Source organism: Hoplias malabaricus, chromosome 4 (assembly GCF_029633855.1).
Source record: "Hoplias malabaricus isolate fHopMal1 chromosome 4, fHopMal1.hap1, whole genome shotgun sequence".
NCBI lineage: Eukaryota > Metazoa > Chordata > Actinopteri > Characiformes > Erythrinidae > Hoplias > Hoplias malabaricus.
The window spans coordinates 7,908,424-7,979,167 of NC_089803.1; the positions used below are offsets into that span (position 1 = coordinate 7,908,424).

The following is a 70,744-nucleotide window of genomic DNA, read 5'->3' on the forward strand; positions in this document are numbered from 1 at the left end:
GTTGTGAATCACAATACAATATCTTCACTCTAAAAAACACTGGGTTATTTTCCTACCCAGATGCTGGGTTGAGTGAGTTGGGTAGCTAGAGTTTTGGGTTTTTGGGTCTCTATACTACCCAGCGTTTGGGTTAAAAGTGACCCAGCAGCAGGTTTATTGTTACTACGTGTTTATCCAAGCGCTGGGTTGGTTTCCCCATCACAGTGGTTCCCACTCTTCAGTTTGAATGTGAGCCACAGAGAGCAATGCTATGTTACATGGGGAGTGCTTCCAATTTACTGTGATAGATTAATGTTTATAAAGATTAATTCATTAATAACCTGTACCTTATCCAATTCAGGGTCGTGGTGGGTCCAGAGCCTACCTGGAATCATTGGGCGCAATGTTTATAAAGATGTTACAATAAAAAAAATTTGGGTTGATTTTGGTGCTGTACACTAGTCAATCTGCCAAATTACTGTTTAAGTGCCAGTGAGAGTTATTTATCTTAGCCACTTAGCTAACTTGCTAACAATATCTAATTTATACCTGTAGGATGAAGGGGAGAAAATAAAAACATTACAAATTTAACAATACAATTCTCTTTGTCTATTGTCTTAGTTTAGTGTGTTTAAAAGCAGTTTGTTTGATTGTGTTGTCAAAGCTTTAGCCATTAGCGAAGGGCCAGCAGGTAACAGCTGTGTTCCACTTCCCTCCATGCTCCCTCGGTAGTGTGAGAGCAACAATGTTGGCAGTGCAGTGCACGTGTGGTGGTCATCAGTAAAATCTAAATTCTCTATTCATAAACAATTATAATAAATTCTGAATTAATTATTGTAAATAAGTGACAGCATTTGACAGTGTAAGATGGACAGCTTTAAATGTTATAAATGTATAAAAAGTCACAACTAAAGTATTATCAGTGCTACAAATTCAAAGGTGGTAATGTTTCAAAGTGATGAGACAGATTTGCTTCCACAGTACAACCATAGGCTCAACAGAACTCACAGGAGGCATTCAAATAAACATATTACTATTATAATTACTGCTAATTAGTTAGAAATATTACACACTTCAATAATGATTAAGAGTCTGCGTGTTCATTAATATTCATGAGAGTGCAGATTGTAAATGTAGACTGTGTCTCAGAATCCCACCCCTCTCCCACTGTTCTGCAGACTGTGTGTTACTCTGAGAGGGAGCAGACTCAAATCAGATGTGACTGAGACAGAGAGAAAGAAAAGTAAGCTCCACGTTGACAGCAATGATCTAAAACATAAACCTGGTTATGATCCAGATTCAGTAGAACTTCTGCTGAAATGTGAACAGTGCTAAAGAAAACAGAGTGGAGCTGATTACACTAGAGACAGCGTAAGATCAGAGCTGTGGATTTAGTCTCTTCACAGAGGAGAACACTGTAAAGGAGCAGTCAGTCATTTTCTCCAGGGATTCATTATTAAACACTCATTACACTGACCCCTAGTGGCCTGAGTGAATCAGACTCTGCAGTGAACCTACTGTAAACATGAGCGCCCCCATGTGGTGATCACTGTCTGTGAAGTGTAAACTTTTTCATAGAAAACACAAGAGCAGCACGACTCAGTGACGATATAAAAGTGTTTTTATTTACAGTGTAAAATACATGTAAATTATGACCAATGAACAGAAACAATATTCTCTGAGAGTGACTCTTTGGACCTCGACTCTAGACGACATCACATCAACATCAGGATCAATACACACCTCAGAGAAGAACATCTCCTTCAGCACTTTGTGATTAAACAGTAAAAGCTGAGCTCAAAACGAGAGCATTACATTCAACACTAGAACAGAAGTTTAATACAAAGCTGCAAAACAATTCTGCACTGATTCAGAAAACAAACCCTTTTTCCAGAAAAGTACAGGCCCACAGCATGTTCCCCGTGTGCCCTGGTGCTCTGCTCCAGACCAGGGACAGTCTATTGTTCCCCGTTACTTTATGGGGGATCACTCTTTGTCTGGCCCATCACCTAGGACCAGTTTGTCTTGAGAGACCCTACCAGGGGCTATTGCCCCCGACAACACAGCTCCTAGGATCACGCAGGCACACAAACCCCTCCACCACGATAAGGTGGTGATCCAAGGAGGGGTATATTAAGAAAGAAGAGTAACTCTAATCTTTCATACCTGTGTCAAATAAAAATACAGAATAACCGTACAAAAAAACTGTAATTTTCCCTTTTTTCATCTGTAAAAGTTTAGTATACCTGTAGTTTAATGTTTTGTGTGTAGTTATAATTTCTGCCACTAAGTGGAAAGTGTGCAAACAATAAAACAAACATAAAAATAAAAATAAAAAAGTGCTTACAAACTTGTATTATATACATACTTACACATAAAAACACATGTTCAAGTTAAATCCTGGAATATTATCTCCTTATTATCACCTGACTCTCTACTCCTTATTATCACCTGACCTGACGAATGACATCAACACAACTCTAAAATCTACATTAATTAATAATAATAAAAATAATAATAATATACTAGTGCTTTACAGAACATTAACCCTGTTCTCCAGAGTCTCTGATATTGATCAGAACACCTTGAATAATCTGAAGTGATCCAACACAGAGAGTCACTGAATATAAATCACTTTGGCACTTGTCTTATGTGCAGTGTGACTTTACTTTAAATTAGTTTGTGTTTGTAGATAAACTGAGACAGGAGACTGGTTCCTGTATCAGAATAAAACGTCTTTCCCAGTCCACAGCAGGACAAGAGATCGTTAAACCAGTGGTAAACTCCTCCTCTGTCCGGCAGAGGTCCTCCTCCCCTGAATTCAGAGCAGTGTATTTAATAACTCCAGTTTAACTACATTCCACCTTAAATGATTCAGAAGCTCAGCAGCAGCAGACTCCACTGTGGAGGTGTTGATTCAGTGGTGGCTGTTGAGAGAAATCTTGTTTTTGCTGCTGTTGTTTCTCTCTGAGACTGCAAGAGAACACACACACACAGTACTTACTCAGTGGATTTAAAAATGTCAGTATACACAGTGTTTAATCAAATTATCTTTAAGTAGCACTTAGTTAAACACATTAGAGATCAATATCCTGAGTGAAGATGGTCAATGACACAGTGAGGTTATGATAATGATGTGTGTAACTGCTTCTCTCAGTGAATAAATGTGAGTGTTTTATCAGTTACGGTGCTGTAAAACCCTCTGTAGAGAAGTGTCTGAAGTCAGGGACAGTTCTGTGTTTACAGATGAACTGAGTCTGGATACACACACTCATTCACACACACACACTCTCACAGTCTCCAATCTGAGGAGTCTAGACTTGGACTGTTCCACTGAGGGAATGGTTCAGTCCTGTTTCACCTCCTCCCTGACTCCTCCCTCTCACTGTCAGCCCTCCACTCCTGCCCCTTTCAGAACACACTTCATACTTCTGTGTGTTTCTAATGGACTCTGAAATGAACTGCAGGTGAATCCCTCTCTCCACTCGTCTGTTTTTAATCTCAGTTCAGGATCAGAGCCTCAGACACTACAGACGTTTACAGAACTATACACAAGTGGATTCAGGAGGAGTGTCACCACAGAGGGATGATGAGGCTTTATTAACTTTACAATACTCACTTCTGCTTCTGTTTGATCCAGTGTTTCCACATCCTGAAAAAAGAAAAACAAAATACAGTCATTTCACAACTGAGCCACAGTGGAATCACCACAATCACTAATTTACTCCAAACAGTGTCAATACCATAACATTTTACATATGGATTATTACCAGAGCTCAATAATGAACGCTCAAAAATGAAGCTGGAGCTGAAACAAGGACTTTACACTTTGTAGAGTTCACTCAGAGCTCAGAGGAGAAACAAACTATAACTCAACTCACCGTTTTCCACAGGCTTCAGAGGAACAGGACTCAGAGGAATCTCCTCACCTGAAAGAGCAGGATTTAGAGAGAGTTGAGTACAGATGTGCAGTAACATCTGCTGTGTCCTGATTGACTGGTTCCACATTCACTCATTAACCCTTCACTGACTCTAAACATGTTCAGCACAGTCTCAGTGTGAATGTGAAGGACTCTGATTGCTGAGGAAGCTCAGGCTGGAGTGGATCTCCAGCACTTTGAGGGAGATGAAGAAATAGATCACAAACAACAACTTGGAGAACTGGAGAAATCTCTGTGTTCAGATGAGGATCAGGAGAATGGACAGACAGTGACACTCACCAGTGGACGGAGGAGACGGGGGAGGAGTCCTTCTTCTTCTTCCTTTAATTACAGGTTTAAAAAGGAACATTGTTACCTTTTATATAACAATGAATAGAAACATACTGTAGATTTAAAATATTAATATATTATTCAAATTATGAGTGATTTATGAAGTATATTAGGAATATCATCATACTCACTTTTCTCCCTCACTTTATAGACAATGAACCCACACACTACAGCCACCACCACCACCACCACCACTGCTCCAATGATCAAACCATTAACACTGGGTTTCCTTTCTGTAAACAGAAAAGCGATTGTTTTACAATAAACCCTTGTAAGAACTGTAACTACTGTAAGAACAGTGGGATATTCTGAGTCTAATGGAGGACTCTCTACTCTTCAGTGTTTCTGGATTAAAATAAACCCCTGTAAGAACTGTAACTACTGTAAGAACAGTGGGATATTCTGAGTCTAATGGAGGACTCTCTACTCTTCAGTGTTTCTGGATTAAAATAAACCCCTGTAAGAACTGTAACTACTGTAAGAACAGTGGGATATTCTGAGTCTAATGGAGGACTCTCTACTCTTCAGTGTTTCTGGATTAAAATAAACCCCTGTAAGAGCTGTAACTACTGTAAGAACAGTGGGATATTCTGAGTCTAATGGAGGACTCTCTACTCTTCAGTGTTTCTGGATTAAAATAAACCCCTGTAAGAACTGTAACTACAGTAAGAACAGTGGGATATTCTGAGTCTAATGGAGGACTCTCTCTACTCTTCAGTGTTTCTGGATTAAAATAAACCCCTGTAAGAACTGTAACTACTGTAAGAACAGTGGGATATTCTGAGTCTAATGGAGGACTCTCTACTCTTCAGTGTTTCTGGATTAAAATAAACCCCTGTAAGAGCTGTAACTACTGTAAGAACAGTGGGATATTCTGAGTCTAATGGAGGACTCTACTCTTCAGTGTTTCTGGATTAAAATAAACCCCTGTAAGAACTGTAACTACTGTAAGAACAGTGTGATATTCTGAGTCTAATGGAGGACTCTCTACTCTTCAGTGTTTCTGGATTAAAATAAACCCCTGTAAGAACTGTAACTACTGTAAGAACAGTGGAATATTCTGAGTCTAATGGAGGACTCTACTCTTCAGTGTTTCTGGATTAAAATAAACCCCTGTAAGAACTGTAACTACTGTAAGAACAGTGGGATATTCTGAGTCTAATGGAGGACTCTCTACTCTTCAGTGTTTCTGGATTAAAATAAACCCCTGTAAGAACTGTAACTACTGTAAGAACAGTGGGATATTCTGAGTCTAATGGAGGACTCTACTCTTCAGTGTTTCTGGATTAAAATAAACCCCTGTAAGAACTGTAACTACTGTAAGAACAGTGGGATATTCTGAGTCTAATGGAGGACTCTCTCTACTCTTCAGTGTTTCTGGATTAAAATAAACCCCTGTAAAAGCTGTAACTACTGTAAGAACAGTGGGATATTCTGAGTCTAATGGAGGACTCTCAAATCTTCAGTGTTTCTGGATTAAAATAAACCCCTGTAAGAACTGTAACTACTGTAAGAACAGTGGGATATTCTGAGTCTAATGGAGGACTCTCTCTACTCTTCAGTGTTTCTGGATTAAAATAAACCCCTGTAAGAACTGTAACTACTGTAAGAACAGTGGGATATTCTGAGTCTAATGGAGGACTCTCTACTCTTCAGTGTTTCTGGATTAAAATAAACCCCTGTAAGAGCTGTAACTACTGTAAGAACAGTGGGATATTCTGAGTCTAATGGAGGACTCTACTCTTCAGTGTTTCTGGATTAAAATAAACCCCTGTAAGAACTGTAACTACTGTAAGAACAGTGGGATATTCTGAGTCTAATGGAGGACTCTCTACTCTTCAGTGTTTCTGGATTAAAATAAACCCCTGTAAGAACTGTAACTACTGTAAGAACAGTGGGATATTCTGAGTCTAATGGAGGACTCTCTACTCTTCAGTGTTTCTGGATTAAAATAAACCCCTGTAAGAGCTGTAACTACTGTAAGAACAGTGGGATATTCTGAGTCTAATGGAGGACTCTCTACTCTTCAGTGTTTCTGGATTAAAATAAACCCCTGTAAGAACTGTAACTACTGTAAGAACAGTGGGATATTCTGAGTCTAATGGAGGACTCTCTCTACTCTTCAGTGTTTCTGGATTAAAATAAACCCCTGTAAGAACTGTAACTACTGTAAGAACAGTGGGATATTCTGAGTCTAATGGAGGACTCTACTCTTCAGTGTTTCTGGATTAAAATAAACCCCTGTAAGAACTGTAACTACTGTAAGAACAGTGGGATATTCTGAGTCTAATGGAGGACTCTCTACTCTTCAGTGTTTCTGGATTAAAATAAACCCCTGTAAGAACTGTAACTACTGTAAGAACAGTGGGATATTCTGAGTCTAATGGAGGACTCTACTCTTCAGTGTTTCTGGATTAAAATAAACCCCTGTAAGAACTGTAACTACTGTAAGAACAGTGGGATATTCTGAGTCTAATGGAGGACTCTCTCTACTCTTCAGTGTTTCTGGATTAAAATAAACCCCTGTAAAAGCTGTAACTACTGTAAGAACAGTGGGATATTCTGAGTCTAATGGAGGACTCTCTACTCTTCAGTGTTTCTGGATTAAAATAAACCCCTGTAAGAACTGTAACTACTGTAAGAACAGTGGGATATTCTGAGTCTAATGGAGGACTCTCTACTCTTCAGTGTTTCTGGATTAAAATAAACCCCTGTAAGAGCTGTAACTACTGTAAGAACAGTGGGATATTCTGAGTCTAATGGAGGACTCTACTCTTCAGTGTTTCTGGATTAAAATAAACCCCTGTAAGAACTGTAACTACTGTAAGAACAGTGGGATATTCTGAGTCTAATGGAGGACTCTCTACTCTTCAGTGTTTCTGGATTAAAATAAACCCCTGTAAGAACTGTAACTACTGTAAGAACAGTGTGATATTCTGAGTCTAATGGAGGACTCTCTACTCTTCAGTGTTTCTGGATTAAAATAAACCCCTGTAAGAACTGTAACTACTGTAAGAACAGTGGGATATTCTGAGTCTAATGGAGGGCTCTACTCTTCAGTGTTTCTGGATTAAAATAAACCCCTGTAAGAACTGTAACTACTGTAAGAACAGTGGGATATTCTGAGTCTAATGGAGGACTCTCTACTCTTCAGTGTTTCTGGATTAAAATAAACCCCTGTAAGAACTGTAACTACTGTAAGAACAGTGGGATATTCTGAGTCTAATGGAGGACTCTCTACTCTTCAGTGTTTCTGGATTAAAATAAACCCCTGTAAGAACTGTAACTACTGTAAGAACAGTGGGATATTCTGAGTCTAATGGAGGACTCTCTACTCTTCAGTGTTTCTGGATTAAAATAAACCCCTGTAAGAACTGTAACTACTGTAAGAACAGTGGGATATTCTGAGTCTAATGGAGGACTCTCTCTACTCTTCAGTGTTTCTGGATTAAAATAAACCCCTGTAAGAACTGTAACTACTGTAAGAACAGTGGGATATTCTGAGTCTAATGGAGGACTCTACTCTTCAGTGTTTCTGGATTAAAATAAACCCCTGTAAGAACTGTAACTACTGTAAGAACAGTGGGATATTCTGAGTCTAATGGAGGACTCTCTACTCTTCAGTGTTTCTGGATTAAAATAAACCCCTGTAAGAACTGTAACTACTGTAAGAACAGTGGGATATTCTGAGTCTAATGGAGGACTCTACTCTTCAGTGTTTCTGGATTAAAATAAACCCCTGTAAGAACTGTAACTACTGTAAGAACAGTGGGATATTCTGAGTCTAATGGAGGACTCTCTCTACTCTTCAGTGTTTCTGGATTAAAATAAACCCCTGTAAAAGCTGTAACTACTGTAAGAACAGTGGGATATTCTGAGTCTAATGGAGGACTCTCTACTCTTCAGTGTTTCTGGATTAAAATAAACCCCTGTAAGAACTGTAACTACTGTAAGAACAGTGGGATATTCTGAGTCTAATGGAGGACTCTCTACTCTTCAGTGTTTCTGGATTAAAATAAACCCCTGTAAGAGCTGTAACTACTGTAAGAACAGTGGGATATTCTGAGTCTAATGGAGGACTCTACTCTTCAGTGTTTCTGGATTAAAATAAACCCCTGTAAGAACTGTAACTACTGTAAGAACAGTGGGATATTCTGAGTCTAATGGAGGACTCTCTACTCTTCAGTGTTTCTGGATTAAAATAAACCCCTGTAAGAACTGTAACTACTGTAAGAACAGTGTGATATTCTGAGTCTAATGGAGGACTCTCTACTCTTCAGTGTTTCTGGATTAAAATAAACCCCTGTAAGAACTGTAACTACTGTAAGAACAGTGGGATATTCTGAGTCTAATGGAGGGCTCTACTCTTCAGTGTTTCTGGATTAAAATAAACCCCTGTAAGAACTGTAACTACTGTAAGAACAGTGGGATATTCTGAGTCTAATGGAGGACTCTCTACTCTTCAGTGTTTCTGGATTAAAATAAACCCCTGTAAGAACTGTAACTACTGTAAGAACAGTGGGATATTCTGAGTCTAATGGAGGACTCTCTACTCTTCAGTGTTTCTGGATTAAAATAAACCCCTGTAAGAACTGTAACTACTGTAAGAACAGTGGGATATTCTGAGTCTAATGGAGGACTCTCTACTCTTCAGTGTTAGTGGATAATCAAACACAGATATTTTTACCCCAGGGTTTAATTATAGGTTCCTGGAGGGAGCTGTGTTCTACATAACAGTCGTATCCTGCTGTATCTTCCTCCTGGACGTCCACACTCTTCCTCAGCTGGTAGGTTCCATCACCATTGGGTCTGACTCCTGAGGATGTTAGTAGATGATCAGGGAGTGAAGTGGTGAATATCCTCAGTCTCATCTTCAGGTCTTTGGGGTAGAAGCCTGTGGCCAGGCAGGTCAGGGTCAGTCTGCTGGACTCAGTCTGAGATTTCTTCACAAACACATACACATCTGGAACAGCTGCAGAGAGGAACAGTGTAAACACAATGTGTTTCAGTCAGAATTCAGATCTATAAAAACAGCTGGTGTTCTACTAGAAGCAGCACATTTCCTCTGATCATGGAGAAGTCATCTTCACACTCACTTTTACGTACAGGTAAAAAAAAAAAAAGAAAATAAAAAAGGTTGATTGTAGTTTGTAAATACAGCATAAACACATTTAAATTTTAACCACTGAAACACTTAAGAAAATTTAAAAGTTTCGCAGTGACAGAATTCTAAATTCACTAAATTAGAGCTCTACACACACAATATAATAAAATATCCTAATACTTACACAGGCTGCTATCAGTGGTATTGTATTTAAAACAGATCCCCAGCCATTTCAGACAGTCTTCACATTTCTGATTACCAGCTTTCTGTAAAAGTCCATCTTCATTATTCCACCTCTTCTCCAGGTCACTGCTCTGAGAGGCTGAGACTGTCCAGTTCCCCCAGACCCAGTTATAAGAGATTAAATCTTCTCCATCGTAGTGAAGATCATTAATGCAGTTTAAAGGTGAAACTGATCCGTCAGGAAGTGTTTCCCTCTCACAGCCGAGTCTCCACTGAAGAACATGACGCTCTGAAACAGAGGAGAACACAGTTCACCAGGAATCACCATCTGAATCAACACTGTACACACACCTAGTCACTCACATTAACATTTACACACTCTTCCTGAACACACCACTGCACATAGACATTGAAGACTCCGCGTAAAATGTACACACAGACACTGAACCAACTCTTTCTAAACATGATAAAGCATGTTACCCTCGCAGATTCTGGGTTAAACACACATACAGAAGCACACATGGGTGCACACAAACGTTCCTTACTCTCCCCCCTCACACAACTTTTATATAACAATGTCAACACACTGATGATTACTGTGGCAGTAACTAGGGGTATTACAATGTAAACACACTGATGATTACTGTGGCGGTAACTAGGGGTATTACAATGTCAACACACTGATGATTACTGTGGCAGTAACTAGGGGTATTACAATGTCAACACACTGATGATTACTGTGGCGGTAACTAGGGGTATTACAATGTAAACACACTGATGATTACTGTGGCTGTAACTAGGGGTATTACAATGTCAACACACTGATGATTACTGTGGCAGTAGCTAGGGGTATTACAATGTCAACACACTGATGATTACTGTGGCTGTAACTAGGGGTATTACAATATAAACACACTGATGATTACTGTGGCAGTAACTAGGGGTATTACAATGTCAACACACTGATGATTACTGTGGCAGTAACTAGGGGTATTACAATGTCAACACACTGATGATTACTGTGGCAGTAGCTAGGGGTATTACAATGTCAACACACTGATGATTACTGTGGCAGTAACTAGGGGTATTACAATGTCAACACACTGATGATTACTGTGGCAGTAGCTAGGGGTATTACAATGTAAACACACTGATGATTACTGTGGCAGTAGCTAGGGGTATTACAATGTAAACACACTGATGATTACTGTGGCAGTAGCTAGGGGTATTACAATGTAAACACACTGATGATTACTGTGGCAGTAGCTAGGGGTATTACAATGTAAACACACTGATGATTACTGTGGCAGTAACTAGGGGTATTACAATGTAAACACACTGATGATTACTGTGGCAGTAACTAGGGGTATTACAATGTAAACACACTGATGATTACTGTGGCAGTAACTAGGGGTATTACAATGTAAACACACTGATGATTACTGTGGCTGTAACTAGGGGTATTACAATGTAAACACACAGATGTTGCACTAGATTTGTACTAGTTGCACTTTAATGTTGTGTATTGTTTTGTGTTCTATGTCCTTTGCACTTTAATGCGTGTGCACTGTTTCATGTTGCACTAGCTTTACACTAGTCGCACTTTAATGTTGTGTATTGTCTTATGTAGCACCTTGGTCCTGGAGGAACGCTATTTCGTTTCACTGTGTACTGTAAACACTGTATACTGCTGAAATGACAATAAACTTCTTGAACTTGAACTGTGGCAGTAACTAAGGGTGTTAAAATGTAAAAACACTGATGATCACTGTGGCTGTAACTAGGGGTATTGCAATGTAAACACACTGATGATCACTGTGGCTGTAACTAGGGGTATTACAATGTCAACACACTGATGATTACTGTGGCAGTAACTAGGGGTATTACAATGTCAACACACTGATGATCACTGTGGCTGTAACTAGGGGTATTACAATGTAAACACACTGATGATTACTGTGGCTGTAACTAGGGGTATTACAATGTCAACACACTGATGATTACTGTGGCAGTAACTAGGGGTATTGCAATGTCAACACACTGATGATCACTGTGGCTGTAACTAGGGGTATTACAATGTCAACACACTGATGATTACTGTGGCAGTAACTAGGGGTATTGCAATGTAAACACACTGATGATCACTGTGGCTGTAACTAGGGGTATTACAATGTCAACACACTGATGATTACTGTGGCAGTAACTAGGGGTATTACAATGTAAACACACTGATGATTACTGTGGCTGTAACTAGGGGTATTGCAATGTAAACACACTGATGATCACTGTGGCTGTAACTAGGGGTATTACAATGTCAACACACTGATGATTACTGTGGCAGTAACTAGGGGTATTACAATGTCAACACACTGATGATTACTGTGGCAGTAACTAGGGGTATTACAATGTCAACACACTGATGATTACTGTGGCAGTAACTAGGGGTATTACAATGTCAACACACTGATGATTACTGTGGCAGTAACTAGGGGTATTACAATGTCAACACACTGATGATTACTGTGGCAGTAACTAGGGGTATTACAATGTCAACACACTGATGATTACTGTGGCTGTAACTAGGGGTATTACAGTGTAAACACACTGATGATTACTGTGGCTGTAACTAGGGGTATTACAATGTCAACACACTGATGATTACTGTGGCAGTAACTAGGGGTATTACAGTGTAAACACACTGATGATTACTGTGGCTGTAACTAGGGGTATTACAATGTCAACACACTGATGATTACTGTGGCAGTAACTAGGGGTATTACAATGTCAACACACTGATGATTACTGTGGCAGTAACTAGGGGTATTACAATGTCAACACACTGATGATTACTGTGGCAGTAGCTAGGGGTATTACAATGTAAACACACTGATGATTACTGTGGCAGTAGCTAGGGGTATTACAATGTCAACACACTGATGATTACTGTGGCTGTAACTAGGGGTATTACAATGTAAACACACTGATGATTACTGTGGCAGTAACTAGGGGTATTACAATGTAAACACACTGATGATTACTGTGGCTGTAACTAGGGGTATTACAATGTAAACACACTGATGATTACTGTGGCAGTAACTAGGGGTATTACAATGTAAACACACTGATGATTACTGTGGCTGTAACTAGGGGTATTACAATGTAAACACACAGATGTTGCACTAGATTTGTACTAGTTGCACTTTAATGTTGTGTATTGTTTTGTGTTCTATGTCCTTTGCACTTTAATGCGTGTGCACTGTTTCATGTTGCACTAGCTTTACACTAGTCGCACTTTAATGTTGTGTATTGTCTTATGTAGCACCTTGGTCCTGGAGGAACGCTATTTCGTTTCACTGTGTACTGTAAACACTGTATACTGCTGAAATGACAATAAACTTCTTGAACTTGAACTGTGGCAGTAACTAAGGGTGTTACAATGTAAAAACACTGATGATCACTGTGGCTGTAACTAGGGGTATTACAATGTAAACACACTGATGATTACTGTGGCTGTAACTAGGGGTATTACAATGTAAACACACTGATGATCACTGTGGCTGTAATTAGGGGTATTACAATGTAAAAACACTGATGATTACTGTGGCTGTAACTAGGGGGTATTACAATGTAAACACACTGATGATTACTGTGGCTGTAACTAGGGGTATTACAATGTAAACACACTGATGATTACTGTGGCTGTAACTAGGGGTATTACAATGTAAACACACAGATGATCACTGTGGCAGTAACTAGGGGTATTACAATGTAAACACACTGATGATTACTGTGGCAGTAACTAGGGGTATTACAATGTAAACACACTGATGATTACTGTGGCTGTAACTAGGGGTATTACAATGTAAACACACTGATGATTACTGTGGCTGTAACTAGGGGTATTACAATGTAAACACACAGATGATCACTGTGGCAGTAACTAGGGGTATTACAATGTAAACACACTGATGATCACTGTGGCAGTAACTAGGGGTATTACAATGTAAACACACTGATGATTACTGTGGCTGTAACTAGGGGTATTACAATGTAAACACACAGATGATCACTGTGGCAGTAACTAGGGGTATTACAATGTAAACACACTGATGATCACTGTGGCAGTAACTAGGGGTATTACAATGTAAACACACTGATGATTACTGTGGCTGTAACTAGGGGTATTACAATGTAAACACACTGATGATCACTGTGGCAGTAACTAGGGGTATTACAATGTAAACACACTGATGATCACTGTGGCAGTAACTAGGGGTATTACAATGTAAACACACTGATGATCACTGTGGCAGTAACTAGGGGTATTACAATGTAAACACACTGATGATCACTGTGGCAGTAACTAGGGGTATTACAATGTAAACACACTGATGATCACTGTGGCTGTAACTAGGGGTATTACAATGTAAACACACTGATGATCACTGTGGCTGTAACTAGGGGTATTACAATGTAAACACACTGATGATTACTGTGGCAGTGACTAGGGGTATTACAATGTAAACACACTGATGATTACTGTGGCAGTAACTAGGGGTATTACAATGTAAACACACTGATGATCACTGTGGCTGTAACTAGGGGTATAACAATGTAAACACACTGATGATCACTGTGGCTGTAACTAGGGGTATTACAATGTAAACACACTGATGATCACTGTGGCTGTAACTAGGGGTATAACAATGTAAACACACTGATGATTACTGTGGCTTTAACCACGGGTATTACAATGCACTCTGCTCATGATTCGATTTAATATTCTGAATTCATGATACAATTTTCTCACGATATATTAATGATTTGATTCTCACTATTTGTTTTAATTTAATCTGATTGCTGTTTTTCTCTGTGTATTGGAATAGAGTCACAGCGCTCAAATCATTAGCTCTCAGTGCATGGCCCTTCTAATGTTAAACCCCTAACCCCTTGAAGTCTGCGCTCCTGCAGCTGGGATAAAACAGATTCTTTTATCCAAAATATTTAAATACATTTGTGTATTTTTGGGGAGGCACGGTGACACAGCAGGTAGGTGTCGCAGTCACACAGCTCCAGGGACCTGGAGGTTGTGGGTTCGATTCCCGCTCCGGGTGACTGTCTGTGAGGAGTTTGGTCCGTTCTCCCTGTGTCCGCGTGGGTTTCCTCCGGGTGCAGAACCCAGTCAGTAACGTTAATGCTTTTAGACACTCTGCTGTTTTTAATCTACAAAAGTATATTGGCTTGACTAATACATGTGTACTTTTTATAATCCTGGACAAGAAAACAATGCCTCAAACACTGCTAATAGCCACACCAACAAATACCGGCAAAACCAACAAATTCTATTTAACCACAGCTGGCTGTGACAGAAATGTTTTGCAGTGACGGAGAGGTGTAATCTCTGTTAACTCTACTCTGTAACTCACTTCAGAACTGAATCTGAGGAGAGGTCTGTTCTGTTCTGTAGTGACGGAGAGGTTTAATCTCTGTTAACTCTACACTGTAACTCACTTCAGAACTGAATCTGAGGAGGGGTCTGTTCTGTTCTGTAGTGACGGAGAGGTTTAATCTCTGTTAACTCTACTCTGTAACTCACTTCAGAACTGAATCTGAGGAGGGGTCTGTTCTGTTCTGTAGTGACGGAGAGGTTTAATCTCTGTTAACTCTACTGTTACTCACTTCAGAACTGAATCTGAGGAGGGGTCTGTTCTGTTCTGTAGTGACGGAGAGGTTTAATCTCTGTTAACTCTACTCTGTTACTCACTTCAGAACTGAATCTGAGGAGAGGTCTGTTCTGTTCTGTAGTGACGGAGAGGTTTAATCTCTGTTAACTCTACTCTGTAACTCACTTCAGAACTGAATCTGAGGAGAGGTCTGTTCTGTTCTGTAGTGACGGAGAGGTGTAATCTCTGTTAACTCTACTCTGTAACTCACTTCAGAACTGAATCTGAGGAGAGGTCTGTTCTGTTCTGTAGTGACGGAGAGGTTTAATCTCTGTTAACTCTACTCTGTAACTCACTTCAGAACTGAATCTGAGGAGAGGTCTGTTCTGTTCTGTAGTGACGGAGAGGTTTAATCTCTGTTAACTCTACTCTGTATCTCACTTCAGAACTGAATCTGAGGAGGGGTCTGTTCTGTTCTGTAGTGACGGAGAGGTGTAATCTCTGTTAACTCTACTCTGTAACTCACTTCAGAACTGAATCTGAGGAGAGGTCTGTTCTGTTCTGTAGTGAAGGAGAGGTGTAATCTCTGTTAACTCTACACTGTAACTCACTTCAGAACTGAATCTGAGGAGGGGTCTGTTCTGTTCTGTAGTGACGGAGAGGTTTAATCTCTGTTAACTCTACACTGTAACTCACTTAAGGAACTGAATCTGAGGAGAGGTCTGTTCTGTTCTGTAGTGACGGAGAGGTTTAATCTCTGTTAACTCTACTCTGTAACTCACTTCAGAACTGAATCTGAGGAGAGGTCTGTTCTGTTCTGTAGTGACGGAGAGGTGTAATCTCTGTTAACTCTACACTGTAACTCACTTCAGAACTGAATCTGAGGAGAGGTCTGTTCTGTTCTGTAGTGACGGAGAGGTTTAATCTCTGTTAACTCTACACTGTAACTCACTTCAGAACTGAATCTGAGGAGGGGTCTGTTCTGTTCTGTAGTGACGGAGAGGTTTAATCTCTGTTAACTCTACACTGTAACTCACTTCAGAACTGAATCTGAGGAGAGGTCTGTTCTGTTCTGTAGTGACGGAGAGGTTTAATCTCTGTTAACTCTACTCTGTAACTCAATTCAGAACTGAATCTGAGGAGGGGTCTGTTCTGTTCTGTAGTGACGGAGAGGTGTAATCTCTGTTAACTCTACTCTGTAACTCACTTCAGAACTGAATCTGAGGAGAGGTCTGTTCTGTTCTGTAGTGACGGAGAGGTTTAATCTCTGTTAACTCTACTCTGTAACTCACTTCAGAACTGAATCTGAGGAGGGGTCTGTTCTGTTCTGACGGAGAGGTTTAATCTCTCTTAACTCTACTCTGTAACTCACTTCAGAACTGAATCTGAGGAGGGGTCTGTTCTGTTCTGTAGTGACGGAGAGGTGTAATCTCTGTTAACTCTACACTGTAACTCACTTCAGAACTGAATCTGAGGAGGGGTCTGTTCTGTTCTGTAGTGACGGAGAGGTGTAATCTCTGTTAACTCTACTCTGTAACTCACTTTAGAACTGAATCTGAGGAGGGGTCTGTTCTGTTCTGTAGTGACGGAGAGGTGTAATCTCTGTTAACTCTACACTGTAACTCACTTTAGAACTGAATCTGAGGAGGGGTCTGTTCTGTTCTGTAGTGACGGAGAGGTGTAATCTCTGTTAACTCTACACTGTAACTCACTTCAGAACTGAATCTGAGGAGGGGTCTGTTCTGTTCTGTAGTGGCGGAGAGGTGTAATCTCTGTTAACTCTAATCTGTAACTCACTTCAGAACTGAATCTGAGGAGAGGTCTGTTCTGTTCTGTAGTGACGGAGAGGTTTAATCTCTGTTAACTCTACACTGTAACTCACTTCAGAACTGAATCTGAGGAGGGGTCTGTTCTGTTCTGTAGTGACGGAGAGGTGTAATCTCTGTTAACTCTACACTGTAACTCACTTCAGAACTGAATCTGAGGAGGGGTCTGTTCTGTTCTGTAGTGACGGAGAGGTGTAATCTCTGTTAAATCTACACTGTAACTCACTTCAGAACTGAATCTGAGGAGGGGTCTGTTCTGTTCTGTAGTGACGGAGAGGTGTAATCTCTGTTAACTCTACTCTGTAACTCACTTCAGAACTGAATCTGAGGAGAGGTCTGTTCTGTTCTGTAGTGACGGAGAGGTGTAATCTCTGTTAACTCTACACTGTAACTCACTTCAGAACTGAATCTGAGGAGGGGTCTGTTCTGTTCTGTAGTGACGGAGAGGTTTAATCTCTGTTAACTCTACTCTGTAACTCACTTCAGAACTGAATCTGAGGAGAGATCTGTTCTGTTCTGTAGTGACGGAGAGGTTTAATCTCTGTTAACTCTACACTGTAACTCACTTCAGAACTGAATCTGAGGAGGGGTCTGTTCTGTTCTGTAGTGACGGAGAGGTTTAATCTCTGTTAACTCTAATCTGTAACTCACTTCAGAACTGAATCTGAGGAGGGGTCTGTTCTGTTCTGTAGTGACGGAGAGGTTTAATCTCTGTTAACTCTACACTGTAACTCACTTCAGAACTGAATCTGAGGAGGGGTCTGTTCTGTTCTGTAGTGACGGAGAGGTTTAATCTCTGTTAACTCTACTCTGTAACTCACTTTAGAACTGAATCTGAGGAGGGGTCTGTTCTGTTCTGTAGTGACGGAGAGGTGTAATCTCTGTTAACTCTACACTGTAACTCACTTCAGAACTGAATCTGAGGAGGGGTCTGTTCTGTTCTGTAGTGACGGAGAGGTGTAATCTCTGTTAACTCTACTCTGTAACTCACTTTAGAACTGAATCTGAGGAGGGGTCTGTTCTGTTCTGTAGTGACGGAGAGGTGTAATCTCTGTTAACTCTACTCTGTAACTCACTTCAGAACTGAATCTGAGTAGGGGTCTGTTCTGTTCTGTAGTGACGGAGAGGTGTAATCTCTGTTGACTCTAATCTGTAACTCACTTCAGAACTGAATCTGAGGAGAGGTCTGTTCTGTTCTGTAGTGACGGAGAGGTTTAATCTCTGTTAACTCTACACTGTAACTCACTTCAGAACTGAATCTGAGGAGGGGTCTGTTCTGTTCTGTAGTGACGGAGAGGTTTAATCTCTGTTAACTCTACACTGTAACTCACTTCAGAACTGAATCTGAGGAGAGGTCTGTTCTGTTCTGTAGTGACGGAGAGGTGTAATCTCTGTTAACTCTACTCTGTAACTCACTTTAGAACTGAATCTGAGGAGAGGTCTGTTCTGTTCTGTAGTGACGGAGAGGTGTAATCTCTGTTAACTCTACACTGTAACTCACTTCAGAACTGAATCTGAGGAGGGGTCTGTTCTGTTCTGTAGTGACGGAGAGGTTTAATCTCTGTTAACTCTACACTGTAACTCACTTCAGAACTGAATCTGAGGAGAGGTCTGTTCTGTTCTGTAGTGACGGAGAGGTTTAATCTCTGTTAACTCTACACTGTAACTCACTTCAGAACTGAATCTGAGGAGGGGTCTGTTCTGTTCTGTAGTGACGGAGAGGTTTAATCTCTGTTAACTCTACACTGTAACTCACTTCAGAACTGAATCTGAGGAGGGGTCTGTTCTGTTCTGTAGTGACGGCAGTGGCAGTAACTAGGGGTATTACAATGTAAACACACTGATGATCACTGTGGCAGTAACTAGGGGTATTACAATGTAAACACACTGATGATTACTGTGGCTGTAACTAGGGGTATTACAATGTAAACACACTGATGATCACTGTGGCAGTAACTAGGGGTATTACAATGTAAACACACTGATGATCACTGTGGCAGTAACTAGGGGTATTACAATGTAAACACACTGATGATCACTGTGGCAGTAACTAGGGGTATTACAATGTAAACACACTGATGATCACTGTGGCAGTAACTAGGGGTATTACAATGTAAACACACTGATGATCACTGTGGCTGTAACTAGGGGTATTACAATGTAAACACACTGATGATCACTGTGGCTGTAACTAGGGGTATTACAATGTAAACACACTGATGATTACTGTGGCAGTGACTAGGGGTATTACAATGTAAACACACTGATGATTACTGTGGCAGTAACTAGGGGTATTACAATGTAAACACACTGATGATCACTGTGGCTGTAACTAGGGGTATAACAATGTAAACACACTGATGATCACTGTGGCTGTAACTAGGGGTATTACAATGTAAACACACTGATGATCACTGTGGCTGTAACTAGGGGTATAACAATGTAAACACACTGATGATTACTGTGGCTTTAACCACGGGTATTACAATGCACTCTGCTCATGATTCGATTTAATATTCTGAATTCATGATACAATTTTCTCACGATATATTAATGATTTGATTCTCACTATTTGTTTTAATTTAATCTGATTGCTGTTTTTCTCTGTGTATTGGAATAGAGTCACAGCGCTCAAATCATTAGCTCTCAGTGCATGGCCCTTCTAATGTTAAACCCCTAACCCCTTGAAGTCTGCGCTCCTGCAGCTGGGATAAAACAGATTCTTTTATCCAAAATATTTAAATACATTTGTGTATTTTTGGGGAGGCACGGTGACACAGCAGGTAGGTGTCGCAGTCACACAGCTCCAGGGACCTGGAGGTTGTGGGTTCGATTCCCGCTCCGGGTGACTGTCTGTGAGGAGTTTGGTCCGTTCTCCCTGTGTCCGCGTGGGTTTCCTCCGGGTGCAGAACCCAGTCAGTAACGTTAATGCTTTTAGACACTCTGCTGTTTTTAATCTACAAAAGTATATTGGCTTGACTAATACATGTGTACTTTTTATAATCCTGGACAAGAAAACAATGCCTCAAACACTGCTAATAGCCACACCAACAAATACCGGCAAAACCAACAAATTCTATTTAACCACAGCTGGCTGTGACAGAAATGTTTTGCAGTGACGGAGAGGTGTAATCTCTGTTAACTCTACTCTGTAACTCACTTCAGAACTGAATCTGAGGAGAGGTCTGTTCTGTTCTGTAGTGACGGAGAGGTTTAATCTCTGTTAACTCTACACTGTAACTCACTTCAGAACTGAATCTGAGAAGGGGTCTGTTCTGTTCTGTAGTGACGGAGAGGTTTAATCTCTGTTAACTCTACTCTGTAACTCACTTCAGAACTGAATCTGAGGAGGGGTCTGTTCTGTTCTGTAGTGACGGAGAGGTTTAATCTCTGTTAACTCTACTGTTACTCACTTCAGAACTGAATCTGAGGAGGGGTCTGTTCTGTTCTGTAGTGACGGAGAGGTTTAATCTCTGTTAACTCTACTCTGTTACTCACTTCAGAACTGAATCTGAGGAGAGGTCTGTTCTGTTCTGTAGTGACGGAGAGGTTTAATCTCTGTTAACTCTACTCTGTAACTCACTTCAGAACTGAATCTGAGGAGAGGTCTGTTCTGTTCTGTAGTGACGGAGAGGTGTAATCTCTGTTAACTCTACTCTGTAACTCACTTCAGAACTGAATCTGAGGAGAGGTCTGTTCTGTTCTGTAGTGACGGAGAGGTTTAATCTCTGTTAACTCTACTCTGTAACTCACTTCAGAACTGAATCTGAGGAGAGGTCTGTTCTGTTCTGTAGTGACGGAGAGGTTTAATCTCTGTTAACTCTACTCTGTATCTCACTTCAGAACTGAATCTGAGGAGGGGTCTGTTCTGTTCTGTAGTGACGGAGAGGTGTAATCTCTGTTAACTCTACTCTGTAACTCACTTCAGAACTGAATCTGAGGAGAGGTCTGTTCTGTTCTGTAGTGAAGGAGAGGTGTAATCTCTGTTAACTCTACACTGTAACTCACTTCAGAACTGAATCTGAGGAGGGGTCTGTTCTGTTCTGTAGTGACGGAGAGGTTTAATCTCTGTTAACTCTACACTGTAACTCACTTAAGGAACTGAATCTGAGGAGAGGTCTGTTCTGTTCTGTAGTGACGGAGAGGTTTAATCTCTGTTAACTCTACTCTGTAACTCACTTCAGAACTGAATCTGAGGAGAGGTCTGTTCTGTTCTGTAGTGACGGAGAGGTGTAATCTCTGTTAACTCTACACTGTAACTCACTTCAGAACTGAATCTGAGGAGAGGTCTGTTCTGTTCTGTAGTGACGGAGAGGTTTAATCTCTGTTAACTCTACACTGTAACTCACTTCAGAACTGAATCTGAGGAGGGGTCTGTTCTGTTCTGTAGTGACGGAGAGGTTTAATCTCTGTTAACTCTACACTGTAACTCACTTCAGAACTGAATCTGAGGAGAGGTCTGTTCTGTTCTGTAGTGACGGAGAGGTTTAATCTCTGTTAACTCTACTCTGTAACTCAATTCAGAACTGAATCTGAGGAGGGGTCTGTTCTGTTCTGTAGTGACGGAGAGGTGTAATCTCTGTTAACTCTACTCTGTAACTCACTTCAGAACTGAATCTGAGGAGAGGTCTGTTCTGTTCTGTAGTGACGGAGAGGTTTAATCTCTGTTAACTCTACTCTGTAACTCACTTCAGAACTGAATCTGAGGAGGGGTCTGTTCTGTTCTGACGGAGAGGTTTAATCTCTCTTAACTCTACTCTGTAACTCACTTCAGAACTGAATCTGAGGAGGGGTCTGTTCTGTTCTGTAGTGACGGAGAGGTGTAATCTCTGTTAACTCTACACTGTAACTCACTTCAGAACTGAATCTGAGGAGGGGTCTGTTCTGTTCTGTAGTGACGGAGAGGTGTAATCTCTGTTAACTCTACTCTGTAACTCACTTTAGAACTGAATCTGAGGAGGGGTCTGTTCTGTTCTGTAGTGACGGAGAGGTGTAATCTCTGTTAACTCTACACTGTAACTCACTTCAGAACTGAATCTGAGGAGGGGTCTGTTCTGTTCTGTAGTGACGGAGAGGTGTAATCTCTGTTAACTCTAATCTGTAACTCACTTTAGAACTGAATCTGAGGAGGGGTCTGTTCTGTTCTGTAGTGACGGAGAGGTGTAATCTCTGTTAACTCTACACTGTAACTCACTTCAGAACTGAATCTGAGGAGGGGTCTGTTCGGTTCTGTAGTGGCGGAGAGGTGTAATCTCTGTTAACTCTAATCTGTAACTCACTTCAGAACTGAATCTGAGGAGAGGTCTGTTCTGTTCTGTAGTGACGGAGAGGTTTAATCTCTGTTAACTCTACACTGTAACTCACTTCAGAACTGAATCTGAGGAGGGGTCTGTTCTGTTCTGTAGTGACGGAGAGGTGTAATCTCTGTTAACTCTACTCTGTAACTCACTTCAGAACTGAATCTGAGGAGAGGTCTGTTCTGTTCTGTAGTGACGGAGAGGTGTAATCTCTGTTAACTCTACACTGTAACTCACTTCAGAACTGAATCTGAGGAGGGGTCTGTTCTGTTCTGTAGTGACGGAGAGGTGTAATCTCTGTTAAATCTACACTGTAACTCACTTCAGAACTGAATCTGAGGAGGGGTCTGTTCTGTTCTGTAGTGACGGAGAGGTGTAATCTCTGTTAACTCTACTCTGTAACTCACTTCAGAACTGAATCTGAGGAGAGGTCTGTTCTGTTCTGTAGTGACGGAGAGGTGTAATCTCTGTTAACTCTACACTGTAACTCACTTCAGAACTGAATCTGAGGAGGGGTCTGTTCTGTTCTGTAGTGACGGAGAGGTTTAATCTCTGTTAACTCTACTCTGTAACTCACTTCAGAACTGAATCTGAGGAGAGATCTGTTCTGTTCTGTAGTGACGGAGAGGTTTAATCTCTGTTAACTCTACACTGTAACTCACTTCAGAACTGAATCTGAGGAGGGGTCTGTTCTGTTCTGTAGTGACGGAGAGGTTTAATCTCTGTTAACTCTAATCTGTAACTCACTTCAGAACTGAATCTGAGGAGGGGTCTGTTCTGTTCTGTAGTGACGGAGAGGTTTAATCTCTGTTAACTCTACACTGTAACTCACTTCAGAACTGAATCTGAGGAGGGGTCTGTTCTGTTCTGTAGTGACGGAGAGGTTTAATCTCTGTTAACTCTACTCTGTAACTCACTTTAGAACTGAATCTGAGGAGGGGTCTGTTCTGTTCTGTAGTGACGGAGAGGTGTAATCTCTGTTAACTCTACACTGTAACTCACTTCAGAACTGAATCTGAGGAGGGGTCTGTTCTGTTCTGTAGTGACGGAGAGGTGTAATCTCTGTTAACTCTACTCTGTAACTCACTTTAGAACTGAATCTGAGGAGGGGTCTGTTCTGTTCTGTAGTGACGGAGAGGTGTAATCTCTGTTAACTCTACTCTGTAACTCACTTCAGAACTGAATCTGAGTAGGGGTCTGTTCTGTTCTGTAGTGACGGAGAGGTGTAATCTCTGTTGACTCTAATCTGTAACTCACTTCAGAACTGAATCTGAGGAGAGGTCTGTTCTGTTCTGTAGTGACGGAGAGGTTTAATCTCTGTTAACTCTACACTGTAACTCACTTCAGAACTGAATCTGAGGAGGGGTCTGTTCTGTTCTGTAGTGACGGAGAGGTTTAATCTCTGTTAACTCTACACTGTAACTCACTTCAGAACTGAATCTGAGGAGAGGTCTGTTCTGTTCTGTAGTGACGGAGAGGTGTAATCTCTGTTAACTCTACTCTGTAACTCACTTTAGAACTGAATCTGAGGAGAGGTCTGTTCTGTTCTGTAGTGACGGAGAGGTGTAATCTCTGTTAACTCTACTCTGTAACTCACTTCAGAACTGAATCTGAGGAGAGGTCTGTTCTGTTCTGTAGTGACGGAGAGGTTTAATCTCTGTTAACTCTACTCTGTAACTCACTTCAGAACTGAATCTGAGGAGGGGTCTGTTCTGTTCTGTAGTGACGGAGAGGTTTAATCTCTGTTAACTCTACTCTGTAACTCACTTCGGAACTGAATCTGAGGAGAGGTCTGTTCTGTTCTGTAGTGACGGAGAGGTGTAATCTCTGTTAACTCTACACTGTAACTCACTTCAGAACTGAATCTGAGGAGAGGTCTGTTCTGTTCTGTAGTGACGGAGAGGTTTAATCTCTGTTAACTCTACACTGTAACTCACTTCAGAACTGAATCTGAGGAGGGGTCTGTTCTGTTCTGTAGTGACGGAGAGGTGTAATCTCTGTTAACTCTACACTGTAACTCACTTCAGAACTGAATCTGAGGAGGGGTCTGTTCTGTTCTGTAGTGACGGAGAGGTTTAATCTCTGTTAACTCTAATCTGTAACTCACTTCAGAACTGAATCTGAGGAGGGGTCTGTTCTGTTCTGTAGTGACGGAGAGGTGTAATCTCTGTTAACTCTACTCTGTAACTCACTTCAGAACTGAATCTGAGGAGAGGTCTGTTCTGTTCTGTAGTGACGGAGAGGTTTAATCTCTGTTAACTCTACTCTGTAACTCACTTTAGAACTGAATCTGAGGAGGGGTCTGTTCTGTTCTGTAGTGACGGAGAGGTTTAATCTCTGTTAACTCTACACTGTAACTCACTTCAGAACTGAATCTGAGGAGGGGTCTGTTCTGTTCTGTAGTGACGGAGAGGTTTAATCTCTGTTAACTCTACTCTGTAACTCACTTCAGAACTGAATCTGAGGAGGGGTCTGTTCTGTTCTGTAGTGACGGAGAGGTTTAATCTCTGTTAACTCTACTCTGTAACTCACTTCAGAACTGAATCTGAGGAGGGGTCTGTTCTGTAGTGACGGAGAGGTTTAATCTCTGTTAACTCTACACTGTAACTCACTTCAGAACTGAATCTGAGGAGAGGTCTGTTCTGTTCTGTAGTGACGGAGAGGTGTAATCTCTGTTAACTCTACTCTGTAACTCACTTCAGAACTGAATCTGAGGAGAGGTCTGTTCTGTTCTGTAGTGACGGAGAGCTTTAATCTCTGTTAACTCTACTCTGTAACTCACTTTAGAACTGAATCTGAGGAGAGGTCTGTTCTGTTCTGTAGTGACGGAGAGGTGTAATCTCTGTTAACTCTACACTGTAACTCACTTCAGAACTGAATCTGAGGAGGGGTCTGTTCTGTTCTGTAGTGAAGGAGAGGTGTAATCTCTGTTAACTCTACACTGTAACTCACTTCAGAACTGAATCTGAGGAGGGGTCTGTTCTGTTCTGTAGTGACGGAGAGATGTAATCTCTGTTAACTCTACTCTGTAACTCACTTCAGAACTGAATCTGAGGAGGGGTCTGTTCTGTTCTGTAGTGACGGAGAGGTGTAATCTCTGTTAACTCTACTCTGTAACTCACTTCAGAACTGAATCTGAGGAGGGGTCTGTTCTGTTCTGTAGTGACGGAGAGGTGTAATCTCTGTTAACTCTACTCTGTAACTCACTTCAGAACTGAATCTGAGGAGGGGTCTGTTCTGTTCTGTAGTGACGGAGAGGTTTAATCTCTGTTAACTCTACTCTGTAACTCACTTCAGAACTGAATCTGAGGAGGGGTCTGTTCTGTTCTGTAGTGACGGAGAGGTTTAATCTCTGTTAACTCTACTCTGTAACTCACTTCAGAACTGAATCTGAGGAGGGGTCTGTTCTGTTCTGTAGTGACGGAGAGGTTTAATCTCTGTTAACTCTACACTGTAACTCACTTCAGAACTGAATCTGAGGAGGGGTCTGTTCTGTTCTGTAGTGACGGAGAGGTTTAATCTCTGTTAACTCTACACTGTAACTCACTTCAGAACTGAATCTGAGGAGAGGTCTGTTCTGTTCTGTAGTGACGGAGAGGTTTAATCTCTGTTAACTCTACTCTGTAACTCTCTTCAGAACTGAATCTGAGGAGGGGTCTGTTCTGTTCTGTAGTGACGGAGAGGTTTAATCTCTGTTAACTCTACACTGTAACTCACTTCAGAACTGAATCTGAGGAGGGGTCTGTTCTGTTCTGTAGTGACGGAGAGGTGTAATCTCTGTTGACTCTAATCTGTAACTCACTTCAGAACTAAATCTGAGGAGAGGTCTGTTCTGTTCTGTAGTGACGGAGAGGTTTAATCTCTGTTAACTCTACACTGTAACTCACTTCAGAACTGAATCTGAGGAGGGGTCTGTTCTGTTCTGTAGTGACGGAGAGGTTTAATCTCTGTTAACTCTACTCTGTAACTCACTTTAGAACTGAATTTGAGGAGGGGTCTGTTCTGTTCTGTAGTGACGGAGAGGTTTAATCTCTGTTAACTCTACACTGTAACTCACTTCAGAACTGAATCTGAGGAGGGGTCTGTTCTGTTCTGTAGTGACGGAGAGGTTTAATCTCTGTTAACTCTACTCTGTAACTCACTTTAGAACTGAATCTGAGGAGGGGTCTGTTCTGTTCTGTAGTGACGGAGAGGTTTAATCTCTGTTAACTCTACTCTGTAACTCACTTCAGAACTGAATCTGAGGAGAGGTCTGTTCTGTTCTGTAGTGACGGAGAGGTTTAATCTCTGTTAACTCTACTCTGTAACTCACTTCAGAACTGAATCTGAGGAGAGGTCTGTTCTGTTCTGTAGTGACGGAGAGGTTTAATCTCTGTTAACTCTACTCTGTAACTCACTTTAGAACTGAATCTGAGGAGGGGTCTGTTCTGTTCTGTAGTGACGGAGAGGTTTAATCTCTGTTAACTCTACTCTGTAACTCACTTCAGAACTGAATCTGAGGAGAGGTCTGTTCTGTTCTGTAGTGACGGAGAGGTTTAATCTCTGTTAACTCTACTCTGTAACTCACTTCAGAACTGAATCTGAGGAGAGGTCTGTTCTGTTCTGTAGTGACGGAGAGGTTTAATCTCTGTTAACTCTACTCTGTAACTCACTTCAGAACTGAATCTGAGGAGAGGTCTGTTCTGTTCTGTAGTGACGGAGAGGTTTAATCTCTGTTAACTCTACACTGTAACTCACTTCAGAACTGAATCTGAGGAGAGGTCTGTTCTGTTCTGTAGTGACGGAGAGGTGTAATCTCTGTTAACTCTACTCTGTAACTCACTTCAGAACTGAATCTGAGGAGAGGTCTGTTCTGTTCTGTAGTGACGGAGAGGTGTAATCTCTGTTAACTCTACACTGTAACTCACTTCAGAACTGAATCTGAGGAGGGGTCTGTTCTGTTCTGTAGTGACGGAGAGGTGTAATCTCTGTTAACTCTACTCTGTAACTCACTTCAGAACTGAATCTGAGGAGAGGTCTGTTCTGTTCTGTAGTGACGGAGAGGTTTAATCTCTGTTAACTCTACACTGTAACTCACTTCAGAACTGAATCTGAGGAGGGGTCTGTTCTGTTCTGTAGTGACGGAGAGGTGTAATCTCTGTTAACTCTACTCTGTAACTCACTTCAGAACTGAATCTGAGGAGGGGTCTGTTCTGTTCTGTAGTGACGGAGAGGTGTAATCTCTGTTAACTCTACTCTGTAACTCACTTCAGAACTGAATCTGAGGAGGGGTCTGTTCTGTTCTGTAGTGACGGAGAGGTTTAATCTCTGTTAACTCTACTCTGTAACTCACTTCAGAACTGAATCTGAGGAGGGGTCTGTTCTGTTCTGTAGTGACGGAGAGGTGTAATCTCTGTTAACTCTACTCTGTAACTCACTTCAGAACTGAATCTGAGGAGAGGTCTGTTCTGTTCTGTAGTGACGGAGAGGTGTAATCTCTGTTAACTCTACTCTGTAACTCACTTCAGAACTGAATCTGAGGAGGGGTCTGTTCTGTTCTGTAGTGACGGAGAGGTTTAATCTCTGTTAACTCTACTCTGTAACTCACTTCAGAACTGAATCTGAGGAGGGGTCTGTTCTGTTCTGTAGTGACGGAGAGGTTTAATCTCTGTTAACTCTACTCTGTAACTCACTTTAGAACTGAATCTGAGGAGGGGTCTGTTCTGTTCTGTAGTGACGGAGAGGTTTAATCTCTGTTAACTCTACTCTGTAACTCACTTCAGAACTGAATCTGAGGAGAGGTCTGTTCTGTTCTGTAGTGACGGAGAGGTGTAATCTCTGTTAACTCTACACTGTAACTCACTTCAGAACTGAATCTGAGGAGGGGTCTGTTCTGTTCTGTAGTGAAGGAGAGGTGTAATCTCTGTTAACTCTACACTGTAACTCACTTCAGAACTGAATCTGAGGAGGGGTCTGTTCTGTTCTGTAGTGACGGAGAGGTTTAATCTCTGTTAACTCTACTCTGTAACTCACTTCAGAACTGAATCTGAGGAGAGGTCTGTTCTGTTCTGTAGTGATGGAGAGGTTTAATCTCTGTTAACTCTACTCTGTAACTCACTTCAGAACTGAATCTGAGGAGGGGTCTGTTCTGTTCTGTAGTGACGGAGAGGTTTAATCTCTGTTAACTCTACACTGTAACTCACTTCAGAACTGAATCTGAGGAGGGGTCTGTTCTGTTCTGTAGTGACGGAGAGGTTTAATCTCTGTTAACTCTACACTGTAACTCACTTCAGAACTGAATCTGAGGAGAGGTCTGTTCTGTTCTGTAGTGACGGAGAGGTGTAATCTCTGTTAACTCTACACTGTAACTCACTTCAGAACTGAATCTGAGGAGGGGTCTGTTCTGTTCTGTAGTGACGGAGAGGTGTAATCTCTGTTAACTCTACTCTGTAACTCACTTCAGAACTGAATCTGAGGAGGGGTCTGTTCTGTTCTGTAGTGACGGAGAGGTGTAATCTCTGTTAACTCTACTCTGTAACTCACTTCAGAACTGAATCTGAGGAGGGGTCTGTTCTGTTCTGTAGTGACGGAGAGGTTTAATCTCTGTTAACTCTACTCTGTAACTCACTTCAGAACTGAATCTGAGGAGAGGTCTGTTCTGTTCTGTAGTGACGGAGAGGTGTAATCTCTGTTAACTCTACTCTGTAACTCACTTCAGAACTGAATCTGAGGAGAGGTCTGTTCTGTTCTGTAGTCACGGAGAGGTTTAATCTCTGTTAACTCTACTCTGTAACTCACTTCAGAACTGAATCTGAGGAGAGGTCTGTTCTGTTCTGTAGTGACGGAGAGGTTTAATCTCTGTTAACTCTACTCTGTAACTCACTTCAGAACTGAATCTGAGGAGGGGTCTGTTCTGTTCTGTAGTGACGGAGAGGTGTAATCTCTGTTAACTCTACACTGTAACTCACTTCAGAACTGAATCTGAGGAGAGGTCTGTTCTGTTCTGTAGTGACGGAGAGGTTTAATCTCTGTTAACTCTACTCTGTAACTCACTTTAGAACTGAATCTGAGGAGGGGTCTGTTCTGTTCTGTAGTGACGGAGAGGTTTAATCTCTGTTAACTCTACTCTGTAACTCACTTTAGAACTGAATCTGAGGAGGGGTCTGTTCTGTTCTGTAGTGACGGAGAGGTTTAATCTCTGTTAACTCTACACTGTAACTCACTTCAGAACTGAATCTGAGGAGAGGTCTGTTCTGTTCTGTAGTGACGGAGAGGTTTAATCTCTGTTAACTCTACACTGTAACTCACTTCAGAACTGAATCTGAGGAGGGGTCTTTTCTGTTCTGTAGTGACGGAGAGGTGTAATCTCTGTTAACTCTACTCTGTAACTCACTTCAGAACTGAATCTGAGGAGGGGTCTGTTCTGTTCTGTAGTGACGGAGAGGTTTAATCTCTGTTAACTCTACACTGTAACTCACTTCAGAACTGAATCTGAGGAGGGGTCTGTTCTGTTCTGTAGTGACGGAGAGGTTTAATCTCTGTTAACTCTACTCTGTAACTCACTTCAGAACTGAATCTAAAGAGAGGTCTGTTCTGTTCTGTAGTGACGGAGAGGTTTAATCTCTGTTAACTCTACTCTGTAACTCACTTCAGAACTGAATCTGAGGAGGGGTCTGTTCTGAGTGAATCCCCAGTGAAGATGATGACAGTCTCCAGGAGGAGAGACCACTGTTAGTCGACTGTGGGCTGATGGAGTGTGTTGTGTTTATTCTGTGACTGAGATGAAGATGAAGAAATGAAGAGCTCTAATCAGAGCAGTGTGTGTAAATCTACAGACTCTTCTTCCTCTGAGAGGAGGACGTACATCTTTAAAAAGGAGAACAGCAGCAGTTTCTCACCTGATGGATCATGGCCAGAGAACTCCATCTGAGTGACAAGGAACTCGTGTAAAAGATCCCCATCAAACTTCAGTTTCTCTGTGCCATCTTTCCACTCACTCTCCTCTATCTCCTTCACCCAGCTCTGTTTAGGAGTCCTGATACCGTCCCGACTGCTGTAGAAGTCCATCTGTGTGTCGTTCAGCAGAGTCTTTACACTTAACTGGTAGATGTTATTCACAGAGAGGTCTGACTGGACGATGTAGAGGTAAAACAGAGAGTGTTTATCTGTGGGAAAAACAATAAAAAAAAAAAATATGAAAAAACATTTTTGTTTGTCTTTTTTTTAAGTTAATGAGCTGATGTCACACAGTGCTCCACAGTAAATAATCAATGACCATCTATACATTTCTAGTGATGCACTGAATTTTTATTTTTGAACCAATACAATAACTGACAATTAGCACCTTGGAGTAGATTACACTGATATTAATAACTGATCATTATCTCTCTAGTTAAAGCTAATCCTCTTTGGATTAAAGCTAGACCAGTTCTTTTATCTTTTCTTCAGTATTTGTACATTTCTGTAATTTATTACTTTATCTTTTACATTCATTAGATATAGTTCATTTATATTTTTATCTGAGATTTACTGCTGGTCCCTAGAGGGGCGCTAATTAGTGCAGCACCAGGTTTGTTTTGAAGAACGAGGAAGAGAGCTGCACACAGCGGCTCCGTGTGAGCGAGGGGGAGAGAGTGTGTTTGAGCGAGTGTTTGTAATCATTTATCATTGTGTTTCAGTAATAAACTCAGACTCTGAATGAATATCTATTTTTATGTGTTTTAGAGCAGAAGGGCTCCCGCACTGTGAGAGTAGCTTTCTGTCGGTTAACCAGGTGTGTGTGTGTGTTTACACTGCTGTGTGTGTGCTCTGTGTCTCACTGATATTTTTAATTAGTTTTAGTTAAAAATTCTCTTCTCCGTAGAAACTGTGAAAAACCTCCACGCAGCAGACAGTTGTGTATATGGAGGAGGAAACACTGGGAAGAACCAAGTCCCACAGAGGAACGTCCTGCTCTGGTCAAACTAAATTTTCACCTGACGGGTGTCATTTAAAAGAGCAGGTAGAAGCAGCAGAAAGGGTCTGTGCCTAATCCGTTCTATCACAGATCCACGTGTTTGCGAACTGGGAGAACAGAGGACACAGGACTGAAGCTGCAGGAGAGGAGTGAAGGTGTGGAGTGATAAGAGCTCAGAAACACAGACTGCTGAGATACCAGGACCAGAAAAACAGAAACAGAAATGTAAATGTATCATAAATGTAAGTAATTTATACAGTAATCCATGTGCTGACAGCTTCATAATTGGAGAATTCAGCAAATTTAAACTGTTTCTATTGTGGGTACATGGGGTTTAAAACACTATTCACTATTTTAGATTCAGTAAACACTTCAGGTCCTAGAAAAGCAGTATATAAATAAAATGTATTTTTATTATTATTATTATTATCAGAGTCAGAATCAGCTTTGTCATTCTAAAGATGACATGATACTGAAACACAGTTACCCAGGCTTGGTATCAGAATAAACCTGGACTACTAAATCAAAGTTAAATTTAAATATCTAATTATTTACGTTCTATATAAAATACTGCACTCTGTACTGCAGCAGAAACAGTTAAGATGGTGAAAGTGTGATTGTCCTAAAGCACAGTGATAATATCTTATCAGAAACTAACATTAAAGAACAGTGACTGTGTAACAGTTGTGTTCATGGTCTCATTGCTGTCCAATTAAAACCCTGTATCTCCATGTTGGTGGATGTACAGTTTACTACATCATCTGAACACAGCAGCTGTCCTTCTGACTGATGTTGGACCAATAGAAACGCTCCAGACTTACAGGGAAATAAATACATTTACACTGACTTCCACTGAAACGTAAGAAGGTTTTTCCTTCTCCTGTAAAGTTACTGCTCTGGGAGACACATGCTTTTAACTGGACAGTGACAGCAGTGTTTACAGAGTCCATGGTGAGTGTGTGAGACGTGGAGCAGTTTAGAAGTCTGACTGCACGAGTAGAAAATGTTTTTCAGTCCAGATTCAGCGCAGCCTCCTTCCAGAGAGAAGGGGTGAAGTGTATGTGCAGCGTGGGGGGGGGGGGGGGGTCAGAGGCTCTTTCCCTGCATCTGGTGATGTAGATGTAACTGATGGATCATAAACTGCACCTGATGGACCTCTGTGCAGATGTTCTCTCCCTCTGCCTCAGTGCAGTCAGCGTCCCACACAGTGAGGCAGGTGGTCAGGACTCTCTCCACCACAGCTGTACAAGGACCTGAGGACTTTTAGACCAGCCCTCTACAGCTTCCCCAGGAAATATAACCAATGATGGGCCTTCGTTATACTGCAGTGGTGTTGGTGCCCAGGTGAGTGTGTGTCTGTCAGGTGTACCCCCAGGTACCTGATTGGCGGGTGGGGGGGACTTCTCCCCAGTTGTTCCATTGATGTAGAGAGGAGGATGGGGCGGTGACAGTTCTGCACAAATCCACAACCATCTCCTTGGTCTTCTGGATGCTGAGGGTGAGGTCGATGTTTTGAGATTGATGTGATGTCCTGAATATACACAGACTCATCTCAGTGGGTGAGGAGGACAGCCACCACTGTATCTTCTGTGAACTCCACCACAACATTGTTCTTGACGTGAGCTCTGCAGTCATGGGTCTGAAGTGTGTACGGTAATGGGGTAAGCACACAGCCCTGAGGGAAGCCAGTGTTCAGGATCATGGTGGAGGATGTGTTGTTGTTGACCCTGACACTATGTGGTCTGCAGGTCAGTAAATCCAGGACCAGTTGCACAGGGATGAGGAGGTTCCCAGTTCAGCCCGTATGAGGGATTATAGTATTTAACACAGAAATGAAGTCCAGAAAAGCAGCCTCACGGAAGAGTCCTTGTTCTCTAGGTGAGCTAAGAGCTACATTAGCATTAGTTTACGGAGCGACAAAGCCCACCGCTCTGTACACTGCTGTAATCTCCCGCAGCAGAAAGTGAGAGCGGCATTTTATTATTAAATGTTACAGCGCTTCAGAGCAGTATCTGTCCACCACAGAGACTTCTGTGCTCCACATTTGTTGATACAGAGGCTGAGGCCTCCTCCCCTGGTTTTACCCGAGAGCTGCCCGTCTCTGTCCCAGCGGGAAAATATCCGCCCGTCGAGCTGGAAAACCTAGTCTGGAACCTGTCAGGACAGAGACACTGCCGCTCTGCAGCTCCTGTTTAACTCCATTAGCTCAGTTTTACTGGCACTAGTAAAGCTAAAATTTAACGCTAACAACGACAGCGAGAGAAGCCGCTCTGTATATAGTAAATATAATAAGACACGTTTGTTCTTACAATAGCGGATTATTACTACTCTATTTTAAACTCGTGTCACAGTGTAATGTTCTCTACAGAGAAAACGGTTTGGTTTCATTTAGAGAAAAACTCACCTCCGAGAACCGAGGACACCACAAACAACAGGAGCACCAAGGGTACAGCCTCCATCGTCTGTCGGTCATTAATCACTGATTTTATTTTACATTTTCTGTTAGATTGTTTCATTCGCACTGGACGTAGCGTGAGTCCGAGCGTGAGTCAAACCGAAAGGAAGTTCCTGAAAAGAGAATCTGAAAAATCTCGGTCGGTGCTTGATTGGTGCTACAATGATGGCGTGACCAATGACGTCTAACGCTTCATTCCGGCACACACTGACCACGTGACTGCTTCCGGAAAAGATTCACAAGCAGCAAAACCGGGGTTTATTCACTGTAAACACTGCCCGCTGTAGAAAGAGTTTCACTGCTCTGTTCACAAACACTCTCTCTACTTCCACATTCACGGACACACAATTCTCTCATGTTAAATACCTCATTTAAATACCTGTTTTATCAAAAGCCCTGCTCTAGTGTTTGTGCGAGAACATTAGTATTTTAGATATTAACAGAGTAATTACAGCACGAGGCGTAACAGTTTCTCCACTCTGCCTCATCAAGAAGTGTTATGAGTGTACTCTAGATTCATTTTTAATATATTACTGTTTCATGTGTTGTAACAGAATACATTAATAATCCATCAACGCTTTCTGCCAAACCCTGGATGCGTGTAACCCCAATCAGCAACGAGATACGGAAGAAAGGGCACAACAATTTAGATTTATTGGTTTATTTTATTTAAACAACAAATGCTGTAATGCACTCGAACACCGTTTTAAAGGCTGTAAAACAGATGTTCTCCAGATACATGAAGCACTGTGAGGTATTGGCCACCAGAAGGCACTAATGTGCACGGTGTCATGAAGCTTCGGGTAATGAACCATTTTAGTTCACGGTTAGAGGACATCTTCAGAGCTTCAGAGAGCTTCATTTTGCCTTCACTACTCTAGAGCTCCACCGAGGACGAGCAGATGGCATCACATGGGTCTACGACAAAAGATCTGAAAAGCCCATTTATTCAGTGATGCATGGCCACGCCATTGGCTTCCTCTGAAAAAATGGCATAAGGAATAACATCTTTAGTTGCATCAATACCTTGTCCCCTCCCTTTTCCATCCCTATCTGCATTGTTTTTATTGTTCTATATCGTAAAGCACTTTGGGCAATGGTAGTTTATTTTAACTGTGCTCTATAAATAAATATTACTTACTTACTTTTCCTGTCTCTTAATAAGTGTGGGCGGGGCATGACTTAATCAAATGAAAACTGAAATTATTAAAAAGACCCAAATGAACTAGATCTATGTGTACGGCCTACATTGAGTATTTTGGAAGGACATTAGAGAAATGTTGTGGGAGATGTTTATAGATGACACAGAAATGGGGGAACTTGCTGAATACACTGAACCCAATAAAAACAAACTGCACTCAGAAACTAGCACCCAGTTACTTAATTCTGAATATGAGCCAATGGCTGGGGTTTATGCCAAATACTAAAACGTATTTATCATCTCCACCTCACTCTGGATTTATGAGAGGTAGATAATATATAAAACATCGGGCTCATATTAGACCTTTTGGACTACCCTCAACTAGTGAAGGAGGAGGCGGTTATTTCACTCTTGGATTTCTGTTTGAAGTTGTGTGTTACATTGGTTTTGGCGACTGGTTTTTGAAGGTGGTTCAGAACTTTAAAAAAATATCAATAGCTATGTTTCCTTAGGCACAGGCACTTCTCCACAGTTTATCATCATGAGAGGTGTGAGACACGAACACACCGTCTCAACCTTTTTAACTTCTGCTAGTAGCTGAATTTTTAATTCCTCATTGTGCCAACATCAAAGGTACGATTGGAGATCACATTCATTAATTACTTGATTGTCTGTACCCGCTTATCCAGCTTAGAGTCACAGTGCAAGGTACAGAATGTGTGTTTTTGGACTGTGGGAGAGAACCACACTCCTCACAGACAGTCACCCGGAGGAAATCCACACAGACACAGGGAGAACACACCACACTCCTCACAGACAGTCACCTGGAGGAAACCTATGTAGACACAGAGAGAACACACCACACTCCTCACAGACAGTCACCCCGAGGAAACCCACGCAGACACAGAGAGAACACACCACACTCCTCACAGACAGTCATCTGGAGGAAACCTATGTAGACACAGAGAGAACACACCACACTCCTCACAGACAGTCACCCGGAGGAAACCCACACAGACACAGGGAGAACACAACACTCTTCACAGAGCCCTGTGAAGGACTAGTGCCCCCTCTAGGGTGTGTTCCTGCCTTACAACCAGTGATTCAGGGTAGGCTCCGGACCCACCACAACCCCGAACTATTTCAAATAACTCAGATAACTATAATTAATTAAAGACATACGTTTTATTTCTTTCAAAATGCTTATTTCCCATAAATTGTATATTTTCTCATGAACATATAATTGCTTTTAAAACATTCACCTTAGGCCTATAGTTATTTGTATTCTCTCAATAATTTTAGTGAATATTTTAGATAATTCTGTGTAAAGCATGTAAAGTTCAAGTGGAAAAATAAAACAAACAAAAAAGTACAAGGCAGACTTTGATTTATGCCCTGCACCTGTCCCCAGAACAGAGGAAGAACCAGGGGTTTCTGTGATGAGACTCATAGGCACTACCTGGAGGTTTGATAACGGGTGATACCTGATCTAAAACGTTTGAGAACCGTTCTAACCAATGAGGATGACGCTCTGTCATCACGTGTTTCTGAGCTCGAGCGGGTAGGTCACAAATCAGTTAGCCTCAGACACAGCAGCGTCTGGCTCTGTAAAATTCAGCTGCCTCACACTCGTGAAATTATCTACACGTTATCTACAGTCCCCACAGCACCAGGTTCTGTCCAACAAGCCCCACTTCCTCCACTGACTCTACTTCACTGTTCGACACTGTCTCTACACTGACACCTAGTGACACAGAATGTACATGTTGTGTGAATCACAATGTACATTTACACTTTGGGTGAATCTCTTTATATATTGTCACTGTCCAAATAAAATCATGCATCTCCATGGTTGTCAGGGCTGGCCCCGCCTCTTCTGAGTCTTTCTTGTTTCTATGTGGGATGTGTCTGAAACAGGAGGCAGTTGCCGTGATGCCTTGCTGTTTTCAAGTCAGTGCCTGAGAAGACAGTATTTTGACTTTAAGTTCATCTACAGTGCTCATCAAAATAATTACAACACTGAAGATATTAGAGCACTGACACACACACACACACACACACACTAAAAATGTCTAAACTAAAAAGACACCACAGACACTTACACATTTTACTGCCATTAAAAATGAAAATGCCCTTGATTGCTGAGGAAGCTCAGGCTGGAGTGGATCTCCAGCACTTTGAGGGAGATGAAGAAATAGATCACAAACAACAACTTGGAGAACTGGAGAAATCTCTGTGTTCAGATGAGGATCAGGAGAATGAACAGACAATTCGTGGGAGTTTCTGCTTTTCCTGAGTTACAAAAAAGAAAAAAGAGAGAAAATTAGCTTTTGTAAAATATGTAATAACAACTATAAGGTACATAAAATAGTAAAATATTTATGTATAAATCAATTATACACATTTTTAATGGTTATCAGACTGGGGTGGATTTCTTGCTCATTTTGTAATAGATTAAGAAAATTATATATATAGTTATAATTAAACATTATAAATGTATTTTGGTTTAAAATTGCATGAGTCAACTCCATTTCTATCAAAAAGAAAACTGTTGTCTTCCTCTCAGTCCTGTGACATTGGGCACATTTTGCTGTGAAAAATGCCATTATTGCTGAAACAACATAAAGCCTTAACGAACCAAATAATGAACTATGTCTTTTGGGAGATTTTGTATAAACATAAACACATTATTGTCGAACAGTGAACATAATATATATATTCAATTCAATGTTCAATGATGTTGATTGTCTCAGGGTTATACTGTGTATATATAGAAGTGAATATAAATAAATTAATAATGAATGTGAGTTTGTGCAGATTCAGCATGATTTCAGAAAGAGGAGGGTCTGGAAATACCATCCCACTCAGGGTTTGTGCTGATCCTGTGTTGTTGAAGCAGTATGTCATTAATGTCCTATGTCCATCATTTATGAATGTGAATGAGTTATTGCCCCAGTGTGTGTCAAACCCATAGGGTGAGAGGATAGTGATGATTGTTTAATACACAATTATTAAATATTTTAGAACATTTTATGAAGTTAAACAGTTATATGAATGTTTACAAATTTTAAGGTATTAAACACCAGAAGGGGCGGCACGGTGGCGCAGCAGGTAGTGTCGCAGTCACACAGCTCCAGGGGCCTGGAGGTTGTGGGTTCGATTCCCGCTCCGGGTGACTGTCTGTGAGGAGTGTGGTGTGTTCTCCCTGTGTCTGCGTGGGTTTCCTCCGGGTGCTCCAGTTTCCTCCCACAGTCCATAAACACACGTTGGTAGGTGGACTGGTGACTCAAAAAAGTGTCCGTAGGCGTGAGTGTGTGAGTGAATGTGTGTGTGTCTCTGTTGCCCTGTGAAGGACTGGCGCTCCCTTCAGGGTGTATTCCCGCCTTGTGCCCAATGATTCCAGGTAGGCTCTGGACCCACCGCGACCCTGACTTGGATAAGTGGTTACAGATAATGAATTAATGAATGAATGAATAAATACCAGAATCTTTTATTGTAAAAAATAAACTTCCAGTTGCCATGGGGATCAGCTCTTCACACACGTAACCATAGTTCAGCACTCAGTTCACTATGTTATTGTCACAAGTTGGTGGAGTGATGGAGGCGGACGCAAACGCAATACAGCAAACTTTATTTTAAGAAAATAAAACAAACAGAGATACTTAGACAGAAAAAACTCAGACAGAGACCTAGACAGAGATACTTTTTAAAAAAAAAAACACATTTTGTTTTATTGAATTTTGCATAAACATACACAGAACAGACATATCCAACCCTGTCCCGATCCATTTAGACATTTAGAACATTCATTCATTCATTCATTCATTCATTCATTATCTGTAACCCTTATCCAGTTCAGGGTCACGGTGGGTCCAGAGCCAAGGCGGGAATACACCCTGGAGGGGGCGCCAGTCCTTCACAGGGCAACACAGACTCACACCTACGGACACTTTTGAGTCACCAGTCCACCTACCAACGTGTGTTTATGGACTGTGGGAGGAAACCGGAGCACCCGGAGGAAACCCACGCAGACACAGGGAGAACACACCACACTCCTCACAGACAGTCACCTGGAGCGGGAATCGAACCCACAACCTCCAGGCCCCTAGAGCTGTGTGACTGCGACACTAACCTGCTGCATAAATTAACCAAGGTCTCAAGACCATTTATTTTAATCCCATGAATGTCTGGATGATTCCGTATGCCAATTGCAAGTGGTTCTAGTGTCAAATTAAAAAATAGCAGGGAGAGAGGATCCCCCTGTCTGACCCCACGTTGAAGTGGGAATGAGGTAGAATTTTTGGTATTAGTTAAAATAGAAAAGCAGGGGTGTAAGTAAAGGGCCTTGACCAGATTTATAAAAGGATTACCAAATGCAAATTTATTCAGCATATAAACCATATGAGGACATTCCACCGAGTCAAAGGCCTTTTGGGCATCCAATGAAAGAATGACCACCGGAGTACTGTCTTGTTGTGCAGAATGGATAGTATTAAGAAGTAGAAGGAAAATCTCCTGGGAACAAATCCCCTCTAATCAGGGTGAATTATTTCTGAAATATGATTTGCTAGATGATTAGCCAAAATTTTGAAATAATTTTTTGGTCAAGGTTGAGCAAAGTAATAGGTTGATATGAGGCAGGGTCAGTATTAACTTTTCCTTTCTTTAATATTAGAGAAATGTTTGCCTTGGAAAATGAGCCAGGGTATTTGTTATTAGCAACTGAGTTACTGAACATCCTGAGTAAAAGGGGAGTAAAGTTTTGCAAAACTCACATCCAAATCCATGTGGTCCAGTGGTTTGCCTAATGGAAAGCTAGCTATTGCATCTTGAATTTCAGATAAATTATTTGGTAAGTCTAGAGCTTCTCTGGCTGAGTCAGAGAGCTTAGGTATAGCAAGATTATTGAAAAAAAAAAGAGTCTAAATCAAATTCTGAGGCTGTAAATCTTGATGTATATAGATCTGAATAATAGTCTCTAAATCTATTGATGATCTCTTGGTGTTTTGTAATCAATTGCCCTGAAGTTCACTGAATTATATTAATTGTTTGATTGGCCCTGATCTCCTGAACTTCTCTAGCTACGAGCCCTTCTGGTTTTTCACCAAGTTCAAAATACTTCCTTTTGAGTTTAAGATGGAGGTTTTTGACTCCCTGGCTGAGAATATTATTGTATTCAAATGTTTATTGCAAAATTTGGTTGTAAACTTCAGTAGAGGGAGAGAGTTTATTAGTTTTTATTAGTTATTATAGTATTTTCAACTTCGATAAGATGTTTATTTAATTCTTTCTTTTCCGAGGCTTCAAATACTAATATATGACCTCTGGTTACTGCTTTAAAAGTTTCACAGAGAACTGTGTATGAAACATCCTTTGTATCGTTAAATTCTAAAAATTAACAAATCTTAACATTCATATATTTGATAAAGATATAAACTGAAAGAAGGCTGGGGTAAAATTTCCAATTGTACATAGGTTTATTAATTATCCTACATAATGTGAGGGTGACCTGGCTATGGTCAGAGATTAGAATGTGATGATATACAGTAGAATCAACCCTTGGGATTAGCTCTGATGAGACCAAGAAATAATAAATCCGAGAAAAGGATTAATGTACATAAGGGTAAAATGAAAAATCTTTACAATTTGGATGTTGTAGTCTCCAGAGGTCTACTAAGTTTGCAAATTTGAGCAAAGAGTTCAAGATCTGAGTGAAATTTAGAGCGGTTGGTGGATAACCTATCAAAGTGCGGGTTTAAATATCAATTAAAATCTCAGCCAATAATAATGTTATCTGATGAGGTGAATGGGATGATATTAAAGAGATTGCGAAAAAAGTCAGGGTTGTCATAGTCAGGGCCATAGATATTGACTAGTGTTAAGGGATAGGAATTGGTATTTCCAGATATAATAATATATCGCCCTTGTGGGTCTACTACCATGTTTTTTGGTTGAAATGAAATGTTTTTCCTAAAACGAATCGCTACTCCACAGGCTTTTGAGGAAAATGTAGTTTGGAAAGTTTGAGATATCCACTGTGTTCTCAGTCTGGCTTGATGGGAAAAATTTTCCTGTAGAAAGATTAAATCTGAAAGTGGAGAGATGCATGAAGCCACCCAGAAAGAAGGATGGGTAAGAAAATTCCTGTTGAATCCTTCACCTCAACACTAAGGTTGCTGTGGCCGTTTATGATCCGATCAGCAACCAGCTCTCCTTAACAACTACGGTTACTCACTGAGCCCAGCCCATGAGTACCCAAACCACCCACTGTATAACTAGCTCTTCACAGGGGTCATCAGGTAGGCACCTCCTCTCATTGGTTTTTCACTGAATTAAGCACACAACACCTCCAGAAGGGTCAACATTGAAGTCTGGTATCCCAGACCCACCCCCCTCCAAGCCAGTTTTACAGTCATTCCTTACCCTTAACCATCATCAACTTCACAGCTGTCCTTAGTTTCTGGCCCCTGATGCCGATGTTCCGTTACTTGTGCATGTCTGATTCAAAGGCTATTTAACACCTTTATCATATCACAACTCTGGAGACCGAAGACTGTTGTCAGCAGGTTTAATGACATTCAAAAGGGTGAAACTGAAAACGAGAGAAACGATACAATAAAACATGAATATGTGCATCACATAATGCACTTTATACCGAATTTCCACTGAGTTACATCATTAGATACTTCCATATGTATAAACCAACGCTACCCACACCATCTTGGCCAACATCGCAAATCGCGGGTAATTTGCACAACAAAAATACTCATTTAACAGTCAAATAATACATAAATAAGCTATATCTAACACAAAGAAATCATTTCTTTGGTACATACCGGCAATGCAACATTAAACAAAGATGTGTGCAGTACTTTATTCCAACCGGACTTCATGAACTGAGAGCCGACGCCATTACTGTTTTGCTTGACTGCTACTGCTGTTCAATAAAGTTTTGTTCAATGAAATAAAATTGATAATTACAATACTTGAAAACAACACCTGAGGGCGGGCTTTCTGCCTTTAATCCTATATGGATAAATCAGCTTCTCACAGCATAATATTAGAAACCTCATAACAGAACAGCCGATTTGCCTACAAATCCCCTAACACCTATCTCCACCAGTCTTGCATGTGCCTGCTACCCATGTTCCCTCACCTCAGCCGCAAGTCTGTGTACTTCAGCTTCTTCCTTTTGAAGGCTTCATCTGCTGCATCCTCAAATGGAACTGTTAACTCTATGCAATAAACTATCTGTAGACTGGTTGGCATTTTTATTTAAGGGAAAAGTGTGGACATGGACCCTATTGCCTCAGAGTTATTCAGAATCACTGATCATTTTTAATGCAGCCCTTAAGGCTGATTTGAGGATTTATTTTTCCAGGAGGCAGTGCACATCTTCAGTAGATTATTTGTTGGTGTGTTTGTCTGATGCTGAAGCATGTCATGAAGATAATGTTGCATTGTTGTGTTCTCATGGCATTATAAGTGCACAGGTGCATATTTCTCCAGCAAAACTGGTGATCCTAGCTTCCAGAGATATCATGGTGTTAAAAATGTTTTGAAGTTGGTGGTTCAACATGAGGTGTTAGTGATTTTTGTTAGAACAGAAAACATGTCATTTGTCAGCTGCACGCTGGTTACTTGTTGCTTTGTTGCTTTAACTGCTGAATGTTATTACTCAGTGTTGCACAGTTCTAAAGTCTGCTCCTTACACAGGATGATGGAGAGCCTCATGATTTTTGACACCCATCTCTCAGGTCTGCTCCTGGAGATCTGTTTTAAGGGATATTCCAGTTCCTAACACTGATTTTAATTTGTTTGTTGACGGGTTAGCGTCCCATGACACTTGTGGAAAGAACCAAGTTGGCTGTTGTGTCTCTGCATGAGTGTTTGTGTTCTGGCAGGTTGCCAGGGTCATTCTCAGCAGCTGAATCTGTGGCTCTAACCGAAGCATGCAAACTGGCTGAGGGTAAGACTGTGAATATTTGGACAGACTCAAATATGCATATTCATGTGTGTTTGATTTTGAATGATATGGTCCCACAGGAGTTTTCCTGACATCCACAGGGAAACACATTGTACATCACACATTTTGCAGATGAAGCAGCAAAGAGAAAAAAAAGAAATGATGCAATGTTTTCTCTTTTTCAGAAATCCTGTGTTCAGGAGCCCCACCCTCTCACACACAGAACTAACCTCGCAGGCCTCAGAGGCAGAGCGTTCTGCTTGGTGCAAAGCAGGCTGTGTTTTCAAGGATGGAATGTGGCAAGCTTTAGATCATAGGCCTTGCCTAACCTCTGCTTATTTTCCCTATTTTGCAAAATTGTCTCATGGGAGAGATCATGCATCTAAAGGGGCTATGGTATCTGCAGTACAGTGAATCTGGTACACAAGAGGGTTCACTATTTTTGCACAAATGTTTTGTGAAAAATGTCTCATATGCACCCAGCACAATGCAGCTCATGGCATTAAAATAACACCAGGGGCACATCCTCCACCCAATGAGCCATTTGAACATTTGCAGATGGATTTCATTGAACTCAACCAGTGCGAGGGGAAAAGGTATTGTCTGGTGGTAGTGGATATGTTTTCTAAATGGGTTGAATGCTTCCCTCCCAGCAAACAAGACGCTCAGGCAGTGGCCAAAGTTTTGATTCAGCACATTATTCCCCGTTGGGGTATTCCTCGACGCATTGGGAGTTACAATGGACCAGCGTTTATTAGCACAGCACTCACTCAGCTAGAAGAGACATTGGGCATTGATGTGAAATTACACTGTGCATATCATCCACAGAGTGCAGGAGCAGTCGAGAGAGAGAATGCAACAATCAAAAGCAAGCTTCAGAAATGTTGTATAAACATTGATGTTAATAAACATATGTTGTATAATGATTCACCAATATCTGTCACGTCCTGAGTTTGTTTTCCTCTGTTTATTCTTCCTGTCTCCGCCCTAGTCCCGCCTTAGCTCCGCCCTTTCATCAGTCTCCTTTGTAGTCCTGCCCTCTCGTTATTGTCCCCAGGTGTTCCTTGTATATATAAAACCATACGTTAGCGCCCGCCCTCGCCGTTCCTCAAAGGAGCGCCTACTAACACGACCAACCCTCCGTACAGGTCAGTCAAGGCTATTCTCATCTCTGGTACCACGCTGGTGGAACGAGCTTCCAAGCACTATCAGAGCAACAGAAACCCTCTCTGCATTCAAGAAATCATTGAAAACCCAGCTCTTCCGAGAGTATCTTTTGCACTGAATGTCTTTCTTTAATGCACTTATTACTTTCTGGCATATTGCACTTAACGTAAGGTATTTTGTAAAATTTGTGCTGTAGTTCGAATGTTAGCTCCTCTTTTGTAAGTCGCTTTGGATAAAAGCGTCTGCCAAATGCATAAATGTAAATGTAAATGTATATAGTCTCTTTGTTTCAGTGTTCCCTTGTTGGTTCTTGTGTGTAGATGTCTTTCTTTGTCTGCTCTCTTACACATTACCACCAGTTCACAGTTATGTTCCTGTCCAAGGTATGTTCCTCTGAGTTCTAGTTTGTTTTCTTGCCTCCCTGCTCCTGTTTGTTGTTTGCCTTGGTTTTGTTTTAATAAATCTTCCTTGCGTGTACGTCCACCTCCTCATCCTCCTTCAACTGTGACAATATCTAACGATTGTGTAAGTATTTGTGCTTTTCTCAGAGTGCTGGCCGTCCGGATGGGAGTTGACTGGACGAGAGTGCAAGGGGATCTCATTACTGGAGTGGACATTCAACCCAACAGGACAGAGTTGGGTCAGGCGTATCTCACCAAATTTGATGCATTGTGCGGACGCATCAAAGGGAGGTATCCGCTCCAACACGACCCACGAAGAATTGCAGAGTGCAAACAACAACCAGGTGAATCCACGTGGTCCTTCCTTTCCCGTCTTCTGGAGGTGACAAGGAAATATGGAGGCGGTGGACCACCAACGGAGGACTGGGAGACTGCGGACATAACCGCCTGGGGAAAGCCAGCTGAAATACCACTTTGTATGCAGGTTACGCCCAGATCTACGCGCCTGTGTCGAAACCAACTGTTTAGATGTGGACGTGGGCCGACTGAAAGAGGTGGAAAAGTATGCAGAAAAATTCCTGAACACCAAGAGAGAAAAACGGCGAGAAAAGGAGGAGCGCAAACTGGTTGATGCACAACTGACGTTGTGGAAGCAGGCAATGGACCACGATCAAAGAGGTGAGGGACGGCGCAGGGGTCGAGGCCGCGGAAGAGGCCATGGCAGCGCTGGCAGAAGTGCAGGGTGTTTCGTCTGTGGAAGCCCTGATCACTTCATAAGAGACTGTCCCAACAGACACGGAGACCAGAGACAAGCCCCGCAAGCAATGGAGTCTTCCGACTGAGAGGAGTGCCAGGACGAACACCAGAATAGATAAGTGACCTCAGCATAAGGGGTGTTTGGCCAAAGTTACAGATGTAGTAACACAGCCTTTAGGATGCTCTGTGCAGACAGAGAAAAAATGCATTTTTGTTTTCTAAGTTTCGTCCAATTAATCTCCTGAGCAGGGATTCAGGGATTTAATGTGTAAATTGAGTATTTAATATATACAGAGTCTATGTGGGCATCGAGGTCTGTGTGGAGGATACAGTGGTGTATGTCATGGTGAAGCAGACACATGGCTTGCTGTTATACCTATGAGTGGAAGCTGGGAAAGCTTGGCTTTATCAGCAGGTTTACTGTCCACTGTTCAGTCTAAATTTCTGCAATCCACTGACCTCCTTACAGACTGAGTCGATGTCATGTCAGTAGAGGACCTTCATCGCACTGTGCACATGCATGAAGGGCCTGATGAAGATTTTTTGATAAAGGAATTTGATGGGTTTTATGTGAAAAGCTAAAGCTTGTGTATCTCTAGTGGGGAACATTGTCACTCCGTGGCTCAGATCATCCTCTCACCCTCACAAAAGCAATTATTTAAACTGTTTGTTCAAAAGAGAAGTGTATTTGTGCATTCTGAGCCTCATAAATCACTGTGTAAACTTCTTGAGGATGGGTGGAGAGATCTGGGTCCATGGCAGTGCAAGTGCACCTCCTTGAATGATTGGCAGGATCATGGAGGTGTGAAAAAAAAAAAAAATGGTGAAAAAAGTCTGAAATGTTCCGCGTCTAATACACAGCTGTGGTTTCTGTTTTCTCAATTGACATGAACACACACAAACCTCCTGAGGATCTGGCTGCAGTCCCAGACTGCTTATATGCAAAGTGCAAATAAAGTTGGGGGGAGTTAATCCTAAAAGGGACTGTCAACCAAAAAAGTCGCTCAAGCGCATCACCCATGACACTTGTGGAAAGAACCATGTTGGCTGTTGTGTCTCTGCATGAGTGTTTGTGTTCTGGCAGGTTGCTAGCGTCATTCTCAGCTCAAGCAGCTGAATCGGTGGCTCTCTCAGAAGCATGCAAACAGCCTGAGAATAAGACTGTGAATATTTGGACAGACTCAAATTTGCATATTCCTTTGTGTTTGATTTTGAATGATATGGTCCCACAGGAGTTTTCCTGACATCCACAGGGAAACACATTGCACATCACACATTTTGCAGATGAAGCAGCAAAGTGGAAAAAAAAGAAATGATCCAATGTTTTCTCTTTTTCAGGAATCCTGTGTTCAGGAGCCCCACCCTCTCACACACAGAACTAACCTCGCAGGCCTTAGAGGCAGAGCGTTCTGCTTGGTGCAAAGCAGGCTGTGTTTTCAAGGACGGAATGTGGTAAGCTTTAGATGGTAGGCCTTGCCTACCCTCTGCTTATTTTCCCTATTTTGCAAAATTGTCTCATGGGAGAGATCATGCATCTAAAGGGGCTATGGTATCTGCAGTACAGTGAATCTGGTACACAAGAGGGTTCACTATTTTTGCACAAATGTTTTGTGAAAAATGTCTCATATGCACCCAGCACAATGCAGCTCATGGCATTAAAATAACACCAGGGGCACATCCTCCACCCAATGAGCCATTTGAACATTTGCAGATGGATTTCATTGAACTCAACCAGTGTGAGGGGAAAAGGTATTGTCTGGTGGTAGTGGATATGTTTTCTAAATGGGTTGAATGTTTCCCTATCAGCAAACAAGACACTCAGGCAGTGGCCAAAGTTTTGATTCAGCACATTATCCCTCATTGGGATATTCCTCGACCCATTGGGAGTGACAATGGACCAGCTTTTATCAGCACAGCACTCACTCAGCTAGAAGAGACATTGGGCATTGATGTGAAATTACACTGTGCATATCATCCACAGAGTGCAGGAGCAGTTGAGAGAGAGAATGCAACAATAAAAAAGCAAGCTTCAGAAATGTTGTGTAGAAAGAGGGCTCAATTGGGTGCAGGCATTACCACTGGTTTTGATGTATATACGTACACGAGCCAAAACCAAAACTGGTTTAACACCTTTAGAAATTTTGTTTGGATCCACCAGGTTACGTGGACGACGTGGGACTCTTGGAAGATCACATGTTGTTCTATTGTAAGAAATTACTAACAATCATGCGTTCTGTTCACTCACAGGCAGCAGCAGCTTCGCCTAAACGGCTGGAGGGGAAGTTACACTCCTTGAAACAGGTTGGGGCCCTTCCAAGTCCTGCTGAATTGTTAATCTTTATCTTTTGGTTGATGTTATTGGCACCAGCATTTGGCATCAAAAAGCTAAATATGCTGTTACTACAGCCACAAATTCATGTTATGTCTGTATGGGGGCTCGGGACATTCCAATTATCATGCCGTTTCCTTACAATGCTTCCACTTGTGACAAATACATGAGAGAAATGCATCCAGATTCATTAAAGATAGAATGCTCACTGCAGGGGAATAAAAGTAAAATGTGGATGAAGGATGAAGACATCCTAGATCATTCAATAAAGGGGGGCTTTGTGTCCTAGAGATTGTGCTCTAGCAGCTGGCTCAAAAACATCCAATTATTCAGTTATACATCGTGAATGTCACATGTTCGGTGATCACTGCTGCACCTTCATTCCTAACCACACAGCAGCAAACGGGTCATTCACTGAGGCAATGAAGGAGTTAACAACTTTCACGGAGGAGTTGTATGGATTTTCAGGTGTAAATAATGACTGGATGGCATGGTTTGATTCCTATTTTGGCAAATGGGGAGCACTGGGGCTGAAACTGGCTGTCGCTGTAATTTCTCTGTTAGTAATAGCACTAATCAGATGTTGTAGCAGATGTGAGCGTTCTGTTGGTGTGTAATTCAGTATGATGAGTGCAGATGTGTACATGGAGCTTGACCCTGCAGCCTCTGGTGGTGAAAGAAATCCGCTGGATGAGATGCCTCTTGAAATGCCCCCGCAATCTTTACATTAAACTCACTTTTCATTTATTAATGTTGATTTTATAGATTTAAATGATCATTTGATTTAATCATTTGACATGTAATCATTAAATGTTTTTTTTAATGCATGAGCTAGACTGAAAGCTTAGCTAGTCTACGGTTGATGTTATCTTTTGCATTTTCTTTTAGCAACATTATGATTAAAGTTCAAATGCATTGATGTTTTTAAATCATAAAAAGGGAGGAATGTAATGGAAAAATGCAGATTAACACTAATGAGTAATGATTAATAATAACTAATGACACCATATATTCAGGGAGTAATGGTTTTGATTAATCTTGATTAATTCTTACTAAATTATGTAGGCCTTAGTGCTTGAAGGGACGGTGCATTGTGTGGTTACGGTGACCTGTGGGAGGAAGGCACTGAACAGATTAGAAGGAAGTCAGTCAACAACTGAAGGACATCTCTCACCATTTTTCCTCACAGTAATAAAATAGGAGATAATGAGGCAACAATAAGGGAATCCAGGGGTTCATGGAAAGAGGGAATTGTCCCACTGTCACGTGATCAATGGAAACACCTTGGGTGAATGTGACAGTCGATATAACATTTATTGTATTTAATCTTTGGCCGTTTCTGTTGTGTTCATAAGTGTTAGACAAATTAATGATAATCGAATTAATGACAAGACTGGGGAACCAGGAGTGACACTAGAGTCTTTTCACTTCAAATGTTTTAAGCATGAATCTTGTTACAAAAACGATAATAGGACTTTAGAGCCATACTATGTCATGGTACTTTTACATTTGATACTTAAGTACATTTGAAGGTAAATACTTTTGTATTTTTACTTAAGTACAGATCAGTGGCGGATGCTGGTCTTTCAAGGAGGGGAAGCTCAATTTCGGCCTACATCATAAAATGTGTGGGTTTATTTATACGTAAATTCTACCCTCAGTTTCTTTACAAGATAATGATCTGTGACCCTGTCGTACCAACAAGGCGTCTTTTCCAGGGACTTGACTAGTGTCCTCTCAATGGCCAGCAGAGATAGGCTGCTTAAACGGCCTTGGCCCATGTGAAGTGTGTCCGCCTGTGCTCCCACGGATCTTTACACCAAAGGGTCGCTGATTCGCTCATTTCGCTGTCAATCAAAAAGGGATTCAGCCTCAGACAGATCATCCAATCATCATGCAGAAGCTGAGCGTCCGGGCCAGCCGAGCCCAGCCCACTGCCCCATAGACCCCCAGAGACGCTGAGCGTCCGATGGGCGGGACAAAGCCCAGCCTTTATCCAATCACTCGTCTCGTTTCCCTGCACTTCGCTGCTTCTCCATTGAACTTTGTGGACGCTCAGCGTCCTCACTGTTTAAAGCACTGTGAAGCTGCGGGAATGATTGCGAGGAAAGCCGTGTCTTTACCAGTGATAAGAATCTGATTCTGAACAAAAGTTGAGCGCGTTGTAGTGCATATTTATTCAATGACATGTACACACAACAGTATATGTTTGATCACCTATTTTTTGACATTTTAGGGGAAGCTGAGCTTCCCTTGCAGTCTTAGAGCAATCGCCTCTGGTACAGATCTAAAATAAGAACTTTTACTGTAGTAATATTTCACCATGAGTATCTTTACTTTTACTCAAGTACATGGTTTATATACTTCTTCCACCACTAGTGGCCCTTATATAAATACACGTTTAACCAATCACAACAAGCCCATACACAAATTTTTACCGCAGATTTTCCCCAGATTCCTCCTTGCATAGTTAAGTTTTAATATTTTCAGAAAGTTATAAGGTTGTATGTACCTGGTCAAACAAGCACCAAACATGGTCATAGAGGTAATAAATTTCATCACACCACAAAAAAGATTACTGTTGTAAATTACTCCACATGAAAGGATTTTGGCTGGAATGTGTTTGGCTATGAAACATCATACGTCTAACAGAGTTAACAGTGTACTGTGATCAGTTCAGAATCAGTGTGTTAAACACTTTTTCAGTATTTGTTATTAGTGCATACTGTTTCATGTTTTCAACGTTTTCCTTTGATGAAAGGCACAGACACGGTCTTGGTACTGTAATGTAAGTTTTGTTTTTAAGAGTGGGAACTGTGGATACATCTTTCACATTCACAATTATCATCTGTAAGACTGCTTAAAACCACTTAAAACACCTGCTCGCTGTATATTCTACTTGCCTGATTAGTGTGTCAAATGTTTCTTCTACATTTGTGAGAATTGGAATTATTATTATTGGTGTTGTTGTTGCTGTTTTACACTGGCGCATTCCAATCCACTTTTGGATTTGAATTTTACATGTATGTAGTGGCTTAAATGCAGTTACAAACTCTGTTACATCTGTGAGTAAAGTTTTACAAGCTCAAAATCTTTTTGACCCTTTGTTGACTCCATAGAAATATATCACACGTTTAAATTGTAATAATAACAATAACACCAGCATCCCAGTTTACCACACGTCTCTCTGTTCCTGAGCCCCTGGATGGATTTACAGCCTTTATCTAAGGGGAAAGGGGTAAGTACTTAAAGCTGTACTAAACTAGTTAGTTTCAACTGAGACTGTGTCTGAGCCCGGAACATTAACTGGAAGATTATTCTAGAGTTGGGGGCTCTATATGAAAAAGGTCTTTCCACTGGCTGAAGACTTCTGAATTCTTGAACTAGTAGAAAGCCTGAGTCCTGTGACGTATGCAGAAGTGATGGCTCATAATTGGAAATGAGCTCTTGCTGGTATTCAGGGGCAAGTCCACGCAGGGCTAAATAAACTGCTGTGCAAAACAATTTAGGAAACTGATAATATTTGATTTAAATTGCTATGTATCTGGCCAGTAAACACTGACTCATAATAAACAAACAACAACAAGAACAAAATAAATCAATAAAATAAAATTAGTGCTAAAGTCCCCATGGCACAGGCAGACCAAGGGCATCATGGGGCAACCTGCAAGCCAAAAAATAAATAGTCCTTATAACATGTCTCAATTTATTTCAAACATAAGATTTACCTAAGTTTTTGTGTTCTGTGTCTGTGTATGTGGGCCTGCTTGACAGTGTGCTTCATCTGAACTCATTGCACGTCCTGACTTGTTAACATGCTCTCACGTTCTTAATAACTGTGTACTTATTCACTAAACTGGAATTCTGCTGAAACCCTGTGGGCTCTCACTAGAAATACCATTCCTGGCAAAAGGTGTGAGAGATGTTTCTTTCATTAGTTCTATAGCACCACCAGGACGCAGGCAGGACGCTCCTAAAAACAGTCCCAGTTTTCCACATTGCTATCAGCAGTTTTGGAAAACCTTGACATATTTTAGTACAAATTCTCTCAAATTACTTCTATGCCAGGGGTGTCAAACTAGATCCACGGAGGGTCGTGTGGGTGCAGGTTTTCTTTCCAACCACGCAGAAACCACACCTCATTCCACCTGTTTTTAATCATTGGATCTAATCAATAGATCTTGACTTTCAGTAGTGTGGGGCTTTTGCGTGGTTGGAAATAAAACCTGCACCAACACGACCCTCCGTGGATCTAGTTTGACACCCCTGTTCTAGGCTATTTATCAGATTCCCTTGATATTTATTAGGGATATACTTCAGATGTATCTGATCATAAATTACAAAGAAATAGTGGACACTTCAAAAGAGGGTGTAGAGAGGCAGTGGAATGGCTTGAGACCCCACAATTAAACAGGAAATGGATATCTCTCTGAGATGCTTGGGGTTTTGAGAGGCTTACAATGGATAAAATCTTATGAAACTTTACACACATATTTGTTCTATGACATCATTTAATTTAGTCTTGTCTCTATTTCCGTCTGTATTTATTGCCCATGTTTATTTTGATTCTGTCCTTGTTTAAATAAAATTCCTTGCGTTTACGTCAATCTCCTTGTCCTCCCTGCGCAGCCAACAACTGAATTTAGTTCAGTGTACAATTATGGAGAAATGTTAATGAAAACCTTTGTCTTAAACACATTTAAACATGGACATTTGATTTTTATTTGAATATTGAGAGATGAGGTTGAGCTAACACACAAAAATGAATGTTCTGTTTATAAAATGTTGAAAAAAATTGAGAGACAAATTTGAGGAAACACATAAAACAATATTCTGTTTATAAAATGTTCATAAAACATTTTTCACATTATATTTCACAACATATATCGTATATCACCATTCAAATAAAATATATTGAGATATGATTTTTTGTCTATTTCGCCCAGCCCTACTGATGACTGAAGGATGTTATTTTTTTGTTTTTTTGTTTCATTCAGTGTGTTTACATGTTTTGTAATTTGCACAAAGTACTAGACGTACAGAAGCACACACAGGAGGAAGCACTTTGGTGAAGTCTGCTTCACAGGAAACTGACTTTAAAGAACAAATCAACTGTTTGCTATCTTCGCTCTGTATGTTTTCTGTTTACAGTTTAACAGCACAGCTATGAGACTTTAGTTATGCAGGAAAATAACATTTTTTTAAAGGAGCATTATTATTTAATATATGCCAATAGCTCATTTTTGAGCAATGTCTCATGGACATCTACAGGTGAATGTTAATAAAAGTTCCTGTGTAGCTTTGGGAAATGTAGCTTTGACTCAGAGGTGCATTTTTTGTTATTATCTCATGAGATGAAAAATATTGAGATATATATCGTATATCGCCACTCAGCTAAAAAATATCAAGATATTATTTTTGGTCCATATCGCCTATCTCTGCCCTAAATCCACCACGGTCCTGAACTGGATAAGACTATGAATTGGTAAGTTATGTGGGGCAACTATAAAGCAAGTGTGGGCGAAGGTGTCAGTTATGAAGGGGTTGTAATTTGGCAAACTCACATTATTGTGAGTTTAATAGAAGGCAACCCATAGTGTCCAAGCATTTGGGCTCCATCTTCGAGTCAAAATGAGTCCAGTGATAAGGCTGCTATTGTTTGCTTTTTTTTGGTGGGAACAATGAATCTTGTTTGTTTTATGGTTTGAAGGTGACATACATGATTCTAATGAAAAACACTTTATAAAATTCAGGAGATGTTTCCTCACCATTTGCTGCTCTCCAGTCTAATTTGTTTACAAATCCCCAGCCTCAGTAATTGAGTAAAAATATTAACAAAAAAAAAAAAAACCTAGCAGTCTCAGTCTGGTATGCTAGGCTTTCTCTCTGTCATTCTTTTAGACAATGGAGACACTCCAAACATTCAAAAGCACAGACCATGATTAGGATGTTGCTGCTCCATTAATATTAACTTTATTTTTGCTGTTTAAGATCACTTAAAGTGGAAATACCTCTAATTTCAGGAGATGGTTAACTGCATTCCCGAAAGTGCTAAAAAACTAAACAGCTCGAGTTGCAAATGAGTTTTTGTGGTAACTGAAAGTGAATAAAAATGTACTCTAAATTTACTCTAATAAAAATGTACTCTTTTTTAATCTACAGCCACTTACAAACAACTGTAATGGCTTGTGATTAACAGGACAGGAGCTGACAAGACTGAGAGCAGATTCCTGGAAATAAACAGGAAGGAAGAACAAAACTCAGACTCAGGATTGGAACCCAAGCCACTGTATTATTGGGCCAGCACGCTGTCACTACACTAAGACTACAGTTGAAAAACCTGACGGTACAGTGCCTGAAGGAAAATCTTGAAAATGTGTGGGGAACAGATGAGTTATTATAAAACCCACCGTTTTTGGGTTTTGACAGGAAAAGAATAAAGGATGTCAGGGGAAAGCTGACTATTCAAGGAGGAAGGGAAAATAACAAATAACTTTTTTTTTTTTTTTAATGGAACAACTTTAAATAATAGTAGAAACTTGAAAAGGCTTGAGAAGAGTAAAGATAGGGGGGAGTGTAGGAACTCTCAATCCTCTACCAAAATTACCAGATGTTTCTTATAGTTCAGAATGAGACAAATATCCAACATGTTTCTGTGTTGCTTTGCCTATGAGAGCTGTCTTCAGGTGTTGATCATCAAGTCTGATTGGGTCAAGAGATTGCCTGCTGCCTCTCCCTTGTGGCTGGAGGTGACCTAGCTCTGAAGCCTGTCCTTAAAACAACAGTAATTTCTCTCCTCAAACACACCATTCCACCTTAAAAGATGCCGTTTCAGAACGTAAATAATTGTAGACCTCCCCTTTACATAAATTACACATTATATATAATAATTTCAATTACATAATTGCAAATATGCAAAACCAGAATAAACTCTCAGTATTTGGGCTGAATGATGTTTCTGAATGATGCTGTAAATATTCTCTAATTCAGCTGAAATTCCCTGGAAGAATACTTTCCCTTAAAGTTAGGTTAAGGAGGTGAATAATTATTCAGATGAAGTCTGAGGTGGAGCATATCTTGCTATATAAAAAAAGTCTCTCACTCATCCAGAGCAACACTTTCTCAACTTCAGAAACCAGACCAGACCACACCAGATCAACGGTGTCTTAAGGTGGTCTTCAAGTCATTCCTGAAGGTAATTTTACTGATCTTTTTAATGTGGTGTCACGTGTAGGTAGGTGTTTAAAAAGATGCCCTGTGGTGCTAAGGATTAAAGATAAGATAATCTTTTAATAATTTCAGAGCAAGGGCATTTAGAGTGTTACAGCAGAAGAAGGACTGAAAGGGACCTAACAGTAGAAAAAAAATGCACTAAAAAAACAATAGAAAAAATGCACTAAATATTAAATATTTCTTAAATATTTAATTCTAAAATTGCACAGGAAAAATTGCATCACACATGTTACAGTATATTGCACATTGGTACTATACAGAAAATGTTACATTTGGAATTCTGTAAATTTCTTGTGTGTTTGGAATGTTTGTGATTATTTGATTTCTTTTGCCAAAATTAGTTTTTATCTTAATTTATCTTTGAACTTTTTTACATGTATTTAAGTAATTAACTGCTATAGTGTAGTTTTTCATTCTTTACAAATGGTGTGCTTTAAAGGCAGATATTTAAAAAAATATATTATTTCAGGTTGTTTTTTGATCCACTGAGAAACGATGGGTGCTGACCAGAGTAAGTTTAGCCACATTTCAGGAGGTGTGCAAGTTAATGCCCCAATCACCTTTTCCAGTGCACCTGGCAGTGCTAAGAGCACCGTGGCCAATGCAACAGGAAAGAAGCTGAGAATTTTCTCCCACAAAGAAAAGATAAGGGTTGAGGATGTGTTGGCAAAAGCTGATTCCAGTGACACCAAGAGATTCAACTCTAATGCAGGCTTCAGCTTCATCGACCTGCCACAAAAAGAGCACCTGGAATGTCCCAGCTTTGAGGAAAGCTTCGCCAGTGTCTTTGCTGCAGATGAAAAAGACAGCGAGGTGTACATCGAGACCATTGCTCTGAATTATGAAGTACCTTATGGTGCCTGCTGCATTGTGACCGCCAAGAATGAGATCAAGTTCAGAAAGAGTGATGGAGGGGTTTGGATCGATGAAGACGGCAAAGACCACCGCCCCAGTGATCCAGAGTCTGGAAGCTGAGATCTCAGTAGGGCTGAGAGAATGAGTTTCTGTGCCCTGTTTGATGCTTCAGATCATGATTTTAATTTAACTGTTATATTCTGCAGTTGGCTCTGCATTTACAAACACATTCATCATTACATCACTTCATCAGTTGTTGAATGTGTTCAATAAACATGAATGTAATTGATTTTGTAAAATAAACAAATACATTAAACCATACAGCTTTGTTTTTCTGTTGTTTTACTGCACTGTACATTTCCTCTCATAAACGTATACACACCAATGACATACAGAACAACATGTAATACATCCAACAATCCTGCAGACAGGGGTGTGGTGTGCTGCAGCTACATCTAGTTACATTTAGCATATAGAGAATCACAAAACAGAGAGCTGAATGTTGTATTCCCCAGACATGTATATTAACCTCAGATATGTATTTAGACCACCGACCTGTATTTAGACCCCAGACCTGTATTTAGACCCCAGACCTGTATTTAGACCCCAGACCTGTATTTAGACCACCGACCAGTATTTAGAAACCCGACCTGTATTTAGACCACCCACCCTGTATTTAGACCCCAGACCTGTATTTAGACCCCAAAATGTATTTAGAAACCCGACCTGTATTTAGACCACCCACCCTGTATTTAGAACCCCGACCAGTATTTAGAACCCCGACCTGTATTTAGACCCCAGACCTGTATTTAGAACCCCGACCTGTATTTAGACCCCAGACCTGTATTTAGACCCCAGACCTGTATTTAGACCCCAGACCTGTATTTAGAACCCCGACCTGTATTTAGACCCCAGACCTGTATTTAGACCCCAGACCTGTATTTAGAACCCCGACCTGTATTTAGACCCCAGACCTGTATTTAGACCCCAGACCTGTATTTAGAAACCCGACCTGTATTTAGACCCCAGACCTGTATTTAGAACCCCGACCTGTATTTAGACCCCAGACCTGTATTTAGACCCCAGACCTGTATTTAGACCCCAGACCTGTATTTAGAACCCCGACCTGTATTTAGACCCCAGACCTGTATTTAGACCCCAGACCTGTATTTAGAACCCCGACCTGTATTTAGACCCCCGACCAGTATTTAGACCCCAAAATGTATTTAGAAACCCGACCTGTATTTAGACCCCAGACCTGTATTTAGAACCCCGACCTGTATTTAGACCCCAGACCTGTATTTAGAACCCCGACCTGTATTTAGACCCCAGACCTGTATTTAGAACCCCAGACCTGTATTTAGAACCCCGACCTGTATTTAGACCCCAGACCTGTATTTAGACCCCAGACCTGTATTTAGACCCCAGACCTGTATTTAGACCCCAGACCTGTATTTAGAACCCCGACCTGTATTTAGACCCCAGACCTGTATTTAGACCCCCAAAATGTATTTAGAACCCCGACCTGTATTTAGAACCCCGACCTGTATTTAGACCCCAGACCTGTATTTAGACCCCAGACCTGTATTTAGAACCCCGACCTGTATTTAGACCCCAGACCTGTATTTAGAACCCCGACCTGTATTTAGACCCCAGACCTGTATTTAGACCCCCAAAATGTATTTAGAACCCCGACCTGTATTTAGACCCCAGACCTGTATTTAGAACCCCGACCTGTATTTAGACCCCAGACCTGTATTTAGACCCCAGACCTGTATTTAGAACCCCGACCTGTATTTAGAACCCCGACCTGTATTTAGACCCCAGACCTGTATTTAGAACCCCGACCTGTATTTAGAACCCCGACCTGTATTTAGACCCCAGACCTGTATTTAGACCCCAGACCTGTATTTAGAACCCCGACCTGTATTTAGACCCCAGACCTGTATTTAGAACCCCAACCTGTATTTAGAACCCCGACCTGTATTTAGAACCCCAGACCTGTATTTAGAACCCCAGACCTGTATTTAGAACCCCGACCTGTATTTAGAACCCCGACCTGTATTTAGACCCCAGACCTGTATTTAGACCCCAGACCTGTATTTAGAACCCCGACCTGTATTTAGACCCCAGACCTGTATTTAGAACCCCGACCTGTATTTAGGCCCCCAAAATGTATTTAGACCCCAGACCTGTATTTAGACCCCAGACCTGTATTTAGAACCCGACCTGTATTTAGACCCCAGACCTGTATTTAGACCCCCAAAATGTATTTAGAACCCCGACCTGTATTTAGACCCCAGACCTGTATTTAGACCCCAGACCTGTATTTAGAACCCCGACCTGTATTTAGACCCCAGACCTGTATTTAGACCCCAGACCTGTATTTAGAACCCCGACTTGTATTTAGAACCCCGACCTGTATTTAGGCCCCCAAAATGTATTTAGAACCCCGACCTGTATTTAGACCCCAGACCTGTATTTAGAACCCCGACCTGTACTTAGACCCCAGACCTGTATTTAGAACCCCGACCTGTACTTAGACCCCAGACCTGTATTTAGAATCCCGACCTGTATTTAGACCCCAGACCTGTATTTAGAATCCCGACCTGTATTTAGGCCCCCAAAATGTATTTAGAAACCCGATATGTATTTAGACCCCAGACCTGTAATTAGACCTCGGACATGTATTTAGACCCGACATATATTTAGACCATAACATGTATCCAGACTTAGACAGGGTAAACATTCAGCAGCTGATTATACACTAGAGTTCTGGACCTTAGCAGCCGGTAATTGATAGAGCAACCCAGCATTAATCACAGTTTTTAAAAGGGGACTTAAATAAGAACTCCACGCTGAAATGGCATGTCAAGGAGAAGCTCTTACCCTTGATCAATTCATCCAGATGTCCATTGCTTTGGACAACGTGTTTGGAGAGAAACAAAGACTGAGATTTTATGCTTATTCTGATACCCAACACTTCTCAGCTACATCTGATGAAGAACCCATTGAACTGGGTAGAGCCAAGCTAACAGTTGAAGAAAATGAACGTAGAAGTCTTTTCTGTGGCCAGTCATTGATAGAGGATAAATGGATACACATTCCACTGATACACATTCCACCTCCACTCAGACTGAGAGCAGTGGATGATTGTCCTTTGGGGAATCTTTCATGAAGAGAAAATATTCTTTCTGGTTATAAACTCTCCAACGAACCCTGTTATCCTAGGTTTCCCCTGGCTCAGTGAATATCAGCCTTTTTTCATGGAGGAAAAAAGAAACTGTCAAATGGGGCAAGGATGTTTCCAAAACTGTATATCTTTGCCTTTAAAAGCTACTGTAGTAGAAAGCCATACCTTCCAGACAGATAACATACATGAGTGTTATAAAGAAATAATAAGTGTTCTCTGAGCAGAAAGCTAGCCAGTTGCCCGCTCATAGACCTTTGGATTGTACTCTTACCAGGTATCACACCCACAAGAAGCAGAACTTACTCTCTGTCGATCCCCGAGTCCAGAGCCTTAGATTAATATATAGATGAGGCATTAAATGCTGAATATGTTCACCCCCCCCCCACCCCACCTCCCCTGCAGCAGCCAGTTTGAGAAGAAGGGAGGACTGCAAACTTGTACTACATGGGTTTAAATGAAATTACTGTTAAATATCCCTACCCACTTGCATTGGTACAGGGTGATTTAGACTGCGGGATACTTCCTTTTTCACAACATTAGACCTATGAAGTGCTTATAATTTGATCAGGATCACAAAAGGAGAGGAGTGGAAAACAGCATTTGTGACCACTAGAGGCCATTATGAGTACACTGTCATGCCATATGGACCAATAAATGCTCCCCCTTGCTTTTCAGGCTTTTAATAACAAGGTGCTAAGGGATATGTTGGATCAATGAGTGATAGTATACATGGATGACATTTTGGTTTAGTCTCAGTAGAGATTGGTAGAACATCAAGATCATCTCCAGAGATTTATTGCCTCCACCAACGAACCATGACTCTAGAAACGAACCCGAGCCTCCGCCGAGCCGGTGCCTGGAAATGGCCACTGACCCCAATAGGCAATTCTCCCAGCGCCCAGACTTGAGTGAGCTTTTAAGATTAGCACATTGTAGCTTTTGCAATTTAGCATTAGTGTAAATAGCAGACATCGAAATTCGTGCTAAGTTAAGCCGTATCTACGCTTCATCTCCCCACATTTACCACCTACTCTCCGTTATTCCACCCACCTCCCACCTCCCGTCATACAGCAAGTGCCTGTGTTACTCCTCCAGCCAGTCGTCACGTCTTCAAGGTAGCGATGTGTATCCACTTACAACTTTATTTCTTTTTTATTCCTGTTACCACTGTATTTTTCTTTTATTTTTAGTAACGCTACATGTGTTTTTTTTACTAATTTGAGAGTGTTGTAAACATATATCAGTGCAAAAAGGTGACTTTCGGGGTGGGGGCTGGAACACATTAATTGCTTTTCCATTATTTTAAATGGGGAAATTTGACTCGAGAAACAAATTCTCAATACTCGAGTACGAGCTGGGGAGGCTGAGTACTGCACATGGCATCTAAAGGAGAGTTACTTATTTACACCATTTAATTCTCACTTATTTTATTATTTTTCCAACGAAAATATAGCAAAATTACATTCTTGTTTTTTAGGCATTGTACAATGGTAATGGTTATTTTTTTTATTTCGTTGTAGGATTCACTACAAAACAAAAACAACAGAAAAAGAGAATAGTTTTCGTCCAAATAAAAAAAAGAACGAATTGCATTTTTTTTTTTTGCGTTAATATAGCTTTATTTATTTATATTTTTTGTTGAGGGTGGGGTGGTTAGCGAGAACGGGGCTAATGGTTTTCTTGGGGCGGGGTGGCAAGAACGGGGCGAGACAGGGCTTTAGTCGTCTGCTAAAGGAGCTGCTCAAGGCCCCCACTGTCGCATATAGGCCCTTCTGACCAGTTTATTTAGCCTCTTCCTGTCCCTATCAAATCTTCCACAGCCCCAACAGACCACAGCGTAGAAAATCACTGAAGCCACAGCAGTGTCGTAAAAAGTGCTTAGCAGTGTCCTGCACACCCCAAAGGACCTCAGCCTCCTCAGCTAGTGGAGACGACTTTGGCCCTTCTTGTACAAGACATCTGTGTTCATTGACCAGTCCAGTTTACTTCTAAGGTGAACGCCCAGGTATTTATACTCCTTCACAATCTCAATGTCCACACCCTGGATGTCCACTGGTGCAAATTGGATAGCCTTCTTTCTGAAATCAATCACCACCTCCTTTGTCTTCCTGGCATTAATACACAGTTTGTTCAAGTCACACCAGTCCACAAAGTTGGTGATGACCTCTCTATACTCCAGATCGTTCCCCTCTGACACACGTCCAACAATGGCTGTATCATTAGAGAACATCTGGAGGTGGCAGCTGTCCGAGTTATAACTGAAGTCTGATGTGTAGTGTAAATAGGAAAGGAGAGAGAACTGTAGACTGGGGGGCCCCCGTGCTGCAGACCACCACATCAGACACAGTCACGTAGTCTCACGTACTGCAGTCTGTTGGTGAGGTAATCAGTGATCCATGCAGTCAGATGACAGTCGACGCCAGCTCCCTCCAATTTCCCCCTTAGTAGTGGTGGCTGGATTGTATTGAAAGCACTGGAAAAGTCACAGAACAATACTCTTACAGCGCTCCCCGTGCCCTCTAAGTGCGAGAGTGTTCGGTGTAGCAGGTAGATGACAGCGTCCTCCACCAATGCCTGGTCGATACACGAACTGCAGGGGGTCCATCCCGCTATTTACCAGGTGTCGAAGGTGAGTGAGGACAATTCTCTCCATGGTCTTCATTAGGTGAGGGGTTAGAGCTACTGGCCTGAAGTGGTTAGGCTCCCTAGGGTGCATAGCCTTTGGAACTGGAACCACACATGAAGTTTTCCACAGAAGTGGAACTCTTCTCAGACTGAGGCTCAGGTTAAAGATGTGCAGGAGTACCCCACAGAGCTGTTCAGCACAGACTTTAAGCAGCCTGGGGCTGATGCCATCAGGGCCAGCCACCTTCCTCGTCTTTATTCTCCTACGTTCCCTCCTTACCTGATCAGCTGTAATGGAGAAACGGGGGGTGGAGCTGTATTCTGTCTCCTGTTGGGTAAGGTCAGGGCTAGGGTGTGTGGATTGGTTCCGCCAGGAACACAGTGGGGTGGTGTACTGTGAGAGGGGAGCCATTGGTGTCAGGGGCATTTGGGTAGAGGGGAGATTTAGGTGTGGTACTACAGTGGAATCTGGGCTTTGATGAATTGAGGAGGGTGGGATGACACAGTCAAATCTTCTGAAAAAAAGATTAATCTCATTTGCCCAGTCCTGTCCTCCCGATTCGGGACCCCTCCCACCGTTTTTTGCTTGGCCAGCCATGGTTTTCAGGCCTCCCCAGACCTTTCTGGTGTTGCACCCCTTGAGGCTTTCCTCCAGCTTCCTTCTGTATTTGTCCTTTCCCTTCCTTATCCCCCTCTTCAGCTCCTTCTGCACTCTTCTAAGCTCCTGCTTGTCACCGGATATAAAAACCCTCTTCTCATTTAACAGTTCTTTTAATTCAGGGGTCGCCCATGGTTTATTGTTGGAAAAACACCATACCTTCCTGGTAGGCACAGTATTTTCCACACAGACGTTAATGTAGTCCATGATGCATCCAGTCAAGCTGTCAATATCTTCCCCGTGAGGTTCACATAACACATCCCAGTCCATGGTGTCAAAACAGTCCCTCAGTGTGCTACTGGTTTCCTCAGACCAGATCCTTACATACCTCTTGGTGGGTGGTTGTCTATTCACCAGCACTATGTATACAGGGGACAGAACAACCAGGTTGTGATCAGAACGACCCAGTGGGGGAAGGGGTGATGAACAATAAGCATCCTTAGTATTCACGTACATTAGATCCAGGGTTTTATTGTCTCTGGTGTGACACTTAACATACTGAGTGAATGTTGGGAGAGTGGAGGACAGTGAGGCGTGATTAAAGTTATCAGAAATTAAGAGCAGGGACTGAGGATGTGACGTCTGAAGTTTTGACACTACAGTGTGTGAGCACTCGCAGGCTGTCACAGCTTCGGCCGACGGGGGGATGTATACAATTATCGAGATAACATGCGAGAATTCCCTCGGGAGATAATATGGCCGAATGCTAACCGCTAGCAGTTCAATGTCCTTACTGCAGTACTGCTCTTTCACCCAAACGTGCCCCGAATTACACCATTTATGGTTCACAAACATCGCTAAACCCCTCCTTTCCTCTTACCACTTTCATTTTATTGCTTCATTTTAGCTTCATTACAACATTGTTCTCTTTACATCCTTTAGAGCACTACATCTATAGACTTTTTGAGAACGTGTAAAAATTAATACATAGAATATTATATATGGCCCCCTCCAGGGTGTGTTTCTGCCGTGCCCTATGATTCCAGGTAGGATCTGGACCCACTGTGACCCAGAACTGGATCAGGGTTACAGACAATGAATGAATGAATGAATGAATGAATATATATATATATAGAATGATGTGTGTTTTTTAGATTCATTTCACTGGTGATTAAGAAGGAAACTCATTAATTCATTCATTCATTCATTATCTGTAACCCTTATCCAGTTCAGGGTCGAGGTGGGTCCAGAGCCTACCTGGAATTACTGGGAGCAAGGCAGGAACACACTCTGGAGAGGGCACCAGTCCTTCACAGCGCAACACACACACACACCGTCACACACTCACACCTACAGAAACTTTTGAGTCTCCAATCCACCTACCAACGTGTGTTTTTGGACCGTGGGAGGAAACCGGAGCACCCGGAGGAAACACACACAGACACAGGGAGAACACACCACACTCCTCACAGACAGTCACCCGGAGGAAACACACACAGACACAGGGAGAACACACCATACTCCTCACAGACAGTCACCCGGAGGAAACACACACAGACACAGGGAGAACACAACACACTCCTCACAGACAGTCACCCGGAGGAAACACACACAGACACAGGGAGAACACACCACACTCCTCACAGACAGTCACCCGGAGGAAACCCACGCAGACACAGAGAGAACACACCACACTCCTCACAGACAGTCACCTGGAGGAAACACACACAGACACAGGGAGAACACACCACACTCCTCACAGACAGTCACCCGGAGGAAACCCATGCAGACACAGGGAGAACACACCACACTCCTCACAGACAGTCACCCGGAGGAAACCCACACAGACACAGGGAGAACACACCACACTCCTCACAGACAGTCACCCGGAGGAAACCCACACAGACACAGAGAGAACACACCACACTCCTCACAGACAGTCACCCGGAGGAAACCCACGCAGACACAGAGAGAACACACCACACTCCTCACAGACAGTCACCCGGAGGAAACCCACGCAGACACAGAGAGAACACACCACACTCCTCACAGACAGTCACCTGGAGGAAACACACACAGACACAGGGAGAACACACCACACTCCTCACAGACAGTCACCCGGAGGAAACCCACGCAGACACAGGGAGAACACACCACACTCCTCACAGACAGTCACCCGGAGGAAACCCACACAGACACAGGGAGAACACACCACACTCCTCACAGACAGTCATCCTGAGCGGGACTCAAACACACTACCTGCTGCGCTACAGTGCCGCCCCAATATCAGAATCATTAGAATCAGAATTTAGCTCAAGATAGTCTTCATCTTCAGACACATCCTCCTCTACTTCACGATGATCAATGATGATTCCAGAGCCTCCTGGACTGTCATCATTTTGCTTCGGCTGCTCATTTTGTAAAGGTCTGTCTGACACAGTGTAATGTTGGTAAGACTCCCATGCAGAGGATCTTTTATGTTTTGTCCCTCCCCTGTTGAGTGTCCACTGAATGTGGGTGGAGATTTCCTGCGAGAACATGAATAGTTCATGTCAAAAGTCATAACATCTGCACCTGTGTAACTGTGTGTGTGTGTGTGTGTGTGTGTGTGTGTGTGTGTGAGAGAGAGAGAGAGAGAGAGATTTAGCTGAAATATGTCTCACAGTTGCAAACAAAGAAATACTCTGACATTTCTGACACCCTTTTACCTCCAGTTTCACTGCCGGGTCAAACTGACCTGAACAGTATCTGTGTGATATAAACATGCAGGGGGTGGTTGCAAATATGTGAGATGAACCATTTTCATATTATATGTTGATTGCACTAATTAAAGCAAGCAGAAGAAGTTTCACAGTAAAAAAATACTTTTAACCTTTTTTCCTAGATCTTCAAACTTTAAAATGGGTCAATTTCATCTGCAACAGAACAGGAGGGTTAAAGAATCAGAAATGTTCTATTTACAGTAAACATTTAGAAGAGCTTTCAGTAAACGAGAGCAGAATGATGTTGATAGAATTGTTTAATTTGTAATACAAATATACCATAAAATATTTACATTCTGTACAAAAATATCATTTACAGCATTTAAAACATCCTCCAAAGATAAAAAAAACTACCTACATCCATCCTCCTCCCCATTGGACATGCCCGGAACACCTCTCCAGGAAGGCGTCCAGGAGGCATCCGAACCAGATGCCCGAACCACCTCAACTGGCTCCTCTCGACGTGGAGGAGAGTCTCTCCCGGATGTCCGAGCTCCTAACCCTGTCTCTAAGGGAGAGTCCAGACGCCCTGCGGAGAAAACTCATTTCAGCCGCTTGTACCCGCGATCTCGTTCTTTCGGTCCCTACCCAAAGCTCGTGACCATAGGTGAGGGTTGGGACGTAGATTGAACGGTAAATCGAGAGCTTTGCTTTTCTGCTCAGCTCTCTCTTCACCACAACGGACCGGTACAGAGCCTGCATTACTGCTGACGCTGCACCGATCCGCCTGTCAATCTCACGCTCCATCTTTCCCTCACTCGTGAACAAGACCCTGAGGTATTTAAACTCTTCCACTTGAGGCAGGATCTCACTTCCAACCTGGAGAGAGGACTCCACCCTTTTCCTACTGAGTACCATGGACTTGGACTTTCAACAATCCAACAAGACCAAAAAGTAGACATGGAATCCTTAGACCACCAAACCGGACACCTTCCGCCACTTGGCTAAAAATTATGAACAGAACCGGTGACAACGGGCAGCCCTGACAGAGTCCAACTCCAAACCAGTCTGACTTACTGAAATCCAATAACTGAACACCACTCGGGTTCAGATCAGCTGGGCTGTTCTTCCTAATCACGCCCCTCCAGGTCTCACTGTCATTACCTACGTGAGCGTTGAAGTCCCCCAGCAGAACAATGGAGTCCCCAGAATGAGTACTCTCCAGCACCCCCTCTAGGTCCCCAAGAAGGCCTGGTACTCCGAACTGCTGTTCGGTGCATAAGCACAAAAAACCATCAGAGCTCTTTCCCCAACCCGAAGGTGCAAGGAAATGTCCCTCCAGCTCAGGCTCTTTTCCCACCAGAGAGGTTACATTCCATGTTTCAAGAGCCAGTTGCAGTAAGCGAGGATCAGAATGCCAGGGTCCACACCCTCGGCTGCCACCCGATCCACAATGCACCAGACCCAGATTACTACCTCTCCCACAGGTGGTGTGTCCATGGGAGAGAAGGACTACATTAAAAAAAAAAAACATTTAAAATAATAATAAAGAGTGTTCACTTTCCTGAAAAAGTCAAAGCACACGACATTAAAGGAGTGATCAGTCATTAGTCTTGTTGGAGATGAACTGTGTCTCCCCCTGGTGGTCAGTGAGAGTAGCTGGCTGCAGTGTGGAGGGGAGGGTAGAAGGCAGACAGTGGTCACCTGCAGCTCGTATGAACTCTGACAGACCTCACAGCTTTTCATAACGAAATACACCATAATAAAGTAAATAAACAGGATACGAGAGAAAAGTGCATTATTACTGTACACACAGTGTCTTTAAGAAAGATAACAGCAGTTAACTTTTAGAAGAAATGGTTTGAGTGGAGCTTCTAGACAAGTCAAACATTCTCTATTCAGGGGCAGTTATTCCTTGGGTGAAATTCCCAGGGTGGTGTAGTCACCAACTTTATTATCCTCTAGAGCAGCTGAGCCCACTGCAGTGTGTGTGGTGTGTGAGACATTGCTGAGCAGGTCATCACACATTCATCGTTATCTACAACACCATTACACTGTTACACCGTTCCCTTCGGCCATCGCTACAGCAGAAGGATTTGGGGTTTAAGACATCTGTCCAAATTAAGAATTCCTGTTTTAGGAAACACTCCTCCAGATCTAGGTCTCCATCTCCTGGACAATACGTGTCATTACACCAACTCCACAAGTCCATCTGCTGGATAATATTCTATAACACACACACACACACACACACACTGGCCCTTTGTGGACAAGCCGTGGGCACTGTGGGCAGGGGCAGGGCCACTCAGACCCCAACAGGCCACTGTGGGTGACCCCAGCTTCAGCCAGAAACACTTTATACCCTGTATGTCCACTTCTCGTTATATGTGAGCAGTCTGGACTTGGCCGTGTCCACACAAATCCCACCGAGGGCCTCTGTGGGGGAGCACCATTATTTTCAGTGGGTTTTAGGGGGACATTAACATCTTAATGGTATGTTCTACACAGTTGTACAAATGTATTCTGTTTAAAACGCGGAATTTTACTGTTGCTTCATGGACAAGGGCTTCACTTCATTCCTAGACAAACTTACCTTTTAAAACGGGTGAACTGACAACTACAGTCAGACAAAAAGATCCAAATCACCGAGCTCCCACTGTCACCGTGTCACCGTTATCCACAGCTTTAGTGGAAGTTCACTCCTGAGTGGATCAAGTCTCCGGAGACCTGAGGAAGTGTCCAATAGGAAATCAGGATTTTATTTTGTCTGTCACCTGTTTCTAGGCAGAAATCACGGTTCAGTTTAAACGAGCAGTGGCCGAGTTTGAACAGATAAAACTGAACTTTGTTTTCACCGCCATTTTGTAGGTGTTTTGTGTTTAAGGCTGTTCTGTAATGACTCCGAGGTTCTTCTTCTCCTTCCTTTATTTTCACTGGTGAAATGGTTAAAGAAAAGAACACAGGTCAGGATTTTAAACCCCTTTAATCTAGTTCCTCAATTTGCTTCATCCTTAGGTCGTCAAATATGTATAAAAATATAGAATAAAATGAGGAATAATTAATAGTTGATTTTAGTACTGACTCAAATGGTGTGTTGTTTATGAAGGTGATATTCACTCATCCATTAATTATTCATTAAAGCAGCAATCTGTAATATTTTCACTGTACTCAATCATAAATGTCCAGGGTGTGTGATCACAGATTAAAGAAACAGTCTAAAGTGAAGCACTGGTGTCTCTGAGAGCAGTGCTGGAGCAGTACATTCTCTTTGAGAAGGGCCCAGTCCGGAGCAAAGCTCTACTCTTGTTTTGGCCTAAGATCCGCCCTCCGTCCAATCACATTACAGTCTAAACCCACTGGGTTGCCAGGTACACACAATATTTTACACATAGTGTTTCAGCCATAAAGTGACCAAGTAAACGAAGATAATGGAAACACTGGCTGTGTGTTTGAAAGATGGAGGCAGCTTAAACACAGCAACACTACAAAACAGATCCAGAATTGGCTCATCCCTGAGAGCAGGGAGATGGAGGACCACGGCTGGTGACTGAGGGCAAAGTCGGAGGTTCACTGGTGTTTTGTAGAGAGTTTTCAGGGCGGACCCCCGGTGATTGTAAACAGAGTTTTAGACAAAAGACGACATTTTATCACTTTTCCACCACAGTCCAATTCACTAATCTTTCTCTCATTAAGTTCATTGTTCTTTATAAAGTATTTTAGTAAATAACTGTAATGTAGCACAGTGTCACAGTTTTCAGCCTCATTTTTTCTCAGACTTAGACTCATTATATCTCTCGTAGTTGATGGTAAAATCTGTCCGATGGTGGTCTTTCTTGTTTAAGGGATCTTCTGTGTCTCTTGTGTTTTAGGGCCTGTATCTTCTTTTGTTTTAGCTTAGCCCAGTGTGTTCCTTTGTGTGGTCTTCTGGGACTACCTTAAGTTTCCCCACTGTTTAGTTGTTTGTCTCTGTCTTGTTTTTGTGGTGGTGTCTAAGTTCTTAGCTTTTCTGTGTCTGATATAATTCCTTTGTATTTAGAGTCCCTAGTTCTTTAGTAAAGTCCTCTTTAATCCGTGTGTTCTTTAGTCCTCTGTCACTTCATTTCTAGTGTGTTGTCAGTGTTTATCTCTTTAGCATTGATTACTTTTGTCTGTCACTGTTAGTACTGAAGTACTGTTGGCTTGCTTTGTTTCACCTGTGGCCTGTCTCCTGTTGTGTATGGTCCATGTCTGTGTTTCTTTGTGAGGTTTAGTACGTAGTTAATCTTCTCTGTTCTAGGTTATTGTGTCATGTCTGCACTTGTTCTTGTCTTGGTTTCCTCTGCATTTATTCATTTGGCTAGTGGTTTTGTGTCTTTGCTGACCTCATATTCTTTGTTTATTTCTGTATATTTCTGTGTTAATAATAAACACTGCATCTCTGTGATTACTTCCATCTCCTTTTGTTCCAAACACCACACCCACTTGACCTCTGTGGTCTACAGAATGATGACACATCACTGTCTGTGTAGACCGTCTAGGACAGTCCTCAAACAGACGACAGGAACACAGCCAGACTGTTCTGTAGGAGCAGGGGACACTGTAATACCTCAGTACACCATCAGAGGGTCCAGTTTAGAGACTGTGACCGAGGGGGTGGGGACAGGAACACAGTCAGACTGTTCTGTAGGAGCAGGGGACACTGTAATACCTCAGTACACCATCAGAGGGTCCAGTTTAGAGACTGTGACCGAGGGGGTGGGGGCAGGAACACAGTCAGACTGTTCTGTAGGAGCAGGGGACACTGTAATACCTCAGGACACCATCAGAGGGTCCAGTTTAGAGACTGTGACCGAGGGGGTGGGGACAGGAACACAGTCAGACTGTTCTGTAGGAGCAGGGGACACTAATACCTCAGTACACCATCAGAGGGTCCAGTTTAGAGACTGTGACCGAGGGGGTGGGGGCAGGAACACAGTCAGACTGTTCTGTAGGAGCAGGGGACACTGTAATACCTCAGTGCACCATCAGAGGGTCCAGTTTAGAGACTGTGACCGAGGGGGTGGGGGCAGGAACAGTCAGACTGTTCTGTAGGAGCAGGGGACACTGTAATACCTCAGTACACCATCAGAGGGTCCAGTTTAGAGACTGTGACCGAGGGGGTGGGGGCAGGAACACAGTCAGACTGTTCTGTAGGAGCAGGGGACACTAATACCTCAGTACACCATCAGAGGGTCCAGTTTAGAGACTGTGACCGAGGGGGTGGGGGCAGGAACACAGTCAGACTGTTCTGTAGGAGCAGGGGTCACTGTAATACCTCAGTACACCATCAGAGGGTCCAGTTTAGAGACTGTGACCGAGGGGGCGGGGGCAGGAACACAGTCAGACTGTTCTGTAGGAGCAGGGGTCACTGTAATACCTCAGTACACCATCAGAGGGTCCAGTTTAGAGACTGTGACCGAGGGGGTGGGGGCAGGAACAGTCAGACTGTTCTGTAGGAGCAGGGGACACTGTAATACCTCAGTACACCATCAGAGGGTCCAGTTTAGAGACTGTGACCGAGGGGGTGGGGGCAGGAACACAGTCAGACTGTTCTGTAGGAGCAGGGGACACTAAAACCTCAGTACACCATCAGAGGGTCCAGTATAGAGACTGTGACCGAGGGGGTGGGGGCAGGAACAGTCAGACTGTTCTGTAGGAGCAGGGGACACTGTAATACCTCAGTACACCATCAGAGGGTCCAGTTTAGAGACTGTGACCGAGGGGGTGGGGGCAGGAACACAGTCAGACTGTTCTGTAGGAGCAGGGGTCACTGTAATACCTCAGTACACCATCAGAGGGTCCAGTATAGAGACTGTGACCGAGGGGGTGGGGGCAGGAACACAGTCAGACTGTTCTGTAGGAGCAGGGGTCACTGTAATACCTCAGTACACCATCAGAGGGTCCAGTTTAGAGTCTGTGACCGAGGGGGTGGGGGCAGGAACACAGTCAGACTGTTCTGTAGGAGCAGGGGACACTGTAATACCTCAGTACACCATCAGAGGGTCCAGTTTAGAGACTGTGACCGAGGGGGTGGGGGCAGGAACACA

The 70,744-nt window shown here is 42.0% G+C and overlaps 1 protein-coding gene and 1 long non-coding RNA gene across 2 annotated transcripts; both read right to left on the reverse strand.

Moving 5' to 3' along the window:
• Window positions 1–3,600: 3,600 nt before the first annotated feature.
• LOC136694806 (uncharacterized) lies at window positions 3,601–4,502 on the reverse strand. The gene is made up of 4 exons (XR_010802244.1): window positions 4,382–4,502; window positions 4,200–4,241; window positions 3,861–3,908; window positions 3,601–3,631 (listed from the first exon to the last, which is right to left on the reverse strand). It is a non-coding gene; the product is annotated as an uncharacterized lncRNA (long non-coding RNA).
• Window positions 4,503–8,917: 4,415 nt separating this feature from the next.
• LOC136694884 (zinc-alpha-2-glycoprotein-like) lies at window positions 8,918–33,717 on the reverse strand. Its single transcript, XM_066668712.1, has 4 exons — window positions 33,663–33,717; window positions 30,201–30,467; window positions 9,614–9,826; window positions 8,918–9,222 (listed from the first exon to the last, which is right to left on the reverse strand). The coding sequence occupies exons 1-4, from the start codon at window positions 33,715–33,717 to the stop codon at window positions 8,918–8,920; spliced, it is 840 nt and encodes a 279-aa protein (XP_066524809.1).
• Between the last annotated feature and the right edge of the window lie 37,027 nt (window positions 33,718–70,744).

Excerpts from the sequence above, each read along its gene's own strand:
- LOC136694884 (XM_066668712.1), bottom strand. The coding sequence starts at position 33,717 with ATGGAGGCTGTACCCTTGGTGCTCCTGTTGTTTGTGGTGTCCTCGGTT. Across the intron at positions 30,468-33,662 it reads GGTGTCCTCGGTTCTCGGAG|ATAAACACTCTCTGTTTTAC; the intron begins GTGAGTTTTTCT and ends TTTTTCCCACAG. Across the intron at positions 9,827-30,200 it reads CTCTGGCCATGATCCATCAG|AGCGTCATGTTCTTCAGTGG; the intron begins GTGAGAAACTGC and ends CCTCTGTTTCAG.